Source organism: Lacerta agilis, chromosome 14 (genome assembly GCF_009819535.1).
Source record: "Lacerta agilis isolate rLacAgi1 chromosome 14, rLacAgi1.pri, whole genome shotgun sequence".
NCBI lineage: Eukaryota > Metazoa > Chordata > Lepidosauria > Squamata > Lacertidae > Lacerta > Lacerta agilis.
Window position 1 is genome coordinate 13,456,012 of NC_046325.1, and position 68,281 is coordinate 13,524,292.

The 68,281-nt window shown below is 44.6% G+C and overlaps 4 protein-coding genes across 6 annotated transcripts; all 4 read left to right on the forward strand.

Moving 5' to 3' along the window:
- The first annotated feature begins 4,687 nt into the window (after positions 1-4,687).
- Positions 4,688-7,307, forward strand: VKORC1 (vitamin K epoxide reductase complex subunit 1). The gene is made up of 3 exons (XM_033170240.1): positions 4,688-4,899; positions 6,016-6,125; positions 6,965-7,307. Exons 1-3 carry the CDS (start codon positions 4,730-4,732, stop codon positions 7,192-7,194), a joined length of 510 nt encoding a protein of 169 aa, XP_033026131.1. The 5' UTR covers positions 4,688-4,729; the 3' UTR covers positions 7,195-7,307.
- Positions 7,308-12,322: 5,015 nt separating this feature from the next.
- On the forward strand, positions 12,323-41,190 carry BCKDK (branched chain keto acid dehydrogenase kinase). Of its 3 annotated transcripts, none has more exons than XM_033169513.1 (13): positions 12,323-12,446; positions 21,959-22,025; positions 25,348-25,563; positions 27,672-27,740; positions 28,901-29,011; positions 30,265-30,312; positions 31,240-31,359; positions 34,160-34,258; positions 34,981-35,054; positions 36,652-36,780; positions 37,690-37,779; positions 39,206-39,367; positions 40,221-41,190. In XM_033169513.1, exons 3-13 carry the CDS (start codon positions 25,366-25,368, stop codon positions 40,363-40,365), a joined length of 1,245 nt encoding a protein of 414 aa, XP_033025404.1. In that variant the 5' UTR covers positions 12,323-12,446; positions 21,959-22,025; positions 25,348-25,365; the 3' UTR covers positions 40,366-41,190. The 3 variants fall into 3 exon arrangements, with proteins under 3 accessions (XP_033025404.1, XP_033025406.1, XP_033025405.1); XM_033169514.1 differs by lacking the exon at positions 12,323-12,446 and adding an exon at positions 18,247-18,450; XM_033169515.1 differs by lacking the exon at positions 40,221-41,190 and having other exon boundaries at positions 39,206-39,371.
- Positions 41,191-45,851: 4,661 nt separating this feature from the next.
- Positions 45,852-51,258, forward strand: LOC117057513 (lisH domain-containing protein C1711.05-like). The gene is made up of 4 exons (XM_033168362.1): positions 45,852-45,874; positions 45,976-46,087; positions 49,202-49,521; positions 50,651-51,258. The coding sequence occupies exons 3-4, from the start codon at positions 49,221-49,223 to the stop codon at positions 51,256-51,258; spliced, it is 909 nt and encodes a 302-aa protein (XP_033024253.1). The 5' UTR covers positions 45,852-45,874; positions 45,976-46,087; positions 49,202-49,220.
- Positions 51,259-51,938: 680 nt separating this feature from the next.
- On the forward strand, positions 51,939-65,036 carry LOC117058429 (up-regulator of cell proliferation-like). The gene is made up of 5 exons (XM_033169596.1): positions 51,939-52,056; positions 55,658-55,953; positions 57,010-57,081; positions 58,732-58,803; positions 59,626-65,036. Exons 1-5 carry the CDS (start codon positions 51,944-51,946, stop codon positions 64,344-64,346), a joined length of 5,274 nt encoding a protein of 1,757 aa, XP_033025487.1. The 5' UTR covers positions 51,939-51,943; the 3' UTR covers positions 64,347-65,036.
- Positions 65,037-68,281: the final 3,245 nt, after the last annotated feature.

Sequence of the window (68,281 nt, forward strand, 5' to 3'; positions counted from 1 at the left end):
TTGATTTAAATCACTAATCAGTAAGACTTGATTTACGGTAAATCTTTTTTTATATATATACAGAAAGACACATTCTTGCTGGTATAATCTTAATATTTACAACCAGATGAAGGTTTCATTTTTGGAATAATAAATTTTCAGAGTAGTTTTTACAGTTATATCAAACATTACTCATTTGGTTATACTACTAGAAATACATAGACAGATAATTATGAAATTATTGTGAGGTTTAATAAGTTAACTCCTTATATTTGGACAACTTTTCTGCTGTACTTTATTGGAAGCAGAAAAATAGTCATTTCCTTAATGACAATTTAAACAATTTATTTAACTAAAACAATAACATTATAGTATATGTATCCATGTTTGTTAACTGATGTGGTTAAACAATTTTTTTAAAAAAACTTAGACTGCGTTTTAGCACACATGAAAAACTTAAAATAAATCCTTATTTCCTGGTGAATAGCCTTTGGACTATAATATAACTTAAATAGAAAACTATCTTTAGAAAGATTTCCCCTCCAACAGCATTTTATTTTAAAAATCCAATTTTAAAAAAATCTGATTTAAATAAAAATCTAATTTTATTTATTTATTTATTTAAAAAAAAACATTGATTTTTATCCACCCTGCCTCTGAAAATGCTAATACCTGGTGTTGTTACTCAGTGGCCTGTTTTGACTGCAAAGTTGTTGGCACCCAAGCATGCTATTAGAGGAAGCAACAGGTTCACTCTATTAACAAGTGTTTGACATGCTAAGCTTGTGGGGAAATACAGGATGCAAGTTCTAACTGTTCTTGTTGTACAGGGCACTGGCCAATCCACCCTTCTCAATGCCATGTTTGGACTGCAGTTTGCAGTCAGCAGCGGGCGATGTACACGAGGAGCTTTCACGACACTCCTTAAGAGTCACAGAGGATTTTCAGCAAGAACTTGGTTGTGATTTAATATGAAAAAAATAGGTAACAGCTGCCACCATTTTAATCTGATACCCAAGTGCTTGATTCAGTTATGGAATTATTGTTTTGTAAATGCCGATTGATCACTAAGGATTTTTGTTTCTAAGGGTAAACAGGCAGAGCTATTATACACTGCCAGGTACCCAGTATAGCAATTTGCTTAGCATCTGTATCCTACATGCAAGCCTTAAGTGCATTTAAAATCAACATAGAAAAATATATGACAGGATGTAATGGATGTCTCCCTATTCAGAACTGGTTCACAAAACATAGTGGCTGCCTTGCTTGTTCTTTTTGAGATACATATTTCTACGTATTCATACATTCTTTCTTGATTTATAAAGCCTAGCCTACAATTTGCAGCTCGCCAATGTTGTTGTGTTGTCAAGCCATTGATTAAGGGGAATCGTATCTCTGTTCTTCCAATTCATCAATATCGGTCTCTTGGCTTTGAAATATTAGACAAATTCACAGAGGATAAGACGGCTTCGAGCGATGGTGGCTTACGTTCTACCTCCACCGTGGAAGTGGGATGCCTCTGAATACCAGTTACTGGGAATCACAAGGAAGGAAGCAGTGCCCCTTCTGTTATGTGCCCTGTGGAGCTGGAAGGAGCAGTCGGACCACGCAAGCACTTTGCCAGCTCATCAACCTCAGGCGTTACAATTCATAAAACAAAAGAGCTCTGAGGTCATTTTGCGTGTTCACTTAAGTAATGTGGACACAGAGATGGAATGGCATCCCTATAAATGCAGTCCGAGGAGTAGTTGTTTCTCACGGCAGAAACAGCAGCGTCTTGTCACAACTTTTAAAGATGCAGGTTTACCGTAGACTGGTCTGTGCAAGTTAAGAAAGCAGTTCTTGAACAGGAAAACCTAGAATGATTATCTTAACCTGTCCATATCCGTCTGCTTGCAAAATTTTGGACTGCAATGAAAGTAATGATGAGTTTGCCACAGGGTTGTTGGGAGGATGGCAAACTAAGAGAATGTGGAGTCTCAGCCAACGGGCAAATCTTGAAGGATGAGGTCACTGTGGTTCGGACACAGTGGGCATTTCAACCGTAAGTGGTGTAAGGGGAGCAACCAGTTTCTTTTTAAAATAAGATACCGTGTTTCTCCTAAAATAAGACACCGTCTTATATATATTTTTGCTCAAAAAAACACAGTATGGCTTATTTTCAGGGGATGTCTTATTTTAACCGTGTCGCATCGGTACGCTGCATAGCCACGCCTCCCCAGGCTGTTTTAATGGGAGGTACCACGTCACTATGGCTTATTTTCGGGGTATGGCTTATTTTTGGGGAACGGCTTATATTTCGCAAATGCATAGAAATCCTGCTATGGCTTATTTTATGGCTATGTCTTATTTTAGGAGAAACAGGGTACTATAATGCTGTTAAAGCAATTGTTCACCATTTGTCTAAGAAGCTCAAGGCAGAAAATGTGGGTTTCTCCTCACACAACAAGTCTCTGTGGTAGGTTAGTCTTCATAATCCTAGTCCAACACCACACTGATCGCCAGTGTTGAAGCAATGATTCTTCAACATCAGCTTCGTTGGACTGGTCATGTTGTGCAGATGCCTGATTATTATATTCCAAAGCAACTACTCTATTCCGAACTTAAAAATGGAAAGCGTAATGCTGGTGGTCAACAAAAGAGGTATAAAGACTGTCTCAGGGCAAATCTTAAAAAAAATGTAGTATAAACACCGGCAACTGGGAAACACTGGCCTGTGAGCGCTCCAGTTGGAGAACAGCCTTTACCAAAGGTGTCATGGACTTTGAAGACACCCGAACTCAGAATGCAAGGGAGAAGCGTGCTAAGAGGAAGTCACGCTTGGCAAATCCACACCGTGATCAACTCCTGCCCGGGAACCAATGTCCCCACTGTGGAAGAATGTTTGGGTCCAGAATTGGCCTCCACAGTCACGTACGGACTCATTGTTAAAACCGTGTTTATGGAAGACAATCTTACTCGGCTACGAGTGATCGCCAAAGAAGATAAAGGCTCTCTGAACTCGTGCAGTAAGAGACTGCTGCTGCTGGCAATCAGAGAGTCATTCCCGTATGTGCAGTCTATTTTATAATAAAGTATTAAACACACACACACACACACACACAAATTTATCAGACTTTCTGCTACATATATTTTGGACCTAGTTCACCTTCCAAGTATGTAGAGCTGTGGAAACAATAGCAAATACAGTAGTTATTTTAAAAAGCAAATGCCTGCTTGAAGATGTCTGGCAGCCCTTGCTCCTGTCGCTGATGGGGAAGAGCTGACTGTGGCTGTGGAGTGGTGAAGAACTCTGTGCATGTTCATGGGTGTTCAGGGTTAAATTAAAGCAGGTCTGTAGGCAAAACATTTTGTGGTGAAAGGACCTGAGATTGCACACAGGTGTGTGTGACAGAGAGAGAGGATGTGTAAAATTAATACAGAGCAGCCAGAACCTAAGCACTAATATGTTTAAAGTTAAATATTAATAAAATACAATGTAATCTTTAAAAATCATTGAGAAATAAGTACCAGGTGTTTGTTCTCCTAGTGTTTTTGCCATAGTCAGAACATTGGAAAGTAGGAACAGGTTTACTTCTTTCACAAGGCACCTTGTGAAAAAGTTGCAATGTGGATTGCTCCTGAGCACTATGGACTGCCATGCACCCTTTTATGATACTGTATTCAATTCCAGTCCGTCTGTCTCCCTATTTTCTGTAACCCCCATCCCCCAAAGTCAGCATCCCCTGTCCACAGAACATGCTCAGCTCTCACTGAGCTATTTCTGGGGCTGTTTCCACCTTAGTTCTAAAGCTTTTTTGGGACCTGATGGGAGTTTGGTGCAAACAATCCTCATGGCTCCCTGCTCCTGAGTCTTGAAGGCCAAAATCCGACCTGTGAATCGGAGCCCCAAGCAGACTGGGAGCCAGTGAAGTTTGCAACCAGACTGTTTCTGGGGTCCATTTATGGGCAAAGCCAAGGGGCGGGGAGGAGAGGGACAGCTGTCCCCGCAATCTATAAAAATCAATAGAAATATTAGCTGAGATTCTGCCCCGTTAACAAAAATCCTGGCTACGCCCATGGTCCCATTCAAAGTGATACAGTATACTCATTCTACCTGATTACAAATCTTGCAGCTGGGCTCTGAATTAAAAGGAAATTTCTGGAGCGTCTTTTAGGCAATGTGTGTGCAACAAATGCTTTGCAGAAGTCCAGGCAGGAAGGGGCATGGAGAAAAGGCAACTTAGACTGAGAGCCTTGCTAGCCTTATTTTCCTAAACCTTTTAATGCCTTGGCTCCAGATTAATTTTATGTGGGCTGTGGTTTTTGTTTGTATTTTATTGCTTTTCGGTTACAAATGAATCAGATACAGTACTTTGAAAATGAGAAAATAAATTGTTATGATTGATGGGCTATATAGTTTTTATGGGCCCTACTTAACCCTACTTAAGACATGCAGTGCCATTGCGCAACAGCAGTTGGATCGGGGCATAAACTTTACTGGATTGCAGGCGGCTGGAGGGCGTTGGAGTCGGGACACGTAAACAGCATGACCACGTCGCCGCGCCCCCCCCCCCCCCACTGACTGCAACTCCCGGCACGCCTTGCTGCCTCTCGTACCGCCCGCTGCTCGCTGAATGGCGGCTGTGCCTGATTGGCAGGACCGGTGCGCAATGAGGGACGGCTCAAGTCTCCAGCACCAGGCTGGAAGGGGCGCGCCATCCAGCAAGAGGGAAGCGGCCCATTGCGCCTCTCGCTCGCTCGCGGCAGGATGGCGGTGCCCGGCTGGGAGCGCGCGGCCCGGCTCTTGCTCTGCGCGGCGGGGCTGGCGCTGTCTGCTTACGCTTTCCACGTGGAGACCTCGAAGGAGCGGGACGCCGCCTACCGGGCCATGTGTGACATCAGCGCAGCCGTCAGCTGCTCCCGCGTCTTCACTTCCAGGTGAATGAATGCCCCGAGCACACACCCGGCTGCTCCAGCGCCCGGAGCCCCAGATCTTGTGGGATGATCTCCTGCCATTTGCACCCTGGTGCTATCGCCCCCCCCCCCCCGCACACAAGCGGATCCCGCGCGTGCTTGTTTCAAAAAAGAGGTGCCGCTGGTATTTACTTCCGAGTAAGCGTGCGTGGGATTGCAGCCTGACCCTGTGCGCAATTGGCATGCTTACTCGGGACGAAATGCAAAGGGGACTTGCCGGTTGAAATCTCTCCCTACCAACCAGTGGAATTCAAGGTGTGGACTATCCCTGCCCGTGTTGGGTTAAATTCCAATTATTTAAAAAAGGTAAAGGGACCCCTGACCATTAGGTCCAGTCGTGTCCGACTCTGGGGTTGCAGCGCTCATCTCACGTTACTGGCCGAGGGAGCCATCATACAGCTTCCGGGTCATGTGGCCAGCATGACAAAGCGGCTTCTGGCAAACCAGAGCAGCACATGGAAACCTTCCCGCCGGAGCGGTACCTGTTTATCTACTTGCACTTTTGACGTGCTTTCGAACTGCTAGGTGGGCAGGAGCAGGGACCGAGCAAAGGGAGCTCACCCCATCACGGGGTTTTGAACCGCTGACCTTCTAGGCTCTGTGGTTTAACCCACAGCGCCACCTGTGTCCCTTCCACTTGTTTTAGGAAAGTATTATTTGTCCTGGAGTTTTCTCAGTTCTGCTGAAAAGCTCCAATCGATCTTCTGAATCCTTTCCCCCTTGCAGCACAACTGAGAAAGGGGTCTGTTAACGGGTGGCAGGAGAGGAGGGGGGAAATCGTAAGCAGAAGTCACGGGGATGCTCGCCAGGAAGGACGTCCTCAGGGTAACTGACCCTTTATTATTTGGCTGGAGAATGTGAATGAGAGGGATGACGTGTCCCTTGTGTATGCTGGAGGTGACACAGAATGGGCCGTCTGTGGTCTATCTGTAAGATCTGTATATTGGCCCAGTTTGCCTTAGGCAGCCAACCAGACACTGTCATTGCATGATCTTAGGCAATCCACAGTGTTATATAAAGACTTAAGTATCATAATTACTGTTTATTGCTAACATTCTGCACCATCTCCTCCCATTACAGGTGGGGTCGTGGTTTTGGCTTGGTGGCCACATTTCTGGGACCTCGTAGTGCGTTCAACCAGCCTAATAGCGTCTTTGGGATCGCTTTCTACACCCTGCAAATCCTTCTGGGTGAGTGACACATGCAGGTGGATGCGTCAAAGAGAACACATGGATGCGGGTGTCGCTAACACAGCATCCAATCCAAACACTGGGCAGAGGAGAATCTAGCTCCCCATGTTTTCAACTCTGTATGTTACCAGGTATATTGTCCTCCCCTGACAAGTGCACCAGGTATTAGCAACATTTCGTAATGTGGGGTAGACCAGAGCTGTTGCACACTCCTGTTATGTACTACCTCCAGTACATAGGTCAAGGGAATCAGAGAAAGTGCTGTCGCAATCAAGTTCTGCTTGTGGTCTTCTATGGCTGGCCAGTGAGAGAACAGGATGCTGGACTAAAATGAAGAGTGCTCAAAGAAGTGGAGCCAAAACACGGCCAAGAGGGGAACTTTGCGGGGGGGTGCAAGTGTACCCCCCCCCAAAAGAATCTAAAGAATGCAAACTCCAGGGGCAATCCCAAACAGAGAGGACCAAGCATGCTGAGTAGCTACAGAATGTAGAGGGGCAGCTAAAGAGGTGCCAGCGGGGGGGGGGGGGGGGGCAGACAGACGCTGAATGGGATGGATGGAGAAAATGGAATGCCCTGCTCGGCGGGAGGGGCTAACCAGTACCCCGAACAATAACATTAGGAGGGAGGATATACTGCAACGTTTTGTTGACATTCACATGTGTGTGGTCAAAAACCTTTGTTTCCTTCAGATGATTCACAGGTGGGGACTGGAAATCCAAAGTTGGGTTGGTCAGCCAAAAGGTTGGAGGACGGTTTTAGCTTTCAATCTCATCTTGCCAGCATGATTTCCCCTTCTGCAGCTGAACACAAAAGTAACCCAGACCCCTTTGTCCACACAGGCTTCTCCAACAGCGGCCTGGCAGCCATTGCTCTGCTGGGCTCTTCGGTCGTCTCCATAGTTGGCTCGCTGTACCTGGCCTACATCCTGTTCTTTGTGCTCCACGACTTCTGCGTGGTCTGCATCAGCACCTACCTCCTCAACTTTGCCCTCCTCTTGCTCAACTACAAGCGCCTCGGCTACCTCAACCAGGCCTGGAAGCGCCACGTGGCCAAAGCCAAGAGGCAGTGAATGAAGGCAGCACGTCAGACTGTGAAGTCCTGCGAGGCTGAAGGTTTTCCAGGGGTCTCGCCTCCCTCTGGTGTTTTCTTAAGCCCTGGGTTGGATCTGGACCGAAGTCATTGCGCTTAGGTCCCATTGAAATTAATTAAGTTTGTCATTAGTCTTACGGACTCCAGTGGGAACTAAATGCAAGAAGCTTGGTCAGGATCCAACCCGTTAACTGTTTCTATGTCACCTGAATGCTCTTCCAGCTTGGAAAAAGTCTTCCCTGAAATCGATGAGATCAGCATTCCACTTGTCTGACCCTTCGGACTCCATTCAGATTAGCTTATGAACCTCCATTTTGGAACTTAAATGGATGCTGGTTTTGGCTGGGCTGACCTACACATATGTAAATCAAGCCCTTTGTTCCTTTCCTTACTTCTTTTTAATACAAAACTTATTTTTATAGCTCTTTTTAGAAAAAATAATTGTATACAGGTCCATTTGTAAAATACAGCAATTCGCGATCACTTTGAAAAGCGTTGAATTGAGAGCTGTTACGTCTCTTCTCAGTTGTAATAAGAGTGCTTTTTTCTGGGGATACTCAAGGTATGCAGTACGGGCACTTCTCTCCCCCCATGTTTAAAAAGTGTGGCACTTACTGCAACAACTTCATAGTGAGTACCAGCACCATTTTCCCTGTTTCTTTTTTTGAAAAAGAGCACCGAATAGATACAAAATTGGGCAGAACCAGCTTGTGACTGGGCCTGGCTTAGTTATTGAAGCACAAACTAAAGCTCATCCTTTCTCCCCGTCATTAATAACAGCTGCCTTTTACATAACAGGAGGGCCCTTCTGTTAGGAAGGCTGAGGCAGGCCACAGATTGTGAGGCACCATTAAAAAGGTAGAAAACTGTAAGTTATTTTCATTAGGATTGAAACCACAAGGCCAAGGATGGCCCCTCAAGTTGTTTTTGGACCCTAGTTCCCATTCCCCCTGTCCATGCTGGCTGAGGCTGATTGGATTTGAAGCCCAGCAACATCTGATGAGCACCACTACATGTTTACCATTGTATTTGTACCACTACAGTGGGATGGGAAATTTGGGTTTGCTGCCTTAGGTAACAAAAGAAAAACTGGGCCTGGCAAAAGACGGGCGAGCAGCCACTTTTCAATTTGTTTTCTACAGGCTTCCAGCACAGCTGTCAGCACCCATTTTCAGAGAAAGCGAGGTAGAGTCTTTGTGCATTAGAATTATCTGTGTGTTGCGGGGGGGGGGGGACCATGCAGCTGACTTAAGCACCCTGGGGCCCCCCAGAAGCTCGAGACTGCAACTCTCTTCAGTCTAAAGCCAGCAGCTGGTTGGGGCTGATGGAAGTTGTGGTCCAAAACATCTGGCAAACACCAGGTTGGCGATGGCTGGCATACACTATAAAGTAGAAAGTGAATGACTTTATTTTTTTCCAATTTGAAATGGTGGTTATACCGTATTTCTCTGTATGTACTCCCAGCCAACTGCAGGGGTCACTGTGTAGCCACCGTTAACAGCCTGAAAGTAAGCAAGAAATACAGTAGTTTTCTTGTATGAAACAATAGAGCCATCCAAGAAAGAAAACAGCTTGCCACCTAATGCAAGAAATCATGATTGATAATGAGAGTCTTGGTTGATTCAATCAGCATAAAGTTACATATGAACAAAAACAAACACTACTTTTTCTTCTGAATGTACTTTGCTTTTCAGTGTGGTTGCATCAGGTAGCATCTTAGAAGAGGTAGTGAGTCCTGCGCAAAACAGAAAAGGGAATTGTGTTTTTTCCCCCCTAAGGTGCAGCCTTAACTTTTTAAATAAGTGCTTGTATTAATAGGGTCCACCACACTGCTTTGCTTCCCAGATTATCAAAAGCACTGTAAAAACAACAATCAGTCAAAGGATATTTGATTAAACTGATTGATCAATTTAAAATAGCAATCCTGGCAGAGAGAAAAACCCCTGTACCAATAAAAAAAAAATTGCTGGAGAAAGCAGCCTCTTGAATTCCTAGCTTTCATTTTTTGTGTGGGGCGGGGCAAGAGTGGTGGTACCTCATTTTTAATTTCAGGCTCTTCAGAAAAATGCATAAAGACTTTAAAAGTGTGTTTGCAGGGATAGACAGGGTCACGCAAATTCACCCATTAGATTATTACATTTTTAATATGACATAGATATCTTGCCTTTCCATATTAGTTTTTTTATGAGAAGTTATAGACCGCTTGCTCATAAAAAAATATCCAAGTGGCGAACAAAATGCACAGATGCATAACAACCCTCAGTAAAACAATATCGTGCAACATACAATATTCCTTCATTATGTCATCCACAGGCAAAACTAATAACAGTTTAGTTGACAGAAGCATTAAGTAGAAAAGTATTTGGTAGGCTTCTGAAAGAGAAAATGGAAGGTGCCTGATTGTCAGTGGAACATAACACAAAGCTGCTGTGACCCCAGTGAAGGTTCTGTCACTGCAAAAATTGCCCTCTTTGTCTGTCACCAGGATGACATTCCAGCTAAATTCTTCTTGAGTGTTTTTTTTTTTTTTGCAACTCTTAGGCATGTCCTGAATTCACTTCATTTATGTACAGTGTGCACGGTGAACAGGGCAGCCTAGATTTGCCCCCTAGCTTGGCATAGAGCTTGAACAGCGCATTGGGAACCCACTGTCATTGGGCACCAGACACATCTCTCCCAGCCTAAGGTTACCAGACTTTACCGGGGACAGTCCCTGGATTTACAAATCAGTCCCCATACAAAATCCATTAAAGTTGAAAAGTCTCCGGATTCAATGGAAAAAATCTGGTAACCTTGGCCTAATCCAATGGAAACTCTTCCAGCATCAAATCAGAAGATGAGCAAATTGCTTCTTTCTTGTGGAACTGGCTCATCTCTTCCACAGAGTGTTCAGCCCCTAAGGAATGGTCTGGGATCAGCTCACTGGGCTCTCAGCCTATGCATGGCTTTGCCAATAACAGGGCATTACAATGCAGCCTGTGGTTTAGAAAGGTTCCCCCTCCCCACATGATCAAAACAATATTTCAGCCATAGCAGCTGAATGCTTATCAGCTGGAAGCAAACATCCTGTTGTGCCACTGAATTTAACCACCTCTGGCAGTGCTTGTGCTGTTCCTGTTCTAGCTGCAGAAGTTTGTTTCTCAGCAGAGACTCATAGTCTTCAGAAGCATCTCTTTAAAGTCCTTCATTTTGAATGGTCCCTTCTTGATCCTCCCAGTGTTCTTCCAGGGGTGCTTCTGGGGTTTTAGAAACCTCCTCTTGCAACCTCTTTGGCTTTTGTAGTGATTGCCATGTCAAGACTGCTCACAACATTACATTCATCCAGTAATGGTTTCAAATTGGGAGGCTGCGTGTTGAGATTCCTGCATGGCAGGGGGTTGGACTAGATGACTCTCAGGGTCCCTTCCAACCCTACAATTCTATGATCCTCATATGATTGCAGCTGTGCCTACCATTCCTCTGATGGTACTTTCACAATGTCGACATTATTTCAGCCCCACTCTGTCAGTGTAACTTGTTCATAGTCAACACCTGAGCTAGCTTATTGAGTAACCCCGCGTTTTATTTGATTTCCCAGTTTTGTCACTGAAGATAATGTAATACAGGATCAGAGTCAATAGTGTTTCAATTACCAAAAAAATTCAGGCTGTGCTCACTTTAGCCTTGTTCTGTCTAAAATTCTAGACACACTTGTGAGTATGTCCCATAGAACTCAGTGGGAAAGGGATGTAGCTCAGTGGGAGAACATCAGTTTTGCATGCTGAAGGTTGTAGCTTTGAACCCTGGCTTCTCCAGGTAGGGCTTTGAAAGATTCCTTGCCTGAAACCTTGGGGAGCCACTGCCAGCCTGTGTAGGCAGTACTAAGCTAGATGGACCAAAGGGCTGACTATCTGATATAAGGCAGCTTCCTACGTTCCATTGGGACTCCTGAGTAAACATGCTTAGGGTTGCATTTGTTTCCCAAACATGAAAGGAACTATAAGTATTCTTTCAATCAGCACCCCCATTCCTGCCATGCAGCCTTCTCTCACTTCACTGCTCACTGCTCATGAAACGTTTATGCTACAGTTAAGAGCTCGATCCTATATACGTGTGGAAATTAGTTTCCACCTCCGTGTCGTGGCAACCTGGCCATCCTTCACAGAGATAGGCAAGCCAAAACCCATTTATTTATTTCTAACATTTATAGCCAGTGCTTAGAAGCATTAGACGAGGGCCTGGGAGACCAGGGTTTAAATCCTCATTCAGTGGATTTAATTCCAGTGGCAATTGGGATAGGAATTCTGCTTAGGTTGGGCTTAATTGTGTGTTGTTGTTTTTAAAGGGGGAAGGCATCTCATTTGTGAAATAAGTTCCTTGTTGCGGCACGATGCATGTCAGCCAAAATGCTGCTCCAAAATTTAAATTATTTGACACATCTTCTCTTGTACAAATACTCTGGTTTGAATTTGATTCTTGTCAGAGGCTTCGATGTGCACTTCGTAGTGGGGGACCAGTTTTCCAATGCACACACCTGATACATAAGCACACTCAAACCCTTGTGCTATTGTTTATTACTGATATCCCACCTTTCCTCCAAGAAGCTGGCATATACATGGCTCCCTCCAGACCCATTTTATCCCCACAACAACCCTGTGAGGCAGGTTAGGCTGAGAGACAGATGAGCCCAAGGTAACCCAGTGAGCATCATGACTGAATGAGGATTTAAACCCTGGTCTCCCAGGCCCGCGTCCAACGTTTCTAACCACTACACCATGCTGTCATGACTGCATTATGAAGCTTACACCATAATAACATTGGTTGGTTTGTAAGGTGCTCCTCTGTAAACGCAGCAGTTAAGCTGTGTCCCAAAAATGTGCTGAAAACGTCCGCCTTATGCCCTCCCGTCTTTTAGCAGGAATTGTTTTCAGCTTGCCTTGTTCCCTGTTTTGCCTCATTGACGGACTACATTTCCCATGAGGCACTAATTTAAGCAAACTTTCCCCCATCATAATTCCACCTTATCGCGCAGGGGTTTCTGGGTATCGTAGTTTCCTCAGTGCACTTTGGTCATCCAGAGCGCGCGTTGATGAACTACATTTCCCATGCTGCAATGCTCCCTTCCTCAGTCAGAGACTGCCTTCGTCGTCAGTCCCCTTCCCCGCACCCAGCCACCCACCCCTAACGAGAAAGAGACAGCTGGTTCAGTCCGGTCCCCAAGTGCGGGAGCTGCTGCGGTGTTTGGAATTGGCGGTAAGGGATCCTCTGTGGAAGGTACCATTGTGAACGCTGCCGGGGGGGGGGTGCGGAGGCTCGTGCGTTACAGTCTCTACCCCGAGGGTGGAGAACAGGATGCAAAACTGCTGGGTTTCTAGCAAGGAAGAAGCGGGTTAGGAGAGAGACGACTGGGAGGGAGCCGCGATTGTCATTGGGTTCCCTTCTCAGCATAGGGAGGAGCCTGGTGGGCTGGTAAATGGAGGTGGCGTTGGGGAGCCAGGATTCCTTGGGATCTCCGGAAGGGAAGAAAGCAGGTGTTAGAGGAGACATGTGGGGTTGGGGATCCTGGGTCCTCTTCCGTCAGGAGGGTAGCGCGTGCTTCTTTGAGTTTGGGGCGGGCCAGATTAGAGCAGGGGGTGATGAGATCTTAAACTCCCATAATTTATGGGGGAGGACTCTTGGGTAGATCTTTGGGTTAATGACTCCTGGTCCCCCAGTGTGTCTGATCCCCTGGAGTGGGTGGGAAATTTATGGGGCCAAAGTGCCAGGATTATTTTCCTGTGATCCATTCACCTGTTGTTTTATTTTATTTTATTTTTTACACCCCTGTTTCTTTCCCCCACAACCCCATGCTGCTATAGCCACCACTGTTACTGCCACTCCAGCATTCAGATTGTAAGCTCACTGGGGCACTTGGTTGCTGCTGCTGATGGGCTTGCTCCATAAAGCACCATGCTCTTTGGTGGCGCTATAAACAGTTTCCCCAATGACAGAGATCTGGGATCTGCGTTGGATGGGAGCCTAGAGAATTGAAGTCATTGACTCCCAGCCCTGAGTCCAGTAGGTTAAAGCAAGGGGACTCCAGGGAGAAAAGTCGGTAGCTGCTGGCATGGGCTGGCTCTGTGCGTTCTTTCTTTGCCATTGAAACCAAGACCTAGGGCATTGCGATAGGCTGAGGCTGGCATCCCAGACGTTCTTGTGTTGCTCCTTTCCCCTTAGCCTGCTGCAACCTGGGAATGTAAACACTGGACTTGGCAAGGGAGGGATGATTGTTCTAAAACTCTTGGCACGAGGCAGCAGTTCCTACAAATGAATGCTCAAAAAAGGCATAAAAGTGAGGTGCGGTGGAAAGTCAATACAGTATTCAGGAAGGATCTACCCCCTGCACCACTTTTCTTCGCAAAGGCAGAGAACTTTCCCTCTCCCTTTTTAGCTTATGTTCTACCATGTTCCATGTTCCCATGGTATAAAATATAATGCTGAGAGGTGAGAGAGAAATCTAGATAATATATAAAGAGCTTAGAGCACCTAAGTACTTCAGATCCATTTGGAGAGTCTGGTAGTTTGAGAGAGTATGTTTCTAAAACAAAGGCATTTTGTTAGCTGCCTCAAATACCTCCTTTTTCTGACAAAGGCAGGAAATAAGTATTTTGAATGAACAAGGAAGAGTCTGGTGCAGGGGTCTGCAACCTTTAAGACAAAACGAGCCACTTGGACCCGGTTCCGAAAAAAAAACTGGGAGCCGCAAAACCATTGCGGCCCACAAAAATATAAACACCCAGAAGCTCATAGCACAATTTAGACAGGTAATGAAGAGCAGGTAATGAAGGCAAAATGGCAAAATATCACGAAACGCTCCCCCCCCCCCAGCCAAACAACAAGCACTGTATTAAAGGAACCGTCCGAACGCCTGACGCTGCAGGGGCAAATCTAGAAGGGGAAATCCAACCCCCCAGAATACTTCCGCCCCATGAACAGCACAAATGCAACCCTAAAAGTTTAGCAAACTAATGCAAAAGCACACAGCATGCACACTGCCCCAATCACTATTGGCCAGCAGAGGGGCTGGGCAAGGCAGCTGAGAGGGGCTGAAGCAGGGGGCTGATCACGTCCCCCCTGCAGGCGCGGGAAAACATTCCTTCAGAATGGATAAAACCCTTCTTTCAGTCCATGGGACTCCCGCTTCTAGGGGGGGCAGGGGGCTTCTAGGGGGGGCGCTGCCCCCTCCTGCCCCCCCGTCGGTACGCCCATGCTCGGGCCCCTTTCGCCACGCTGCTTAAGGGAAGTCTCCTGCGCGCCCCCGAAACAGAGCCCGGGACTGGTCGTCCCCTGAGCTTTTTCCCGCGCCCATCTCATCCCCTTGGGCCGCCCTTAGCTGAACAGCCGGGCTTCCTTTTCCTTCCCAGACTGCCACGTGTCCTGGAGCTGGGCCCTTCCACTTTTTTAAAAGAGGGCTTCCCCCCTCGCCCGCCGCCCCTGGCCCAGCCCGCAGCTGCCTCCTTACCTCGTCGAGTCGCCGCGCCTCGTCGAATCACAGCAGCCAGCAGCTCCACCAGCAGCAGCCAAAAACAAGCGCCGGGACAGGCGCCAAGGAGGGAAGCTGCTGCGGTCTGCTGCTGCGCCTGCGCTGGCACGAAACAAGGCACGCATGAGCAGCACAGCCGCGGGCAAGGTAGAGAAGTGGGTGGGCGCAGGCGGGCCAGCAGCGCGGCGCAGCGCCCCCTACATTTCGGCGCTAAACGCACCGGCCCTGCCCGGAGCCGCAGCAAAGGTGCAAAAGAGCCGCATGCGGCTCCGGAGCCACGGGTTGCAGACCCCCGGTCTGGTGCATTGCTTTAAAGTTGTTAGGGTTGGCAGTCAAAGTAGTTGAAAAGCCACTGAATTAATTCAGTGAGTTTTCAGTCTGTGTCTTGGAGAACCCTGGGGTTTACTTATCTGGGATTCCTCAGTGAGACAGGTCAGTGCGGCAGTGGATAATTTTTTTTCAAGTAAAAGCAAAGTATGCAAAAGAAAAAAAAACCTGCTGGGTGACTGTATGGTCTTTTGCAATTCGAAAAGAGTCAAAGATAAAATAATACAAATGCACTATCAGAAGAACCTCCAGAATATCTTGAAAAAGATGTTTAAGATTTTGTTGTTGTTCAGTCGTTCAGTCATGTCCGACTCTTTGTGACCCCATGGACCAGAGCACGCCAGGCACGCCTATCCTTCACTGCCTCTCGCAGTTTGGCCAAACTCATGTTAGTAGCTTCGAGAACACTGTCCAACCATCTCGTCCTCTGTCGTCCCCTTCTCCTTGTGTCCTCCATCTTTCCCAACATCAGGGTCTTTTTCCAGGGAGTCTTCTCTTCTCATGAGGTGGCCAAAGTACTGGAGCCTCAACTTCAGGATCTGTCCTTCTAGTGAGCACTCAGGGCTGATTTCTTTGAGAATGGATAGGTTTGATCTTCTTGCAGTCCATGGGAATCTCAAGAGTCTCCTCCAGCACCATAATTCAAAAGCATCAATTCTTTGGCGATGTTTAAGATAACATTCTTTTTTTAAAAAACCCACACAACCCAGAAGCTTTTCTTTTGGGAATTATAGGATTAAAGGTAAAGGGACTCCTGACCTTTAGGTCCAGTTGCAGACGACTCTGGGGTTGCGGCGCTCATCTCGCTTTATTGGCCGAGGGAGCCAGTGTACAGCTTCCGGGTCATGTGGCCAGCATGACTAAGCCACTTTTGGCGAACCAGAGCACACGGAAACGCTGTTTACCTTCCCGCCGGAGCAGTACCTATTTATCTACTTGCACTTTGACGTGCTTTCGAACTCCTAGGTTGGCAGGGACCAAGCAACCAGAGCTCACCCCATCATGGGGATTTGAACTGCCGACCTTCTGATCGACAAGCCCTTGGCTCTGTGGTTTAACCCACAGCGCCACCCGCGTCCCTAACTATAGGATTAGAATGACCCAAATAATGTAGAAATTTATGTATGCAGCTACAGTTGCAAGAATGTTATTTGCCAAAAAAGTGGAAGGATGAAGAGGTCCTAACAAAATAAGATTGGATACAGAAACTAATGGAGTATGCAGAAATTGCGAAACTTACCGGAAGAATAAGAAATCAAGACAACAAACTTTTTAGAAAGGAATGGAAGTGGCTTCTTGAGTATTTATATATGAGAATAGACAATTAAAATAAGTTAAGGCAATTTGGAGTATGCAGGGAAGGACAAAATATATGTAAGGAACCGGGGAAACGGGGGAGTCAAAATTGAAAATGTTAAAACTTGGTTAAATAATTGTTGTACTGCATATAAATGAAAATTATAATTTATTTTTAAAATATAGACGGTCAGTAAAGACACATGGATTTCCCTGAAAGACACTGCCTAGGACAGCCGTCTTAAAATGTGCAGCCACATGACAATTCTGGGCATGCTCTCAACTCCCAAGGGACGGCAATGAGGCCTAACAGGCCTGTCGTTTGTGTTTCAGAATGTTGTCCCCTCTGGAATTCTCCACAGTACACAGAGGTCCTATAGCAGACACACAGAAGTTATTTGACAGAAATGGAAATAAGTCCCCAGGAAACAGAAGCGTTGAAAGCCACTGATATAGGCCTCCGTTTTCAACAAAGGTCTAATGAATCTGGGGCCACCACCCCACCCCACCCATCTTGGAGAGATAGTATATCTTGGTCTCAGATTGCGGCAGTTAGAATAATAGAGCTGCAAGACAGATTGGTTTTAAAACATTCTGCGTAAGTGAAAGTAATCACTAGTTAAATAATGACTAGCATGTAAATAGCTCACCTTAATCTGTTAGTAAAGAGTAGCCTGTTAACCTTTTCTTTTAAATAACTGGCTGGTATAGCAAGGTGTCCAGAAGCAAAATTTGAAAATCAGGAGTAGCTGCTCAGCTGAAGGTCCCCTATGTAGGGGACTTCATGGAAGTTGGGGTGGGGGGCAGAAATGAAATCAGATCCAGACCCATCTGACTTGGTACTTTTGCAGTGAGAAGTTCATAAGCAAGAAAAAGGGCGAGAGCCATGCGGGTATCTGAAATGTACTCTGAACATGATATTCAAAATTCACGGTCCTTTTATAATGTCCATCATGATAATTGACATTTATATGCCACCTTTTCCTGCACAATGCTTGGAAAATCTATATTGGTATTCCTTGCAACTGGTCGGTGAAGTAGGCTAGAATTATTCTTGGATAGACTGAGATGGGGTGGTTTAGGTCTCTTGTTTAAACTGAGATTTGAACCAGTAATTCAGAGCTAGCAGCCTCAGTGCCCCCACACTGTGACTTCAGTAACAAGCATTTAGTGACAATTAACGACAGCTTTAGTTGTCAATATAATGCTTCCAGAAAGTCTTTTACTGGGTAGAGATAGTTGCCTTCCTGGAGTTCTTGTTGGGAGACGAATAATAAATCTGTATATTAGGATATTGCATATTGTCTAAACACTTGAAAACATTTTTCCTTTCAGTAGCACCTTAAGACCAACTAAGTTTGTTATTGATATCATATCAATAACAAACTTAGTTGGTCTCTGAGGTGCTACTGAAAGGGGGGGGGGGAAATATTTTGTTTCGACTATGGCAGACCAACTTGAAAGCATGTTGAGGGGGGGGGAACCTAGTGTCCCCCCGGACGTTGTTGGGAAGCCAGCTCTTCTCTGCTCCAGGGAGCGCTAGCGGCCATGGAGTTGTTCCTTCTGTTTCGACAGCTCACGATTACAAATTAATTGAAAGTTGAAACGTCGAGAGGGGGGCAGCTTCTTCTATATCGCGCGCGCTCACCCCGCTTTCTTTTCCGAGCAAAATCTCGACTGTTGATTGGCTACCCAGTTTGTAGACGGACTTCGCGGTGTGCGTGCGTGCGTGCATGCATGCATGCATAAGTGCAGCGCGTGGTGAGATCCGCACGTCGCGATCTCTGGGCGTTCCTGAAGTTGCCTGCGCGTTCTAGAACCTGCAAGATCTCCGGCATCTCTCTTGTGTGCATGCATGGCGCTGCTCCGTTTCCTCCCCCCGCCCTCGCAGGTTTCAACTGCTTGGGGTGAAATGAGGTCGGAGCCGGAGGGCGGGGCCAGCCTGGCTGCTGTGCGCGTGTACACTTGGCCCGGATTAAAAGAGGGCAGCGGCTGCATTCTCCTCCTCCTCCTCTTGCTCCTCCTCGTCTTCTTCTTCTTTGTGGCGTTGCATCGCCCGTGGGATCCGGGAAGCGCCGTATGGAAAAGGACCCCGAGCTGCTTGAGCAGGAGGTGGGTGCTTATGTTCCGGAGGCCCCTCCCCCCCCCGGTGCTCCTTCCTTCCCTCCCCCGGGAACGAGTCCAGGCTTCGGCTTCCTGCAGCCCGCAAGGCCTCCTCGCCCGGCTTCCCGGAGCTAGAAATGGAACCCAGGTGTCCCGGCCCCTCTTGTTAGAAGCCTTAGAGAACCCAGGAGTCCTGGCATCTTATGGCATAATTCCTTGGGCCGCTGCTTCCAAGCTGGTTCATGCAACCTCCCCCCCCCCCCTATTTTTCTCTTTCTGCCAACCCCTTTCCCTTCTTATTTGCCACCAGCAAAAACAGCCGTTTATCCACCTGGCTCGGCGCTACCCGCGCTGTCTGCCAGCGACTCTCCAGGGTATTCAGACAGGGGAGCTGCCCCCAGCCCTTGTCTGGAGATGCTGGGGATTTGAACCTGGGGCCTTGGGCAAAGTGGATGCCACAACAGCTTCCCTCTGCGGTATTTCCGCTGCAGGCTGCATGTGGTCCTTGGGTTACCATCCACCACCATCCCTGCAAATAAAAATTCCCTGAGCATTAAAGGGTTGTCATGCAGAAGGGGAGTCTGCAACCCTGTCATGCTAGCTTTCTATGTGCAGGGAGTTTGTTTTATGGAGGAGCCCCCGCACTCGCTTGAAGGCTCAGATCCAGGTTGAGGACATCTGAGAGATCAGCCTAGGTTGGGGCAGGGCTGTTCAGCAATGTTGCCTTCTCCCCTGCCCACCTTCCAACTTTGTCTCCCTGCTTGATTTTATGTATTATATATTACTAATCATCGCACCCCAGTTTGATGGAAGTGCAACTCCAACCTTTAGTCTCCATTTCATGTCTGCATTTTTCCTGGCATATTTCTCAAGAGCAATAAATCATACTGGCAGGGCCTGTGCTAAATAGGCACAGAAGGTTTTTTTGTGGTAGCTCATGAAGGTGTATCTAGTGGTTGGAGCAGGGAGAACTAATGTCTCAGTGTGGTGTAAGAGTGTTGGACTAGGTTAGGGCCTGGGAGACCAGGGTTCAAGTCTTCACTCAGCCGTGAAACTCACTAGGGTGACCTTGGTCCATTTGCAGTCTGTCAGCCTGACCCACCTCACAGGGTTGTTGTGAGGATAAAATGGGGAGGGGGAGAAGCATGTTTGGTTCCTTGAACTGATTGGAGAAAATGCAGGCTTGAAATGTAGTAACAAATAACGTCTGGATGCCTGGGTAGCACAGGCTAGTGGTTACACAGTGAGGGAGCTGGAAGTGAAAACTCTGCTTTCCTGAGGAAGTAGGGAGTGAGGCCCAGAGAGGCTTGCCTGACACCTCCTCTGTAATCATTTTGTCCTTTTAAATCTGTGGCATTAAAAGAATCTTTAATTTTTTTTAGCCACCACTTGTATATTTGTACTTGTGCCGTGAACTAGTTTCAGGTCCCTCTATGGCGATACATTTTTATATGGAGTGTTATTGCTTTTTTATGGCTTGTATTTTAAAACATTTTTATGTTTGTTGTGTGACTAATTAACAGAGTTACTGGGAATCTGATTTAAATATCATAAGTATATTCCCTTCAGTCTCAGCCTTGTGCAATCCTGCTGTTTTGGACTACTGCTCCCATTAACCCCAGCCAGTGCTGATGGGTAAAGGTAAAGGGACTCCTGACTGTTAGGTCCAGTCGCGGATGACTCTGGGGTTGCGGCGTTCATCCCACTCTATAAGCCGAGGGAGCTGGTGTACAGCTTCCACGTCATGTGGCCAGCATGACTAAGCAGCTTCTGGCGAACCAGAGTTGCGCACGGAAATGCCGTTTCCCTTCCCGTTGGACCGGTACCTATTTATCTACTTGCACTTTGATGTGCTTTCGAACTGCTAGGTTGGCAGGAGCAGGGACCGAGCAACGGGAGCTCACCCCGTCGCAGGGATTCGAACCGCCAACCTTCTGATCGGCAAGCCCTAGGCTCTGAGGTTTAGACCACAGCAACACCCGCGTCCCAGTGCTGATAGGAGTTGTAGTCTAAAACAGTTGGAGAGCACCAGGTTGGCAAAGGATGAAGGAAGTAAATAAATCCAGAAGGATGCCATGGATCCCTTGCTCCTACCATCTTTCACTTACTCTTTCCAGGTCTGGCGTCTGGGTCAACCATGTAGCTTTTCCTATGACAATCCTGACATCACACAAAAACTGTAGGCAGTTGCATTGATCCATTAGTGGGAAAATTAAATCAAAAGCTATAATCAGGTACAGTGGTGCCTCGCAAGACGAAAATAATTCGTCCTGCGAGTGTTGTCATATAGCAAATTTTTCGTCTTGCAAAGCACCAACGGGAGAATAGTGCTTTGACAAAAAAAATTTTTTTGTCTTGCGAGGCAAGCCCATTGAAAAATTAGTCTTGCGAGACAGCCTTCCACTAGAGAATGCCTTTCGTCTAGCGAGTTTTTCGTCTAGCGAGGCATTCGTCTAGCGGGGCACCACTGTATTGTACTTGCTGATTACCACGTTAGACCTAAAAAAAAAAAAAAGCAGGACCACCTAAAATGTCACAAAGCAGTGAGCAAGTTCTCTAGATGTTTCTTTCAGGATGGATGCTAATTGGAAGCCCAGTGTCTGTTAAGTCCTAAGGTGAAGTGCAGGAGGAACTGTGCAGATTTGATGAGATGAGCCTCTGCTAGGTGCTAAATAGTCTCTGTAGGTGCTAATGGATTTTTTGATAGGTCTTTGCTACCGTTTTTTTTACTGGGTCTGTTCTATGGGTTGCTATTGTATGGCTTCTGCTGCAGTATATTGTTCGTTTTCTGATGTTTATGCTATGCTTAAAATTTTCCAAGTTGCTTAGAGATTCCTTTGTAGCAAGTCAATTCAGTAAATTAAGAATAGCCAAAAGAACAGATTTCAGGTTGTATCAAAGAAGCCATAATGGCTGTTCCTCCCCCCACCCCATCATCATCATCATTATTAAATACAACATATTTCAGATGCTTGGTTCTACCTCCATCACTAGTCAGATTAATTCTGCTCCAGGGGATCTACGTAGAGAGAAATGTGTTTAGATTGGCAAAGCTGGAGGTTAATTTGCAGTGGTGCACTAGGTAAGGCATAGGGGAGTTTAGGCATCTCCAAGCATCTCTTATCGGACACTCGGGACTGTTTCCAGACACCTCTTCACATGCACACCCCTTTCCCTAAGGCACACTCCTTACCAACCCCGCTGCAAGTGTGTGTATGTGAGAGTTTTGTTTGGTCGAATTGTAGCCCCGCCCACTTTCCCACCTGATCCCACCCACTGCTGGAATGCAGTGATGGTTCACCATGGAATTGAACTGAAATAACTCTCCATTCCCATGCAAGGTCTCATTTTTATGGTTGGTTCTCGCCAGGATCAACTAACAGAAGCAATCCTGTGTATTAAAAACCCCCATGTGAATTAGTTTGCTATCCGAACAGTACACAGCTCAAAAGCGTCTCCTCTGCAATCCACTGTCTTTATGATAACTGGATCTCTCCCCTGCTTCTACCCCTCCCAGATGGAAACGGAGCTACCTGCCCCTGTAGAACAAGGAAGCTGGCATAAGATAACCAAGTTTACTTGAGGTAAGTAGGGTCTCTGTGGGATCTCCTCCAGGTTTTCTTTGGTGTTTTAATGGGATATTATCTCCTGTTTCTAAGAAGCTTAACGTTTAAGCCTTGAGTTAATAAAACTAGCTGTGAACCCAGGGATACTGGACTCTGTGGCGTTAAGTGAACAGGGGGAGGGCAGAGAAATATGTCTGTCTGTCACCCGGGGAGAGACTGTGCTGATTCAGTGTTTGGATGACGACAGGCCGGCTGTGGCAGACATGGCATTTGTGGCATGCTTGGAGCACGTGGCCTCATAATTGGAAGGCTTCTTAAAATGTTCCGGCATTCCATGTGGCTCTTAACTGTCAGACGATTGGACGAAAGGGAAAACCGCCTCTTGGCGAGAGAAAGATGACCCTCTTCTTGCACTTCCGCATTTGAAATCCATCTGGAGTTGTCAGAGCTGGGAGGACACTCCGTCTGTGTGTGTGTGTGTGTGTCTAGATTAAGGTAGGTAGCCGTGTTGGTCTGACGCAGTTGAAATATATAAAAAATTGTCCGGTAGCACCTTAGAGACCAACTAAGTTTGTTCTTGGTATAAGCTTTCGTGTGCATGCACACTTCTTCAGATATCTCTGTGTATCTCTGTCAGCCCTAACAACCTCCCTGGCTATTTTTCTGCCCTCATCTTGAAAGATAGGGGGGATGGCACACATTAGATCCTTTAAATGAGCTAGAATCCCCTGTTGGTGGCTTCACACACTTTGCCTTCACCCCCGCAGTAACTTGCACGTGTGAATGAGAGCTGTCAAAAGTTAAGAGTAGGCCTTCCAGATTTTGCTGAACTACAGAGGCATGGCTGATGGGAATTGTAGTTTATCAACAGCTTTACGGAGGTCCCCCACACCTCTTCTAGTGCCTCAGTCAGCGTGTTTCATTTCACCTCCCCTCAGATGTAATGCTGTTTTCAGTGGAGCCAAGTTAAGTCCGCAGAGGCCCAGCCAGTCAAGTGTTTGGTAATGAAGCCGAGTTGTAGACTAGACCTGTGTCTCCCCCACCCCCCCGTAGGGCATGCATGAGAGGTAGCAGTGCCCAGATCTGGAGGGAAACGTCCCTGTAACTTTTAATCTTAGACTTAGCAGTAAGTATTATTGCTAATGTGAGGGAAGGGTGGTGTGTGGATCCGTATCATTCAAGGAGCAAACTAATACAGTATTGGTACTGGTGGCATGAACCCAGGCATCGTGGCTTAGTACAGTGGTACCTCGGGTTACAGACGCTTCAGGTTACATACTCCGCTAACCCAGAAATAACACTTCAGGTTAAGAACTTTGCTTCAGGATAAGAACAGAAATCGTGTTCTGGCGGTGCAGTGGCAGCGGGAGGCCCCATTAGCTAAAGTGGTGCTTCAGGTTAAGAACAGTTTCAGGTTAAGAACGGACCTCCGGAACGAATTAAGTACGTAACCAGAGGTACCACTGTATCCCCTTTTCGATCAGGCTGCCTTAACTTCCTACCCTGTTTATTATAAACACTATGACTTTCTTCTCTAACTGCCTCAATGTACAACCATACATACGGCACATATTTCTTGTTTGCTTCTTACCCTCTTGCAGCACCCCAGAAGCTGATCATAATTCAGTGCCCTTGACTCGAAAGTTGGGCCCACATTTTTAGGGTTTCAGAAGAGCATGGGGCAAACTTGCTGTGCCCCTGTTCACTTTGGTGGGGTGTTTTCAGGGCAGCTTCCCAGTGAATGAAGTCCAATGAGTCAGATATATGCCGACTCATTTATAGATCTCTCTGACTTATGCCTACTTATTTATAGATCTTTCTGTCTACCCCCCTTTGCTGCCCTGGATGGCAGCCAAAGCTTGCCATGCGAGGCAGACTCTTGGCTGCCTCTATGGTCATTAGGAGAGCCTGCTGGATCAGGCCAATGACCCATCCTGTTCCACTAATGGGAGGCCAGTAGGCAGAAACCAAGCTTACAAGAGCATTCTCCCTTCTTGTGGGTTTCCAGCTGCTGGTATTCAGAAGCATGCTGCGTCCGACTATGGAGTACAGTTGTGCCTTGGTTGTTGAACGCCCTGGAACTTGGACGTTTTGGCTCCCGAACAATCGAAACACGGAAGTGACTGTTCCGGTTTCCGAACGTTCTTTTGGAAGCTGAACGTCCGACGGGGCTTCCGCGGCTTCCGATTTGCTGCAGGAGCTTCCTGCAGCCAATCAGAAGCCGCGATTTGGAAGTCGAACAGAGTTCCGGAGCGGATTCCATTCGACTTCCAAGGTACGACTGTATAGCCAAAATGGCTAGGAAATATAACATTTCAGGAAATACAAGACATCAGGGTGTGGTAAGTGGGAGATGCGATAGGAATCTGAGAATTGCACCTCTGGGCAATTCAGTTCCCAGAGATGGAAAGAAGATAAAGTCCCTACCAGAGAAGCATGGCAGATTAAGTTGATGGATTATGCTGAAATGGCTAAAATGACCGGAAGAATCAGAAATCAGGAAGACCAAAATTTTAATAAGGGATGGGGAAAATTTATAATTTATCTTATAAACCATTGTAAACAGCTAAAATTGTTAGTAGGATTGGAATATCACTTGTAGTTTAACGGTGAATCTTTGGACATAATGGAGATGTAAAAGATATGGATTATCATAAAAGATGCAGGAGGAAATGATTAGCAATAGGACCCACAAAGGGGAAGAGGGAAGTCCAGGAGGTTCTTTGGAATCTTGTTTTTATGTTGTATGTTGGTTATGTGATTGTAAAACTTTGATCTGAAAAAACAAATACATTTTTTAAAAAAAGGAATCTGAGAATTGACCTGGGTCAGATCAGTGCACTATTGAACTTAACAATTCTGACCTCAGCCAGATATCTCAAAAAACTTCACAACTGGAATATAAATGCATTCGGAGTCTCTTTCTGTCTCTGTGTCTGCCTCTCTTTCTTTCATACAGAGTAAAGTTGCATTTGTGTGTGTGTGTGTGTGTGTGTGTGTGTGTGTGTACACACATACTGGAGAGGGAGAGAGATTGCAAGGTATGCAGCCCAAGGTACAACAGCTGGCAGGCCACAGGTCCCCCATCCCTGGCCTCGCGGGTGATCTATTTTAGCATGTTTGTTTTACCTGTATTTAGTAAATGAACCTTAAAAACCAAACAAGCCAGGAAATCGCCGAGCTTGCCTAATACTGCATTAGACGTTTGGTATCTGTACACCGTTACTAATGAACTTGGGAATTGGGGGGGGGGGGAGACACCACTGGAAAATAAAACGCTGGAAAAGTTTTCTGCCTCGCTAATCCCCTAGCGCTGCCTTGTCTGTCTTTCCGCCTCCAGGTTCCTACGGAAGAGAGAATGATGTGGAAGACATTGCTGATGCTGGAGCTGGGGGGAGCAGGGGGCCGGGCTCCCTGCGCTCTCCCCTCTTTCCCCTCGGTCCTGCGGTACCGGTCCTCCTCGGCCATTGACCAACACCACGAACTGGCCCGCGAGCGATCCAAGACCGTTACCTCCTTCTACAACCAGTCGGCCATTGACGTCGCGGCCGAGAAGGTGAGCGCAGACATGGCCGCTGAACATGCTGTGCGCATAGCAGAGGTGGCCGATGCTCCCGTTTCCTCAACCGCCGCCCCTCTGAGGGCAGGTTTTGCCTTGCCTTCCTAAAACTGTAGGCCGGGAGCCAGGAGCAGGTCTAGGCTTTTCCACGCTTGTGCTCCCTTGGCAGCAGAAGTTCTCCTCAAGAAAGGAGTGTTGTATGAAGGACAGGTCTGAGCAGGTGGATTGCATTCCTTTGGTGCTGGTTTCTGGCCTAGTGGAAAAACAGATGGCCTTCAGCAGCCTGAGAAGGCTGTTGATTTTGGCATGGCCAGTGCTGTTTTAGTGCTCACGGGGCGGGATGAGACGTGAGGGATCGGGGTGTGTGTGTGTTCGTTTTCCCCCTCTGAAATCCCTCCAGCTATTGTTTTGAGCAGTATGATCCCTCAGCCTTTGGTCCCCGCTTTGCTAATCGCTACTGTTTAATGAGTTCCCCTAACAACTTGGCATTGGCTCTGGAGAGGCAGTCCACAGTATGGGCTTCGGGGAGAAGAGAGGCCTAATCTTTTCCCCGCCGTCTGGAGCCTGCCCTGGGGAGAATGCTGGTTAATTAAATAAACCACCTGCCTGCCCATTATGCAGAGGCCTGGCAGGAGAAGTTCCTGATATGTCTCCTCACAGTAACACATCGCCTGCTTAGGTTTAGACAAACTTCTTTATGAAGTTACTTGCATGGGACTGCAGCATCCTTGTTTTAGGTGTGGGGTGGGAAAAGAGGTGTCCCAACAAGTCAGGAGGAACCACCTGCCAGTGTTACTGCACCCTTTCCTTCCTTCCTTCCTTCCTTCCTTCCCCCCACCTTGGGCTTCCATGCATTTCTGCCAGGCAGAAATGCAACAGGTGTAGCTTTCCCCCCTCGTTGTAGCTCTGCAGCTCCTGAAAGTCGCATGTGCAGTGCCAGAGATGGCAACCACCATTTGCTTGATAACAAAGCAGTTTCTGTTAATAGGAAAACCAGTTCCACTTATTTGCTTACGGAGCAGGTACTTTTTTATTTTACTCCTGGCTGCTATGGTAATGGTGGCAGTGAGCCGTACAGGGAACTGAAGCCTAGCGACTTAAGTCCCAAATATCTGAAACGCTGCATTTGTTCTTAATTGTCTGATTGTATCGCTGTAACAGCTGCTCTGGGGTCGTGTGGTGAAGAGCTGGTAAGAAATCTTATAAATGAATGAATGAATACTGGGAATCTTGCTCCCCAGTGATAAGCAGTGTTTTTTTCCCCAATGTCTTTTTATTAATTTTTTTAAAACTACCAAAACCACCAACAAACATTCACACATACATAGAAATTAAACAAACAGATTAAACAGACAAAAATATACCTACATCTTTAAGATTCTTTTTTTTTACAATTATACCTTGTTACAATACTAACTAGTAAATAAATAAAGATATTGTATTTTAGCCTGTCTGTACAAAGAAAAGGCTATATCATGTTTTTAACTTTAGGCTTCCCTAATCCATCTCTCCATTAAACCAAAATAGATAAACAAGCTAACAGAAGGTATGACACTGACATCAACCACTGTGTTGCCATTCATTGTTCATAAGATTTCACATATTACTTTAAACAGTGTTTATGGTTGGTTGGACTGCGAGGGCGAGAGGGAATTATAGAAGATTGGAAGGTTAGCCATTGCAACCAGAGTCAGTTGTTTTTCTCAGCAGGAAGTAAGATGGGTCCGATTTCTAGTGCTCTCTGTTCAAGTAAGAGTGTATGGGATATGTGGGGAACCTCTGGTCTTCCAGATGTTGCTGAACTATGGCTTCCATCATCCCTGGCCGTTGGCCACACTTCCTGGGCCTTATAGAAGTTGTAGTTAAAGCAACACTTGGAGGGCCAAAAGTTGCCCATCTCTGGGGTGTGGAGAAGGCATCCTTAAAAAGCCATGAGCTTGGGGGGGGGGGGAAATGCCCTTCGTACCACAGGAGAGGAAGGCATTAAGTAATGATATAAGGCATTTTTGCGGCTGGCGATGCTCAATGCTGGCGCTGTTCTTCCTTACCTCACGGGGGCGCCCTGGAGCCTTTGCGAACACTTGTTCCCTCTTCTCTCTTCCCAGCCCTCTGTGAGGTTGACGCCAACCACCATGTTGTATTCTGGACGGTCCCAAGATGGGAGCCACCTGCTGGTAGGTGTGAGATTAACGTCTGCCCTCAAATCGACAGAGCTGCAGGTTGAATTTGGGGCTCCTGGATACCAGCCCCATTCTTTCCCTTCACTACTCTTAATTGCTTCGGCCTTATCACTGCATCATCCCCTTCTCATTTTCAACTCTGCAAAGTCCTGTCTTCTAGACTCGCTTTCTATGGGCAGGATGTTAGTTTTGTAGTGGACATAACAAGGAATCCCACTATGCCCATTGGTAGAGGATTCCCTGTTTCCCCATTGCTTCTCTGGGGACGGCAGGCTTCTTTCTAGGTCTGCTTTGTGTTCGTTTTTTGCTTCAGCCCAAGCAACTAGGAAGCCCACAATATCTCCAGAGCCAGTTTTGGCTCAGAGCAGGATCTCTACCCCCACATCTCCAGGAGATGAAAACCTGTAGCTGCAGCAACACCGTAACTCAGTAGCAGTTGTCTCCCTGAATGCCTTTAGGGCGGGAAACTGGCGCCATGCCTGTGCTTGTAAGCTCTGCGCACTGCATTTTGAAGGAAGGAGGGTTCCTTCATTGTAGACTTAATTTCCCCCAAACTATCTGAAGCTGCTTTGCTCAGGCATCCCCAAACTGCGGCCCTCCAGATGTTTTGGCCTACAACTCCCATGATCCTTAGCTAACAGGATCAGTGATCAGGGATGATGGGAATTGTAGTCCAAAACATCTGGAGGGCCGAAGTTTGGGGATGCCTGGCTTAGCTAATGTAATGCTGCCTGAAATGAAGACCACCGCATGAAACAGACTCTTTGAGCCTGCCTGGCTGCACATAACCACATTGGTCAATTTGTGGCGCTCTGGTGGCCTTAAGAGCCCAAAAGAACAGGGCCGGTCCTATCCTTAGGCAGAGTGAGATGGAACATAGCTACGTAGGAACCTACCTTATAACAAGACGAGCCATTGGCCCATGTAGCTCAGTATTGTATTCTCTGCACCGATTGGCAGCAGCTCTGCAGGGTTTCAGGCAAGGCCTACTTGGAGATGCCAGAGATTGAGCCTGACACCTTCTGCACATGAAGCAAGTCTGCCTTACCCACCATTCTGATGCAATCTATATCTCGGGGCATGGGAGAGAACCCAGCTCCTCTCCTCCTTCTGGAAACTTCAATCCACTAACATATCCTTGTGCTCTGTTACAGAAAAGCGCCCGCTACCTGCACCACGAACTCCCCGTCCGCATTGCTCATCGCATCAAAGGCTTTCGGAGTCTCCCCTTCATTATTGGGTGCAACCCCACCATCCTTCATGTGGTAGGTGCCTGCCAGGAAAGCGCCCGGAACAGCCTCTGCCACAGCTGGCTGGGGCTGATGGGTGTCCGAAACATCTGGAGGTCACCAGGTTGGCAGGGGCTGACCGAAAGAGATGGCTGATAACTGAGGGATAGTTTTGAAACCTCATACAGTAGAATCTTAGAATCACAGAGTTGGAAGGGACCCCAAGGGCCATCCAGTCCAACCCCCTGCAATGCAGGAATCTCAGCTAAAGCATCCAGGACGGAGGACCTCTGCTTGAAAACCTCCAAGGGAATGAGAGTCCACAACCTCCTGCGGGAGACCGTTTCACTGTTGTACAGCTCTTACCGTCAGAAAGTTCTTCCCGATGTTTAGTCAAAATCTCCTTTCTTGTAACTTGAATCCATTAGTTCGGATTCCGACCTCTGGAGCCGGAGAAAACAAGCTTGCTCCATCCTCCGTGAGATACCAGGACAGCTGGTATTCAAATAATAGAAAATAAAAGTGCATAATAATGGCCAGTTTTATCCTTTTACCACAGCATGCATCTCTTCCTTTGAATTGAATAAAAAAAATTGTCCAGTAGCACCTTAGAAACCAACTAAGTTTGTTCTTGGTATGAGCTTTCGTGTGCATGCACGCTTCTTCAGATCTGAAGAAGCGTGCATGCACACGAAAGCTCATACCAAGAACAAACTTATTTGGTCTCTAAGATGCTACTGGACATTAAAAAAAATTTTTTTTACTGCGTCAGACCAACATGGCTACCTACCTGAATTTTGAATTAAATGTTCACCAAAGTGGTTTAAAACAAATGGCAGTAATGCAGAAGAGACTAAACATATATTCCACACAGATGACCCAGCAGCTTTTAGGCTTTTCCCCCAATGGGTGGAGCCAGATGGAGCTTCCTTTCATCTCATTAGTCTTAGTGCACCTAGCAAACGAGCGTAAGAAATGTGTGGCTGGTTGAACCCAAGGCCCATCTCTGCCTATGGGAAGCCTGCAAGCATACTGCCTCAACAGTGGAGATATGAATAGCCTTTCCCTTCATGGATTGGTCTAATCTGCTTTCAAAGCCTCCCAGTGCCCCATATAAACGCAAGATATTGCACCCCACCCAGGAGTATGAGCTCCTACAACCTCTGGCTTTTAACCTTTTTAGATCCCACACCCTTCTCAGAAGCTAGCAGAGGGATTCAGGGCCTCAGTGTCAAATCTGTTTTGCAGTCTGTGCCTCTCCTTGAGTCGCTTCTGTCCTCTTCTTTCAGCACGAGCTTTACATCCGAGCGTTCCAGAAACTGAGCGAATTTCCCCCGGTAAGCATGTGTGGTGTCTTTGAACGCAGAAGTTGCTAAACATGTCCTGAGTCCTATTGAGTCGGCCACATTTAATACAATAGCCGCATGAATGGCAACCAGAGCTCACAGGGATGTTGACCTTGTATATTTTACTGGTTTTGTAAAATAAAGGTAACGGGAACAAACAAACTTAAACAGGCCTCGTGTATGTCATTTCTATAAAACAAAGGGGCACGGTGTTGTTTTCAGTTCAGGAAGCTCCTGTTTTTTTTTATTAGTCAAAATGGCCTGCAGTGTTGCGTCAAGGTGCTGTTACGGAAGGGATGGGAAATCTCAGGCCCAGAGACCAATGTGGCCCTCCAGGGGTCTCTCTGTCACCCTCTGCTCTCTCCATAAGCCACACCCCTTGGCGGCCCTATCCTTGAATGGTCGAAATGCCTCTCGCTTACCTGGGTAGAGAGATGTACACATGGGAACCTTCAGCTGTTGTGTGGCTGGACTGCCAGCTACTAGAGTCAAAAATGTTGCTCCACTCACCACTGGTAGCTATTTCCAGAAGGTTACCCAGTCCTAAGGCTGAAAAAGGGTTCCCCATCCCTGTTCTGAGAGCCAGCGTGGTGTAGTGGTTAAGAGCGGTAGACTCGTAATCTGGGGAACCGGGTTTGTGTCTCCGCTCCTCCACATGAAACTACTGGGTGACCTTGGGCTAGTCACAGTTCTCTGAAGTCTCTCAGCCCCACTCACCTCACAGACTCCTTCGGGTAGTGAAAAGCGGGATATCAAATCCAAACTCTTCTTCTTCTTCTTATAAATATGGGGCTGCTGGTTCTGGGGTGAGTGGGATGCAATGGCTGATTCCTGCCTGCTTCTGCTCACCTCCCTCCCCAAGTTCCATCTCTCTTTAATGCGCACTCTCCCTCTCCTCTGTCTCTTCACTGCTTACAGATCAAGGACCAAGAGTCGGAGGCCCAGTATTGCAAACTGGTCCGGCAGCTCCTAGATGACCACAAGGACGTGGTGACGTTGCTGGCCGAGGGCTTACGGGAATGTCGGAAGCACATACAGGTACCTCTTTCCTGGTCCGTTTGGGTAGCTTGGGTCAACCTGTCTGCCGCTCAAGATCCCCACAACATGCTTGGGAGGAAGAAAGACTTGGAAAAGTAGGGTTGGTGGGTTTGGGCAGGGCAGCACTTCTGGGAGGAGGGTGGGCTTCGAAGAGGAGATTGCGGACTCCTGAGATGTTTACCCAGGCCTGCTATTGATCCTCAGCCCAACCTGGTCCTTGTTACTTCAGTACCTTCCAGGGTGGATAAAAATCAATGGTTTTTATTTCTAAATCAAGATTGGATTTTTTTTTTATTTAAATCAGATTTTTATTATTTAAATTGGGTTGTTGTTTTGTTTTTTAATGCTTTTGGGGGAAGAATCTTTCTAAAGATGGTTTTCTATTTAAGTTACAATGTAGTCCAAAGGCTATTCATCAGGAAATAAGGATTTGTTTTAAGTTTTTCATGTGTGCTAAAACTCAGTCTAAGGTGTTGTTGTTGGTTTTTTGTTTTTGTTTTTTTAAAAAAAACTGTTTAACCACATCACTTAACAAACATGGATACATATTTTTTAGTGAAATAAATTGTTTAAATTGTTAAGGAATTGATTATTTTTCTCCTTCCAATAAAGTACAACAGAAAAGTTGTCCAAATACAAACAGTTAACTTATTAAATCTCACAATAACTTCATAATTATCTATGTATTTCTAATAGTATAACCAAATCAGTGTTTTTTGATGTAACTGTGAAAACCACTCTAAAATTTATTGTTCTTAAAATGAAACCTTCCGGTTTGGTGCCGGATAATGGCGGAGCGGAGCTGAGTCAGTTCCAGTCCCCGGGGGGTTTTAGGGGTCTCCTTGTCTGCGCCAAGGGCCCCTTAAAGCCACGGGAAGAGCGTCCCGTGGACCGCGGCCTCGTGGGTCCCAGACGTGCCGTCTCTGCTCTTGATTGACCCTCGTAAGGGGGGAAAATCAAGCGAGCGGAGCTACCGACACGGGACTGGAGAGGCGGATGCACCCCCCCCCCGGGAGATCAAAGCAGCAATTCTGCCAGACCTGAGCACCAAGCTTTTCCTGCTAACTTCAAAGAAAAAAGAAGAACCCCGGCTGCTGTAAGTGTGGGACTAATTGGATTTACATTTGAATAATTGGCAACCGGGAGGGATGTTAAAAGGAAGCCCGTCCCTCTCCTTTGTTGTGCAGAGGAGGTAATTAAGCTTCAAGCGGCTGCAGCTGCATTACTAGACACAATGTTGCTACGAAGCACTTTGACAGAGAAGATGGATTAAATCCCAATTTGAGGGATTGAAGATTTTGGAAATATCTCTTCTGTGGCTTTTGGAATTAATTTTGGCACCCTGTCTCAGGGAAAATGGCGCTGGAAAACTAATACGCAGGATGGAAAATTACTGACATTTGACACCCTTTGTTTTCTCCAACCATGCTTGCTTTCGCTTTTAAACTGATTCTAGACCCGGGTATTACCCAGGAACAAAGAACAATCCTTCTGCAATTGGAGTTTGTGAATCGGAAAATGGACTGGTTAGGTCGTAATTTCAAAGAAATTTGTTGTGGAGCAGGAGAGACCAGCCAGATCTGGGAAAATTTTGATAATTTGGAAGTAGACTTCTTCAGGGAACTGGGGCAGGTGCTGGAGAAATGGGACGAATTGATTCAGCAACCCCAGGTAAATGGACGGCCCTGGTGTAGTGAGAAACACAGGGCTGATGTTTTGACTGGAGCTACGAGATTCAGTCTCTGGAGTGGGAGTCCAGAGATGAAGCTGAGAAGATTTTTGAAGACACAAGTGGAAGGAAACCAAAATTGCGAAATGGAGTTGCTGGGAGAGGAGAGCTGGTGCCTCTTGAGGCGCCCAAGGAGGAGATTTATAAATTTTAAGATGATACTGAACAAGGACAACAGAGGGAAATGTAAAGATGAATGGTGGGGGGGCATGGGAGAGAGCAGAAAAATGGTGAGAAGGGGAATAGGGTGAAAATGATAAAAATTGAATTAGGATGGATTTATGGTACCCTGAAGATAGTGTGTTAAGATTTTAGGATTTTGATGTTAAGTTTTAAGATTTTGATGTTACGATTTTGGGAATTTTGAATTAGTGAAGAGATATGTAACTGATTAATAGCAGCAGCTTAAGTGAAAAGAAGTATAAGATTGATTTAAGAATTATTTCATGATACTATAAGATGTTAAGTTTTTATGATATTATAAAAGGTTGGATAATGAATTGTAATGTTAAAAATGGATGTTACCAAAGTATATTAGTATTGAAGGCAGAGGAGGGAAAGCGGGGGAGGTCCCTTTAGAAGATCAGAAACTAGATTTTGTTAAGTAGTAAGAGAAAGATTGGTGTTCCAGTTTAGGTATGTATTGGTTTTGGTTTTGTTTTAATTGTTTTCTTTGTTGATTGTATTTATGTAATGTGTTTTTTATTGTGTTAATGTTGGTGTTTATGTTATGCTATGTGTTTCTCTTGTTTTATTGGAAAATAATAAAAATCTTATAAAAAAAAAATGAAACCTTCATCTGGTTGTAAACATTAAGATTAAGATTAAGATTGTTGTAAACAGCAAGAATGAGTATGTAAAAAAGAAAAGAGAGGGAGAGAGAGATTTAAATCAAGTCTTACTGACTAGTGATTTAAATTGATTTAATTTAAATCAAATGCACCCTGGCCCCTTCAGTGCCATCCTTCGAACTGTAGTTGATTTGCCCTAAGCAGGGGACGTGGTAAGAGATTAGTTTGTCTTCCCATGTGACACCCCCCAGATGGTGAGCTTTTCCTGTTCCCTTCCCAGGATGAGAAGCTGATCCGTTCTTTCCTGGACAAGACCCTCACCTCTCGCCTGGGCATCCGGATGTTGGCCACTCATCACCTTGCCTTGCATGAAGACAAGGTACAACTTTTCTTCTTACTTGAACAGGACATAGATTTCATGAGTTGTGTGGCCAGAGAGGGAGAGGACCCAGAATTGATACTTAACATTTGGTTTTCTCTGCATTTTCTGTGCATGTAGCTGCCTTATACCAGCCCATACATAACACTGGCTCGTCTAAGAGAGCCATTGTGGTGTAGTGGTTAAGAGCGGTAGACTTGTAATCTGGTGAACTGGGTTCGCGTCTCTGCTCCTCCACATGCAGCTCCTGGGTGACCTTGGGCTAGTCACACTTCTTTGAAGTCTCTCAGCCCCACTCACTTCACAGAGTGTTTGTTGTGGGGGAGGAAGGGAAAGGAGAAGGTTAGCTGCTTTGAGACTCCTTCGGGTGGTGATAAAGCGGGATGTCAAATCCAAACTCTTCTTCTTCTTCTTCTTCTTCTTCTTCTTCTTCTTCTTCTTCTTCTAATGCTGTTTTTGCTCCTATAACCCACAACAGCTCTTTGGGGCCTTGGGTAAGAGATTTTCCCCTGGCCCTGTTTTCTAAGAAATCTTTTGAGTAACTAGAGATGGCAACAGATTGGACTGGAGACTTTCTGCTTTCAAAACATGAAGGAAAATCGTTAAGTGGTTTGCCCTCGTCTTTTTTCCAGTGGTCCATGCAGGAAAAGTTTAGAAACCGTTATTCTAGGTTTTGATCCTACGTTGAAATGTCATCCTCTCCTTCTCTCATCTTCCTGCAGCCAGACTTCGTTGGGATCATCTGCACCCGCCTGTCTCCAAAGAAAATAATTGAGAAATGGGTAGATTTTGCCAGGTACTCAGTTCTGTTGATTATTTCAAATCATCCTGTTATCATACTGGCTATGTGTGTACAGCAGTCTATGGCTCCCTCTCCTGGCCACGTTCTGTGGCTCCATCTTCCTCATTCTGCTGCATTTCTTTCCGACAGTTTAACTTTTTTCCCCATTGCTTTTTTTTAATTAAAAAAAACCCGAAAGCCAGTTAATTGTGGCAATAGTGCAATGTAATAATCTTTTTTAAAAAAATTAATATTTTTATATGATTTTTATTAAATTCTCTGTTTTACAATTTCAGATAAACATTTTACATGCTTAAGATATCAATGACTTCCCTTCTTCTCTTTCCATGGTTCATTTTGCATATCTTATATCCCTGCATATTTTACAAAAACTATAACAAATTGGTTTTCCATTATTACATCCATCGAAACTTATTTACGCTGTTGAATTTATCTTAATGCTGCCAGCGTTTTCAGCTGTACGCTATTTCCCCCCATATATTCAATATAAGTTTTCCAACCTTCTTTAAACATATGTTCTTCTTGTTCTCTTATTCTATATGTTAACCCTGCAAGCTGTGCATATTCTGTCAACCTAAGTTGCCAATCTTCTTTGGTCGGGACCTCACTCGTTTTCCATTTTGGGGCTAACCAAACATGGGCCGCAGTTGCTGCATACATAAATAACCTTATTTTTTAAATATTTGTCTTAAAAGTTTCTTAAAACGTAAAATATGAAAATGAAATACAAATAGCCAGCTGTTAGGATTGCTTGGCAGGAAGCTTTGCTGTAGTTACACGCAAACATAAGTGTTGAAGCTCAGCATCCCACACCAGCTGCCCTGATCCCTAAGGCCTTGTGCTTTTCCCCTTCTGCGTAATAATCTGGATTTAAGATGGGGCTCACTGGGATGGAGGCCAAACAGATACAGTAAGGGAGCTGGGCCCTATAAGCTCCCCAGGGCCATTTGTGAGCACCAAGTTATGCTCACATAACTTGTGTTTCCTGCTTGGCAGGGGGTTGGACTGGATGGCCCTTGTGGTCCCTTCCAACTCTATGATTCTATAGCCCTAAGGGCTTATGCTCCAACCTTCTTGAGCGCTGAGATCTGCGGAGGGGGCCCCTCAGCAGTTCTGCCACCCTCAAAAGTTCTTGGGTGGGAGGGGGTTATGGCCCAGGGGGGAGGTTTTTTGGGGGGTACAACTCCCTCCCCGCAGAGGTGTGTCTTGAGCATCTTCATTGTACAGCATTTGCCGTATGCCAAAGATGCACATCTTAATCCTGGTCCTTGAAAGTATTTTTGTTTCTTAGGACCCACTTTTTTAGTCTTAAATTATAATACTCTGTTCCATTTGGGAACAGTTCACTTCTTTTTATAACTTATATAATTTATAAAAAGGAGTTGTCCTTTTTATAACTCTGTCTTATATCGTTGTGACCTTCTGGGGAGGGACAGGTAGGAAATCCCATTAAATAAAACGCATGTAGGGCACAGGAATGGGGGTGGGTGACTGTGTTTGGCCCTGCAGCTCCACTCAAAAAGAGCTTGCTCCCAGGGAAGCCACCAGCAGTGGAGTCTGCACTTAATCCTGTTTCCGTATTTCCTCGCAGGCGCTTGTGTGAGCACAAGTACGGGAATGCTCCTCGGGTGCGGATCAACGGCCATGTGGCTGCCCGCTTCCCTTTCATCCCGATGCCTCTTGACTACATCCTTCCAGAGCTGCTCAAGAATGCCATGAGGTGCGCAATTTATCCTCCTCTTTGTAGCCCAGGATGAGACGCAGGCTAGAACCTGCGAGGGAAATGGCTTTTGGGGACTTCCACTGCCCTGAGATTTTTTGATAAGGTGGCATGTAAATACCTATATTAATAATGAAATATAAAAGCCCATAGCACTGATCCACTCGCTTTTTTTATAGGGCCAATCGGGTGCAAAGCCCTTCCTATCTCTAAAGTTGCTTATTTCATTTTTGAAAGGAATAGATCAACCTTCCCCAAGCTTGGTGTTCTCCAGATGTTGTTGGACTACAACTCCCATCAGTCCTGGCTGGTGAGTCAGAAATGATGGGAGCTGTAGACTGAAGGGGGTTGGGTTGGGTTGGAATACATAGACACAGAGGGGTGGAACTATTGACTTCAACCTTTGGTCCCTGGATGTTGGTGGACTACAACTCCCATCATCCCTGACCCAAAGTTGACAAACACTGTCTTTAAAAAGTGACCATTTAGTGGGGTGGGGAGAGCTGAAAATAATGCGAAGATATTTCACATCTGGCAACTCTTTGGTTTCAGATAGTACATGGGTAGACGAGTCTAAAAAGCCCAGGATACGAATTTTCATGGCCCTCTAGCAGCTAGGTGGCTCATTCACCAGAAGTAATGTATTTAGTATTAATTCTGGAAGCGTACACTCGATTCTGACCAAAGGAATTTGCAGAGGAGAGAGGGGCTTGTGGCCAGCGGCTGCAGAAGTTAAGGAAGGCAGGATTTGGTGTGCTGATTGGAAGTATTCTACCAAATCTTTGGCAACAAGGATAGGTTTGCAAGACTTTGTGAATGGAGGAGAGCTTCATCCCAAGTGGGAAAGAGTGTAGGGGTCCTGCTTAGGTAGGATGCAGACTTATTCCCTCGCCATTCTCTTCCTTTCAGAGCCACGATGGAGTCTCACTTGGATACCCCTTACAATGTGCCAGACATCATCATCACCATTGCCAACAATGACATTGACCTGATCATACGGTATGGTTTGCCAGGGAAGCCTCTTCAGTTTCTCCCCTCGTATGACTTTCCTAGAGGTTTTAGGCCACCACCCATTTCCGCCATCTTGGTGGGAACTTGGCAACAGCGGCCAAATACCAGGGACCCTTGAAAATGTGGGGGGGGGGGTTCCTGCTGTTGAGGCGGACAACTTGAGATGATCTTCCTCTTGGGGAGGGACGGGCGCTGGCAGGTGAAGAGGCATTAAAGCAGGGGTCCCCAAACTTGAGGCCCAGGGGCCGGATGTGGCAAATCGCCTTCTAAATCCGGCCCGTGGACGGTCCGGGAATCAGCCTGTTTTTACATGAGTAGAATGTGTGCTTTTATTTAAAATGCATCTCTGGGTTATTTGTGGGTCCTGCCTGGTGTTTTTACATGAGTAGAATGTGTGCTTTTATTTAAAATGCATCCCTGGGTTATTTGTGGGGCCTGCCTGGTGTTTTTACATGAGTAGAATGTGTGCTTTTATTTAAAATGCATCTCTGGGTTATTTGTGGGGCATAGGAATTCGTTCATATTTTTTTTTCAAAATATAGTCCAGCCCCCCGCAAGGTCTGAGGGACAGTGGACCGGCCCCCTGCTGAAAAAGTTAGCTGACAACCACACGAGAAATATGTAAAATAACCAAGCAAGTGTTAGAAACCACCCCAGAACTGGTCTTACTAAACATCTTCCAAGACAATAATGCCCACTTACAACACAAATAACTCATAATCCATCTACTCTCAGCAGCCAGAAACATCATAACCAGACACTGGAAAGACCTGACAGGAGCAAACATGGACCAATGGTACCAAGTAGTATGGGAAACAGCCCTACTAGAAAAACTAACCAGTAACCTGAAACTGACACGGGGACAAACAGAAGAAGACGCCTTCACCCCGGTATGGCTCCCCTTCATCACACACACAGCCCAACAAGACAATGACAAAAATCTACCGACAGCATACAAATCAATATGGCTAACCTGATCCAAAACATCCACCAACCCCACTCACACAGGAAACCAAAGATCACCACAGCCAACCACAAAAGAACAATCACACCCTACGCCAACCCCGACCTCTCTCACCGACAAAGGAGCACAAGCGAACAACAGAGAACCTACACAAACAATGCTGACACCAAACCCTACTCATATTAAGTAAAATAAAAACACCGTCACCCCACCCCACCTATCTCCCCACCCCACCCACCTCTTTCCCCCTTTTCTTCCTAATGTCTCAACAAAAACTGATTTTTAAAAATGTTATATGGAAAAATACGAGAGAGGCATTGCACTACCTTTGTAAATCAAGAAAATCTTTAATCAAATTAAAAAAAAAAAGTTAGCTGACCCCTGCACTAAAGCATCTTGGGAACCGTAATGTGTGGCTCCTTAACATCCCACTCCTCTTTCTCCCGGCAGGATTTCAGACCGAGGTGCCGGAATTCCTCATGACCACGTTGAGAAGGTGTCAGATTACCACTTCACCACAGCAGAAGCGAGCGCCCAGGACCCCCGCATGAACACCCTCTTTGGGAACATGGTGGAAATGGGGAACAGCGCCCAGTCGGGACCCATGCATGGGTGAGGAGAAAGGAGGGGAGGAGGAACAGGAGGGGCAAATGGGATTATTTCCAGCAGCTGCTGCATGGAGGATGTTTTCTTAGGGGGGAAAGAATGATACATACCTGGGAAGAAAACTCCAGTCAATCTGCAGACGCCATGTGTACTAAAAATATAAACTGAAGGAGTACTTAAAGCACTTTGTACTTGCTGCTTTGGGTTCCTTTGAGTGGAATGTTGGGACAGAAATGTAGTAAATAGATAAATACTTGTGGCACTTGTGGTTTTCTTTCAAACCTCTTACCACCTTGAGGGCTGGAGAACCCGGGGGCTTCCAAGGTGATACTGGGCTCCAACTCACACCAGACATGGTCAAGCATGGCCAATAGAAAAGGACGATGGGATTTGTAGTCTAGCAACATCTGGGAGGCCATGGGTTCCCCCATCGTTGACCTAGAAGCTTGCCATTTGAAGGAGGGGGGGAAAGGGGGAACAATAATGAGATTCTCATTATCTATATGCCAAATTTAGTGTTTTTTACACGCAGTGCAGCAGCAGATCACGCAGGGCCCTGGCAAAAAAAGATGTACTGTATTATTAAAGACGGAATTGTACAGATTCAGAAGTGCAATTGTCACAAGATAATCTGGCCTTTTTGTAGCTTTCCTCAAGCAGCAGCTCTCCCGTTCCAAAAAATCATGTGGCGAAAGCATTCCATGGAATGAAAGCTACGTGGACTAAGACTTAACTACCGTATAAATGTGTTGCAGAGAATTCCTTCCAGACCCCCTCCGGTCAGCTTGACCTTGCTCTCCCCACAAAATTGGCTGTGGAAGTAAGGACTCCTTTGTCTGTCTGCCCTGTCTCTCTCTAGGTTTGGATTTGGACTACCAACCTCCCGTGCTTACGCAGAGTATCTGGGTGGCTCCCTGACCCTCCAGTCTATGCAGGGGATCGGCACCGATGTCTACCTGCGCCTCAAGCACATTGACGGCAAAGAGGAGAGCTTCCGCATCTAAAGATCCCCCCTCTCTCGTGTGGGCTGAACCTCCCTTGGCTGCAGGAGGAAGTTTCAGCACATAACACCAAACCTAATTCCCTATGGATCTGCTTGTCCTCCTTTGGATTCCTACGAATGTGCTATGCTATCCTACTGAAGCTGAGAAAATAGTTGAGGTAGTTTCCTTCTTCCTGTGCAATTGCTGATGGGACATCATCCACTTACTGCTGGTTATTCCAGTCCTTTTGGGATGGGTGGGCGTGCTCTGTGGTTAACGACAGATCTCTCGAATCCAGATTTACTGGGACAGCCTGTGGACATCTTTCATCCTCCCCCCCCCCACCCTTTGAAAACTTCTAAAGCCATCCAACAACTGTTGTACACAGCCAGCTCATCCAGACTCTTGTGCGGCCTAAGTTTTCTCTGTTTCTTCTCGTGGATACAAAGATTGGGTGAGCCGGAAGCTTTTACTGTCGCATGTACTGATTCTCGTTTGGCCCTCTCGGGCCGTTCTCGGACTCACAGGAAAGACTTTCCTTGCAGCACCCGGCACCAAAAGAAAATCCCCCTTCCTTCTGCCGGGGGAGGAGTTTTTATTGCACCCTCTTTGGGGGAACCAAAAGCAAGACAACAGTCTTCAGCCAGGGAAGACTTTCTCCGTTGCACAAGCACCAAAAACACCCCCTTCACCTGAAGAGGAGAAGACTTTCACAACACCAAGTTGGCACCTTTGCCGCAAATGGTGTGGGATTCCAGAATGTTCTTCCCCTTCGCTGCACAAATATGTATTATTTCCGTCCTCCCTCTCTCCACTCGATCTTTCCGTTACCATCAACTTTTTTTTTTAAAGGAGGAAAAAAAAAATCAGGCACCAGGACGAAGAGTTTCCCTCTGCCCTCATCACTGTGTTAGAGGGATTTTTATTTCTTGCTGTGATACTCCAATAAAAACATGCAAATTCCAAAGTCTAGCGAGCACTCTGTAATCTCCATGGGCTGGCCTGTTTGCCTTGTTAATAAAGTAGGACTGAATATCCATCAAATCTTGTGGTTGGAGAAATAACGCTGCAGGCGGAGGATACTAAGGCAACGTATTCCTTTGAATAAACATGACCAGGGATAGCCAACTGCTTCCAGGACGTAGAAAAGCAGAACACTTAGTTTCATAGCTGGAAGAGAGGAAGTTAAGCTTCTGTGCATGGGCAAAGGCAGGATTTTTTGGGGGGGAGAACCTCAGTTTTCCATGTATTTTAATTGATTTAGGGGGGACAGCTCCCCCCCCCCTACGCCTATGCCTCTTACCCCTTGCTTTTTCCTGTAAGACCAATTGCAGTCGTCAACAGGTTTTCCACACATATCAGCCAATCACCCTTCCCACCACCCTTCTGAGTAATACCCCTCCCCACTCTCTCACTATATATAAGGGTCTGGTGACTTCTGTTTCAGTGTACCGGTATCTGAAGAAGTGTGCATGCACACGAAAGCTCATACCAAGAACAAACTTAGTTGGTCTCTAAGGTGCTACTGGAAGGAATTTTTTAAATTTTTTATTTTGTTTTGACTATGGCAGACCTACTTGTAACTGGCCTATGCCTCTGTGTCTTTTTTCCAGCCCAGTCCAAGCTGAGAGCCTATTCTGCTCCACTAACTGATGACATCCCAGCTGGGGAGGGAGGGAGGCCTGCTTGCTTAGTTCAGCCTTCTGGTAGCATCTCTTTAGTCAAGCAAAGAGATATTTAACAGACTTGGCTGCCACTATTAACAAGGAGGCTGGTACGGCCACTTTTAGCAGTCTTTCCCCTATAGAATTCCATCAACTAGGAGCTTGGAGGGAATTCCAGAGATGACATCTAGAATATCCCCCCCCACACACACACACACCCCTTCTATAAGGACCATTTATTAACCATATCACCGATCAAATTGTTTGAAAATAGACTGTGGGAAAAGCTGGGGCGTCAGCCCTAGGGAAGAGAAGGTATGTCATTCCTGGGATATAGTTCAACAGGCAAGTGATCAGAGGTGGATTATTGCAGACTGCCTCCCCATTAATCCCTTGTCTGCAAGCACACTTTGAAGAAGGGGGAAATGATGGCTGTCCATGCTGATCCTCCTTTTGCTGCTGCCTGGGAAGAATTAATCCTCTGCTGGCTATATATTGTTATGACCTTTTGGGGGGGGGTAGGCTAAATGCCTGCCCCCTTCTAATTCGTGGATGCAAAGGCTGGAATAGCCAGTCAGCCTGGTAATGGCCCACAGCAGGAGTCCTTAAGGCAGAGTTTTCCAATGTGTTGTGACATGTTAGTGTGTCATGTGTCCATGCGCTCCTCCCGGGGCTAGAAGGGTTAGCTGAACCTCCGGTTTGCTAGTAAAAACTGAATTACTGTGTCATGAAATGATGCACGTCTAAAAAGTGTGTCACCAACCTGAAACGCTTGGAAAGCTCTGCCTTAAGGGAACTTGCGAGCCTCCCTCCCTGGATAGTTGGAAATATGAAAGGTCAGAGTTGAGTGATGTGAACCAGAAGCTGGAATAAACACCAATACTTCTGTTTTTTGTTTGGATCCAAGGCTGCAGCTATGGTAGAAACAAGACATTTTTGGGGTGTTAATGCTGTGAACCCCTCCGTCATAGGCTCAGGTTATATATGTGTGCATAAACAAATCATATATCCTAAAGACAGCACGGTGTCAGCTGTTCTCCATCCCTAAAACATGAACCCTGGCCCAGAACCCCTGGAATCCTGCACCGCTCGGAGATTGGGGTGGCATTCAACAATATCTTCTTCCCGCTGCTGCTTGCTCAACAGGTGAGCTCTTGATCGCCATGCCGACTCCAATGTTATTGCTGCTTATATCAGTGTGGAGCTGGCCTCAGGAAACTCTGTGGGCTTGCAAGTCCCATCCGTGCAGCAGTAGCTATGTCCAAACTAAACATTTTGCAGGTCCTCAAATTTGGGAGAAGGGTTGGCTCCGGACAACGAGCAGTTATTCATCTCTGCAGACAGGGAAACAATGGTGCAATTAAATACATCTCCTTAAATAAATTAAATTAAATCACCTCAGAACTCACTCCTCTGGGCTCTGTAGCAGATGGTGCCTCTCCCCATTTCAGTATCAACCCTGCCGGCAGGCCAGCTGCAAAGCCTCCCCCATCCCAATTCTCTCCCTCCCACCTGCATAAAGTGTCACCCAGAATAAAGACCTTATGGTGGTCTGGTTAACAGCATAGCTATATTGCAGCTAGGAAATCAACATCGTGCAAAACTGGCTCTTTTCTTGAAATTAAAACCATGTCCAAACACTTGTTAAAATATTCAAAAGCTTTTACTTGCAGAACACATAGCTTAAAAAAAAACATATGCAAAGTATTTACATTCGCATGCTTATCCAAGCATGGGCTTAATTTTTCTTAGCTGAAGATTACAGCTTCTTCCTTAAACATTCAAACAAACTGTCCTTCTCCCTTGCACTCAGCCTTCTGTCTATGACCCAGCCAGGCCATGCAGTTCCTTCTGAGAGGTTTCCACTTTCTCCTTCCAGCAGAACTCCTTACTGCTTCTTTGGGAGAACTTCAATTTCAATACTTCTTTCTGTCGCATACCGTATTGGCCTGAATATAAGCCTCACTTTGCCCCCAAATTCCGACCGTGAAAAGTGCGGCTTATATTCGTGCAGCGCCTGCCCCGTGCGTAGTCCTCTCCCCCAAGGCCGGGAAGGGAGAGAGCAAGGAAGGGGAAAGGCTGCCAGCAACACAGTCCCTCCCCCCCCCCAGTATGCAGCCAGGAGCAGTGAGGAATGGAGCGGCTTATATTTGGGTATTCCCCCCACCTCCAATTTTAAAGGTGTGGCTTATATTCAGGCCAATACGGTACATTCACAGAGAAACATTTGCTCTCCTCTACTGCATTTAGAGAGAGAGTTTTCCAACCCAGTCTCTTCTTCAGTGTTCATGGAGATGTAGCCATTGCAGTCGCACACCAAACAAAATGGAGAGGGTAATAAGATGCCTCCTATGTGACCAAAGTTGAATAATTACACATGCTAAAGCTATTTTTGGTCATCTGTCTACTATCCCTTGCTTTTTCCTGTAGGACTAATTGCAGTTGTCAACAGTCGTCAACACATTTACCGTTCCCATTGAGCCAATCACCCATCTCCTACTACCCTTCTGAGAAATACCCCACCCCACCCTCACACTATATATAAGGGTCTGGTGACTTCTGTTTCAGTGTATTTGTAAAAGTGTGCATGCACATGAAAGCTTATACCCAGAACAAACTTAGTTGGTCTCTAAGGTACTACTGGACAATTTTTTTATTTTTTATTTTATTTTAATCACACAAGAGTTACTGGGGAGCATTCCAAAATTAAACACACACGGTAAAGCATTTAGGCATTCCCAATTTTGGTAAATTAAATCATTAAACGGGTCTCCTCTGGAGCAGAGAAGCATCCAGATGAATCCCAAATCTGCTTGCCAACTTCAATCTGCCCACCCACCCGCTCTCCCAAGCACTGAGTGAAGGAGGAGATGGGGGGGGGACGACACCCCTTGAGTCCATCCAGAGTTGTGCACAGCTCAGAAATCCAATTCAGCAGCTTATCCCAAATGATAATTTAATATGCAGAGCAAAATGGAAATAAAACCCTATACCAGAACACTGGTCTAATTGTCCATACACAAGCGAACATAGCAAAAAGCAGTTGTCATCTCTGGCGCTGTTGGCTTTGGGCAGCAGTTCTAGTTTGAGGGGGGTCAAGAGAGACAAAGAAGGTTGGAAATGGTGGAATTTTAAGAACCGGTAATCCAGGGATGTGGGTGGCAGTGTGGGTTAAACCACAGAGCCTAGGGCTTGCCGATCAGAAGGTCGGCGGTTCGAATCTCCACGATGGGGTGAGCTCCCGTTGCTCGGTCCCTGCTCCTGACAAACTAGCAGTTCGAAAGCACATCAAAAGTGCAAGTAGATAAATAGGTACCGCTACAGTGGGAAGGTAAATGGCGTTTCTGTGCGCTGCTCTGGTTCTCCAGAAGCGGCTTAGTCATGAAGGCCACATGACCCGGAAACTGTACGCTGGCTCCCTTGGCCAATAAAGAGAGATGAGTGCCGCAACCCCAGAGTCCTCTGCGACTGGACCTAATGGTCAGGGGTCCCTTTACCTTTACCTAATCCAGGTGGGTTTGATTGACAGGTGGCCATTGTTTATTTGGAGATCCAATCAAGGCCATTGCATATCGTGCCAAATCCTGGCCAATGCATTAACCTTCATTCAAGGTTCAAATTTGCTCAGCAGGAACCAAGTGGAACCAGTAAGACCACAGAAAAGGATTGCGACTGAAACAAATCACTCAGTTTATTGGTCTACAAGTTCACTGGTATTATGAAAGATTGTGGAATTTATAGATAGAAAAGAAAACAAGATACAGTATAGCAACTTACAGAAGATGAAATTTAAAGCAACTTAAAACAATTGGATATAATGTGTATAAACAACGGTATGAACTACTGTAATAAGTAACAAGGACAAAGTAAGCAATCAGTCAGAGGCAATAGCACAATCTCCTCCCAACTGCTCCCAGCCCATGTAGTCATAGAAACAGTTAACGTGTTTCTTTTTTTCTACCTTCAGTTTCGTTTCCTCTGTTCTCAAGTCTGGGGTAGTTTATAGGAAAAGCGAAAGCACAAAGCATAGACACTTAACTCGCAGGGGACGAATGCAGGCTCTGTGCTTTACATCTCACGTAAGTATATGCATTTAATTTTGATGATGATTTAGGTTGTCAACTATTTATATTTTTTACTGACTGTTCCTATTCCTTAACCTCTGCTTGCAATAAACGGAAAAAACATAGGTGGATTTTGTGTATGCTTGTGTGAAAGCAGGATAGCTAATGGAGTCTTATACGACTAATAATTCAGAGGTACAAAGTCAGCTCTCAGATAAAAGCCAATTCGAAAGCTAAAACAAGTAGCAATTGGAAAAATAAAAGTTTCCGGTAGCATTAAATACTCTGATAAACAAGAAGCCTTGCTCCTCGAGACGCAAGAAAATCAATGAAATTTTGTAGGAAGGAAGGGGGTGTAAATTTTAACAAATGTATTTCAGTGCAATCCTAAATTAGCACAACAAACTTTAGAACACGAATATTTAATGTTCATCAGAGCATTGTGTTTTGGTGTCCCCAAGTTTTTTGTACAACAATTATGTGTACATATACATTTTCAATACTTTTATTGTCAACCCCCCTTGCCAAATTAAGGTTGGATTCATTTTTGCAGTGTAGTTGGGCTTCCTTTGAATGTTGAACATTTTTGTGGAAAACTTGAGATTTTGTGCTCCTTTAAAAGCAATCTTAAAGCTGCAGATAAGCTTTATATTTGGTTTAAAAAATAAATAAATTCAGGATTGGCATATTATTTTGAATATATTATAAATATTGGAGATTGCCCCCCCAAAAAAGGTTGCACACAATCTCTAAGCCTTGAATAAATGCATAACAGGCAGATACCAACACATGCAGCTTCTCAATGCTGTGCTGGAAGAGCAGAACCTGCTGAATTTCTACCCGTCACTTAGCTTCTAAAGGCACAGAACCCCCACCAGAAAGGAAGGTGGTGATCTTAATCTATTCACACTACTTGTAGCTTTTGTTGCAACTAATCTATACTGCTAGACAGGAACAACAGGGCAGGAAAACACTCATTTGTGAATGCTCATTCAGTCAGATTTCTTATATCCTGCTAGTGGCAGGCCCCATCTTGAATAAATAAATGCTCAGGATGGGGAAATAGTTCAATCAGCATTTACTGGACCCAAAGAAGAAGAAGAAGAAGAAGAAGAAGAAGAAGAAGAAGAGTCTTTATTTGCATCAGCCTCTAGCCATAGCAATGAAATAAAATGTACTGAAGATAGAGGTTTAAAAGGGGAACCAAGGACTTGCTGGTACTGTATACAGTAATCCTAATATTCGCAACCAGATTCAGGTTTCGTTTTTGGAATAATAAATTTTCAGAGTATTTTTTTTACAGTTATATCAAAAATTACTGATTTGGTTATACTATTAGAAATACATAGATAATTATGAAATTATTGTGAGGTTTAATAAGTTAACTGTTTATATTTGGACAACTTTTCTGCTGTACTTTATTGAAAGGAGAAAAACGAACATTTCCTTAATAACAATTTAAACAAAGTATTTAAAACAATAACATTACAGCTTATGTATCCATGTTTGTTAACTGATGTGGTTAAACTTGTTGTTGTTGTTGTTTTTAAACTTATTCTGAGTTTTAGTACACATTTTAGGTTTTCTCCTCCAGGGGGAGAATATTGTGATAAATCTCAGGCTATACACACAAATGTAATGGAATCTCAGAGGGGCTGTATCTCCTACCAGCCAGAGGCTGGCCTTCTTTTTCCGGGGGTGGGGGGAATACAGTTAGTAGGCCTAGGCTGGAACAGGCTTGCAGAAAGAACAGGCCAAGGAGAAATAGGCTGGTGGAAAGCTGGAAAAGGGGAACCAAGGACTGAAGCAGAGAATTCCTGCTGCAGGACTGAAGCTCCAGGTAGAGACTTTATTGTTTGGACAATGACAGGCAACCCGTGGGAAGAAGGGCCTGGAACCTGTGAACTCTTATTAGTTGACTGGCAAGCACTTCAAGGTCTCGCCAAGGACTTACAGATCCCAGTTACTAATTCCTCCACCATCACCACCCCTTTGGATTTGCTTCTACATTCAGGTGCCTGTTCTGTAGTTAAGTGTTAGTGCAGTTGTTGGAACCCAGTAGGATTGGGAAAAGGTTGCACTTGCCTCAAGTCTGAGCTGCACAGACATGCAACTGACAATTATTCCACAAAGACCCCAAGACTTGTGGAGTATTCTGCTCACAAGGTTACACTTTCAATTTTATTGCTTCACACTTAGCTACTTGTGCAGATCTATTCCACTCCAAATGATCTATTCATTGAACCGCTTGGAACTTAGCTTTTAAGAGGTAAGGGATTGATTCTGTGTATATAAATTTGCAAAGGAACCATGGGATTAAGGTTTCCCCCTCAACTGTATGTTTATTTTATAACATTTTTCCTGTGAAGAAAAGGCATGTTATCTCTGCAGACACAAATTCACACTTTTGAGAACTGCAAAAACAAGCATCTATGATGTTATCTTCTGCCTCGAATAATCTTACAGGAACGTCTGGAAGAGTATAACATTGTGAATGGATTAATGGAATTCATTTACCAAAAAATGTAAACATTGCATATAAAGCTTCATGCTACATAATTAAAAACAAATCCTTGTTTCCTGATGAATACTATAATGTAACTTAAATAGAAAACTATCTTTAGAAAGATTTTTCTTCAAAAAGCATTTTATTTTTAAAAAACTAATTTAAATCAAAAAATCTTATTTATTTATTTAATCATTGATTTCTTTAACTATCTTACTTTTAAAAGACATCTGAAGGCAGCCGTGTTTAGGGAAGTTTTTAATGTTTAATGCTATATTGTGTTTATAATATTCGGTTGAGAGCCACCCAGAGTTAGTGGCTGGGGAAACCCAACCAGATGGGCAGGGTATAAATAAATTATTATTATTATTATTATTATTATTATTATTATTATTATTATTATTATTATCCACCCTGCACAGTAGCAATGGTTGAGCGACATGGCATGGACAATAATAGAGGGGTAATAACCTCATCCCTCAAATCTAGCATATAGGCACTGCCTCTGTTGAATTACAGATTTGTAGGACATTTGCTGGATCAATTACACCAAATGCTTAGAGAGCCCTCTTGAAATGCTATTTATATAAAGACAGTGTTTGTTCATTCTTCAACAATTTTAGGGCTACATGTTTGGAAGCCATGGCATTTTCCGATAGAAAGCCTTCTGAAATTATATGGAGTGCTAGAAGGAAATTAGCAGAAGATCTTCTTCTAATCGACTCAGAGCTGATCTTGGATGTGGCAGATTCCCACCTGCTCCTCACACAGGGGGAGTTCTTCTCCCTGAGTGAAATAAAGGATCCCCAAGCATTTGTGGAATGCCTGATCAAGTTAGTGCTGGGAAAAGGAGAATCAACGCAGGAACTTTTCTTGGACTGCCTGGAAAACCTGAGGCACGCCTTCCCAAGCCTTCAGCCCATTTCTGAATATGTAGAAGATGGTGAGTAACACTTTTTAAAACCTGGAGGTGCTTTCTGTTTTTCCTAAGCGTTAAATTCTCACCTGCAGCAGCACCAAATTCTCGCTCTATGCCTTGAAGTCCTCTTGCGTCTTGAATTTGGTCCAAGGCTGTTAGTGCTGCTTTTATGCTTACATGATTATAAGTTTGGGGGACCTTCCCCACACCCTAGAAATGAATAAAAGTTAAGATTTTGATTATTTGGGATGTGAAGGGACAAATATAAGTTGCATAGGAATTCCTGAGCTAACTTATGCAAAACGGCCTGGCCAAGCTAGGGCCTTTAAGAAACAATACAGGGTGATTGAGGGCCTTTGGCAATGCAAGAAAACTCCTTCCTCTCACCCCAGGTATGAACACAGATTTGGGATTTGGAAGGTTGCCAGGATAACTGTGTGTGGTTTGGTTTGGTTTGGTTTGGTTTTCAAGCTCTGTTATGGCAATGAGTTTCTCTGCCAGCTGACCTGTGCTGGGAAAAGGCAAGGGGAAGGCAAGCCTGATAGTTCTCCAGAACCTCTCAGATGCTTTTGATTTTGCTTCAACACAAGGTGGATTTCATTTAAATTAAATCGATTTAAACCACTAATCAGTAAGACTTGATTTAAATCATTTTTTTACAGAAAGACTCATTCTTGCTAGTATAATCTTAATATTTACAACCAGATGAAGGTTTCATTTTTGGAATAATACATTTTCAGAGTAGTTTTACAGTTATATAAAAAATAACTGATGTGGTTAAACATTTTTTTAAAAAACTTAGACTGAGTTTTAGCACACATGAAAAACTTAAAACAAATCCTTATTTCCTGATGAATAGCCATTGGACTATAATGCAACTTGAATAGGAAACTATCTTTAGAAAGATTTTTCCTCCAAAAGCATTTTATTTTAAAAATCAAATTTAAATTTAAAAATTTGAATTCTTTTTTTTTTTAAATCATTGGTTTTTATCCACCCTGCTTCAACAGGAGTCAGTGGGCATCACCTTCAGATAATTGTAAAAGGAAGGAAATTGAATTTGTAATAACTAAGTATTGAGCCGCCGCCGCCCCCCAAAAAACCTGACCTTTTCGTTTAGTTATTTGTTTGTTTTTTCATCTGATGCTTTCAGATCACTTGAATCTCAGGAATGACCTTCAGGTCCCAGACTCTGTTGAATTTTCAGGGGAAAGAAGTAGATCCAAGAGCATGGATCTGGCTAGATCTGGAAACCAGGATGCTCCCCAGTCCCAAGAGGGCGTAGGAGAGGTTGAGACTAGACATTCTCCTGTATCCTCAGAGGCAGGAAGTGGATCTCAGAGCCCAGATGATACTATTATGCTTCCAGGGAGTGCAAGCAGCACTGAGGACCAAGATGCCAATCTTCTGCTCTCCAGCAAAGAAAGAGAAGTCAAGACTCCAGATGCCCTGGATGTAGCTGAGAACCCCATTGGCGCTGCCGTGTGCACAGAGAACGGAGGTAGAGATGAGGATCTAGAGAGCTCTGCATCTCCGCGGGTAGGAAGTGGGGCTGAGAGCAAAGGAAGTGGAGCCAGCGATGGGAACTGTGACAAATCTGAAGGTACAGGAAATGGAGCGCAAATTCCTGACATCTCTGCATCAAAGGGAGAAGAAGAGGGAGCCCGACAACTGGATGGCTCCAAGAGAAAAAGGACAAGCAAGTCTCCCACGAGAAGGGAAAGATCTGAGAAAGCAAAAGGTGGTATGTATCAACAATAAAGGAAACACTAGATGGGATGAGTTGTTGCTCAGTAGGCCAAAGCCCCAGTTGTAATAAATCGAAGACTTCCCATAGCAAAAGTGAATTTTTAGGAAAGTCACTTAAAACAACTGGATATCTAAATCTGACTCCAGTGCAGCATATACTTTGTGTGCAGCTTCTGTTTCCTTGCTGTAAACCACTTTAGTAGTGGTGTTTTGGGCTCAGAAATCTGGGGAGTAACAATCACACACAGCCAAATCTATACTTCTTAGAAGCAGAATAATTATATACACATGGATGTTTAATCTGCAGCACATCTACTGGCTGCAGAATCTTGGCTCTTGATGCAAAAACCTGGTATTAATTTTCTTTTTTCCTTGACATTACTCAGGTATAGATAAACCATATTTTGGCTCATAAGCCTTGCGCAGATGACCGTGAAGACCCTGGTTTCTGTGCGTTCATCCAAAAACAAAGAAAATATGTATGCATAGTGCCGATTCTCATTTCCCAGTTTTTATCTAGGCACTTAACAGCTTGTATGTGCATGAATATAAGGTTGGGGCCAGGGCCCGTGGGCCTGATCCTGATTCCCTCTACACATTCATCTTATGCAGATATCTAATTGAACAGGGTTACTGAAGATGTTTATTGGTACTTTCTTGATTTCTCTTCTTCCAAACCTCAGAGGATGTAGCCAGGATGCAGCTCATGAAAGCTATGCCTGGATTAACCCCATCTGAAAAGAAATCCCATTCCCGGAAGACAAAAGGGAGTCTGAAGGAGGATGTTCCTAATGAAACAGCCATCAAAGGGTAACGTCTATACTTAAATTATCATCAATATTTTGATTTGTAAAGTCAGAACATTGGGTGATTTACATGTCCTCTAGAGAACTGCTGTTATCTTCCCTCTTTTTGGTTCTGCCTCCATTAAGGTTGTAAATTTATTAGAAAAAATAATAAATCACAAGGGCATTAAACAGCCACTTGATCTGCAGAAACAGGCACCATCAAACCTTTCTGGCATTGAGGGCAAGCTGGTCCACTGGCTTGGGGTTTTTTGTTTTTGCAAATAGGTTGCTAATAAAGGGCTTGGAACCGGGCTGATTAAAAAGTTGGGACTTTATTTTAGAATTTGTTCTCTAGAGCTGCATTATTCAATCCCTTCAGTGTTGCTCTGAAAGATCTTTTACTTCTCCTGAACTTTCCTCTTCGGAGGCTCTGCTGTGTGTGTTACCACTCCCAATTGGGGTGATGACTTTGCCTGTCTCTCCATCCTGTCTGTTATTTTTCTGGTCTGAAAAGATTCAGGATCATCTTAAGGTGGCTCTTGGTTAAGGGGGAGTGACTAAGCAGAGACTTGGTGTGGGATCCACTTTGAAATCAGTCTCGAGTAATCATGAGTCCCTTGTTTTCTCCCCTTGAGGCTGAGCGTGTACAATGGTACCTCTAGTTATGGACTCGATCCATTCGGGGGTGCCGTTCGCACCCAGAAAATTCCATAACTAGACTGCCGCTTCCGCGATAGAACACTTCTGCACACGCACATGCTGCGAAACCCAAAAGTATACTCTTCCAGGTTTCCCACGTTCGCAAGCCGAAAAGACGCAACATGAACCTAACGCAACACAAGGTGTGACTGTACTGAACTTCTCTTACTTGCTTAGAAGGTGCAGATAAAATAGGAGGCTACCAAAAACCAAGAAAATAATGTCTTACTTAATGTATCGGGGAGGGGGACAGAAGGAAGCAATTCATTCCAAAGTGAATTCAGGATCAGGGGCCTAGGCTCACAACAACCCTGGAAAGTAGGTTAGGCTGATGGGTTCATAGTTCAGTGGATATTTAACCCCATGTAGTCATTCTTCCCCTAATGAAGTTAACTGTAGTGTGTACATGGCAGCAAACAATCTTGATATATGACTAGATTGGGACCAGAGATCTTAGGGTTTCTCCTATAACAGGGGTTCCCAAACTCTGACCTGTGGATTGACCAGCAGTCGTTCACAACCTTCATTAAGGTGGTCCATGGCATGTCCACGTGAAATATTCATAATTGATTTATAATAATGTTTAATTTATGCTTTTATATATTTTTTGTAAACTGTTGTGATATTGTTGGCATTCATCTGTCTCAAAATACAATGGAGTGCACCTCTGGGGGTGAAGCCCAACTGTGTGTTAGCAGCCAAAGTGATTAATGAAATATATTTATTTTTTATTGGATTTATATACCACCCTTCATCATAACATCCCAGGGTGGTTCGCAGAATAAAATACAGGATAAAACCAAGTAAACGAGTAAAACAAAACAGCAAAACAATAACACTCCCCTTCCCACAGACACATTTAAAAGGCTGTAGAATATTAATCAGCCAAAGGCCTGGTTAATATAAATATTTTTTTATAAATAAAAGAGACAGTGTGGCATACAGGTCAGAGTCATAAATAAAGGAAATAAAAGAAACAATAAAATTCCATTTTCATTTCATTTTCACTGGGGAAGAGGGTGGGGAGTTAAAAAAAACATTTTGACTTCTACTAAGGTTGGGAGAAAATAGCTGCCCGCTGCATTGAGGTAAGCTGGGACCCAAGGCAGAAAGGAACGCCTTAGGCCCTCCTTTGGCACCATCTTCCCCTGTGTCAGTTTTCATTTCTTAGTACAGAAAGTATTGATCTGATGTGTAGAGATCTTTCCTATTCTGATTAGTTCAGGAGTGTTCTAGAAGGTTTATTTCTATGTGAGAGAAACAGGAAGGTTTCTGATGTTTTGGTTATTTCTGCTGGGAAGCTGTGTTCAGCTGGTTTAAACACATTCTGTTGTGTTTCTGTCAAGGTCGAGCTGACTATAATAGTAAGGCCAGGAGGAGCCTGGCTCTCACTCTTGGTTTCTCTTTCTTTTTTCTCATATTCTGTTCTGTATGCTTAGTGTTAAGGTTAAGTCATCTTATAAGTTTGTAAGTTTTATATCAAGTGCTGCTGTGATGGGTGCGTTGGCACTTTTTCCTCTCAGTCCTTTGGGCCCGCTCTCACACAGATTAATTCCCCCCACCTCACTGAACAACCCTTTAACCAAAGGTTTTCCTCCCCTACCCTCTTAAAATTCTAGCCCAGAGTACCCTGTGGGGGACCTTTGTGAGGGGTAACTAGTAAGCTGGAGTCTCAGACAGATTATCTTTAAATAAACAATAAAAGATTTATTTAAGGCAAGATAGTATATAACACAAATGGATTAAATTTAGGTTACTTCAAGAATACAGTGCGATTTCACTTTAATTCATCCTCGGTTGTTTTTGCGTTATAGGTCTGGTTCCTTTATACGGTGATACTTTCTTTCAGTTCTCCACCCCCTTTAACACTCCTGCTCCTGAGGTACTTTAAGTAATAAACCAAAGGGCTCTCCGCACCCCCTCCCTTCATTGGTTTTGGGAGTTTCTTCTTTTCCTAAGGAGAATTTTTCCCCTCCAGGCTAGATTTGAGTCCTAAGTAGGCTGTTTCTTTCCAGCACCTACTTCTCCTGACTCAACCTCTACCTGCCTCCCAGTAAAATTCCGGTCTATTCCTCCTATAGGACAATCCACTCAGAGTGGAAGTTGATTTTCCAGAACCAACTCTTTCTCCTATTCACTCTTTATACCTCAACCTGTCTCCTAACCTGTCTCCCTCAATTCCAGCCCTCTTACTCCCTTAACTCCTAACCCCTTGACCAACTCTCTCCTCAAATCAAAATTTTAAACTCTCCCTCCTGGAACCACGGTCAATCAGAGGCTGCCGTTCATTAACCATTTGCTGGCAGGAAAAGAAAACAAAATAAAAGAAACACTTGTTGATTCCTCCTGTCCAGCAAAATCAACTTTTTCATCACAGCTGCAACTGGATTTTTATGGACTGTGCCAATCCTGAATGTATTGGATTTGTGACCATTATGCTCATTTGCCTTCAGTAGCAGTAAAGCTCTGCTGGATGAAATACAATTGCCTCTGGTCTATTTTTTGGAAACACTGCTGTACGTCAAAACAAAATTAAAAATAAAAAAATCCTTGCTGCTCCCCCTTCCATGAGCGACAGTCAGTATCCAACCCAACATTCTTGAGAACATAGACTATTAACCTAAAAATGGATTAGATGGTTTAGTATGTAGTAGATACCCATAATGATAACGTCATTCCTAACCATGAGCGCAGATTCACTAGCAGCTAGGCAGACAGTTTGCCAGATCAGGCTGCAGTCCTCCCAGCCCCACTTCCCTGTGAAGGAAGAGCCATTGAATGCAATAAGATTTCATTCTGTGCAGAGACGGTGAGCATTGGATTGTTCGTTAATCAGCATGCATGAGTGAAAAGAGTTCCTTACTAGTTCTAATGTTTGTTTCCCTTTTTCCATTAATCAATAAAATACATTTATTCTACCACAGATCAATGGACTCCGTGGTGGTCTCTGGTGATGAGATAATCCGCAAAGCGAGAAAACAATTAATTGAAATCCTCCAGAAAGACCTAGAACTTGTTCTAGATGAGTTATTCTCCCAGTCCGTTATCACGGAGGAAGAATATGAGGCCTTAGACAAAACTGAGGAGGATTCCAAGAAGAAAATTCGGAAACTGCTGATAATGATACAAAAAATGGGAGAAATAGCCTGTGGCAAATTCCTGGAATGTTTAGAAATTGCGCTTCCAGGTTCAAATCAGGTTCTGCAAAATTCAGTACATGGTGAGTCTGTACAAAGCATTTTTCATCAGTTTCCTTTTCTGAGATCCTCAGGGAAGAGAAATGCCTTGCTGCGTGTTTTCCCAAATATGATCTATGAGATGGTGGAGCAGCACCTCTTAAGTAATTCCTTTTCGCAATTCTTCAGTGGTTCAGTGAACAAAGCACAAAGTATTCGCTCAACTGTTACGTTCTGTATACTCAGTACTCATTGGTCTGTGTTTCGTTTTGGAGCAGAGTTACCCCTTTAGTTCTTAAAAAAAAACTATTTTGTTTCTCCCCAGGCAGAATAATTTCTCTCTCTTGTAACCCTGTTTGGGCTACCTAGCCTTTGCATTCACTAGTTGAGTTTGCTATTAGACAAGAGAGATCATTTGGCAAGTGGAATCCCATGGATATTAGTAATCAGTAATGTCTTCATTTTACATTTTTGTTTTCACCATATGTCCCAAAGGCAGATGAACACAGGGGGGGGGGGACTTTCTCACCACCCCAGCTTCAGCAGGGGAGTTTCGAAACAGCAGTGGTTAGTGTATTCTTTAAAAGAGATGGTGTAGTGAAGTTAGGAAATCCTTGTATGTCAAACGTTGGTTCATGCAGGAGTGTGGCATTGTGGGAGAGGTAAAACTGCAGCCTTCTGGGGAATGGGTGTCTGGTCCCCTTAAAATGAACTCCCTGTCTCTAGGAGTGTGAGTTAATTGCATCCTGGCTTTGGAGCAGGAAGAGATGCTATCTGTTTTACTATGAAGAGTGAGAACCAGTTACAGCTGGGGCTGTAAAAGACACAGGAGGTTATCAAGTAATTTACAGCTTGGGCCTGGAGAGACTTGGGAATTTAGGGGACGCCTTTGTTCTCAAGGTCTCTGAGCCTAAACATGGAGAGCTTTTGCATTCAGATGGCCATTGTAGTCCTACGTCCACATTCCCAGTTAATGACATACTAACAAGTGGATTGTTGTGGTTTGCTTTAGAATTTTTGTTAACATGGCTTTTTGGACCAGGAATCGTAGAACTGTGCAGTTGGAAGGGAACTAATGTAGCTTATATTTTTCTCCCTAGAGCGTTTGCCTCCAGAGGAGAAGACTGAAAACCCAAGAGTATTGGGAGAGACAGAAGAAGCAGTTCCCAAAGGTATCTCTTTTTGTGATCAGGGGGGGGGGCGGCACACATTTGGTGGTTACTGGTTTCTTCAAAATAGGTCCTGCTGATCCCTGGTCTAATTCTCCTTTCCTTTCCATAAGCAAGCCAGGCAGGATGGGGCAGCCTGGGCTCTTCTGAAGGGAGAAAGATTCCTCCTACATCTGATGAAGTTTGGATAATAGTCTCCTGACCATACATTTAAAGCATATGGCTCCCCCCAAAGTATTCTGGGAATTGTAGTTTATTAAGGATGATGGGAGTTGTAACTGTGAGGGGGTATACTACAAATCCCAGGGTTCTCTGGGGGAGCAATAACTGCTAAAGCAGTATAGATAAGGCTTTAAATGTATGGTGTGGGTGTAACTTTCAAATCTCCTCTCCCAACCAGACTGAGGGTTGGGGGAAGAAAGATGATAACATGCCAAAAAATGGGTACGTCCTCATTGTCCATCTGGGTTCAGGCATCTGCTCTGCTGTTAAACGGTGCTGAAATAGCTCCTTCTCTGCTCCTGCTGTTTCCTCACTGCTGGAAAACAAGCTGTAGTCCAGCTTGCCTTGTTGCCTGAACCCAAACTTTCTCTTCAGACCCAACCATTAGTGATAAGCCAAAAACAAGCCTTGGCTTCTGCTTACGAATTGTTTTAAGAATTTACAATGCTTGGAGAGGAACAAACCATGAGCCTGTTTGGATGACGTGACAAGCCAGGCCATGGTTTGTTCCCCAGCAGGTGGGGGGGAGCAAAGTGTGGGAATGTTGAGGACAGGAGGAGAGGATATATTGATTAATATTATCCTTCCTCACTCACGCTAGTGAGCTTGTAGCAGAGCACATTCCCATGTACACAGCAGGGAGCTAGTTGATTGGATTTGTGAGAAGCACTTGAGTTAAGCAATCCAGCCTGGCTTGTCCAGATTGTATTTGTTCCTGGTAAATCCCCTTTTGTTCCTTCTTAAAAGCAGCAATGACACAACAGTCTTCTTTAAAAGTAATGATAAGGCTTACTCACATTCAGTCCACAGTGTGATCCTGAAGGCAGGCTTTAGCTTGTAGTTACAGTTACAGAGGAAAGTGTGGGTTCATCCTCTTGTGAGGGATGAGCCCATGTGCTGCTGGCTGAGAGTCAGCACACAGCAAAAGAGCATCAATACAGTACAACAGGAAGAGCATCGAGAGAAAAAAGGGAAAGATGGCTGCGTGAACAGCCCTTTTATAGAGTCTCCTAGGGTCACACCCATCTACCTCGTCACACACAAGGGGAGGATGCTCCAGACCAGGTGTGACAGGAAGTTATTTTGGTTGGAGCAACATTACCTTGTGTGTCTACTCTGGGCAAACAGGAAATGTTGTACTTGACTGCTTTTGTGATGTTACATCCCACACAAAGCACCCATGATTTCAGCAGGTTCACAATAAGCCATAATTTATTTTAACTATGGTTTCCATGTGACATGAACATGACCGTTGACTGCGTTTTCACACAACATTAAACCATAGTTCTTTTAAAATTTGCATGCTGTAACTATTAATTTGTTTCTGCGGTGGGCACTGGGAGGAGGAAAAAGGAAAAGGGAGGAACAATATGCCCAAACAGTAAATTATGGTTTAACATTACATGGTTAAAGGTTGGTATGTGTTTCCAGTCCCTTCAGGACAAGAGAAAGAAGATGAGCTTGAGTCAGAAGCAGAGCAAAAACAGAAACATCCTAGCAAAGGTAATTCTAGGTCTTTTGCACCTTAATTTTGTATCCTTCAACAGGGCAGGGTGGATAGCATCTTATCCAGGCATTCCCCAGTTATATCGGGTGTTTGCAGTCCATTGCCTTTAGTTTTCTTTCATTTGTTCAGAAAAAAACATCTTAATCTAGGTTACCCATTTTATGATGATTGCAGAATTTCATTTTTCTGGTTGCAGAATCTGGAAATCCTGCCACTTGGTTAATGCAGCTTTGGCTAATATGTTGCCCTTAAGGGAAGATGAAGTTTCTTCTTGAATGAAAATTTCTGTGTTAGGGTAAACTCGGTTTCATTATCAGATGACTAGCTTTATTGTTTGAAATGGTTTATTTACCATATCAGAAATATTATCATTCCCATGTGTTTTTTTCTCTGTGGGCCAGCCCACCAGCAGGTGCTGCCTTAGGCAGCGTGTGTGCTGTGGCAGGTAGCATTTTCAGTTTTGCCTTGGGTGGCAAAAGCTGACTTCTTTCAGTTTCTGCCACTGCCCTAGTAGCAGCTGCCTTCTTTCTTAATAAATACATGCAGTGTAAATACTGTAGCAATCCCTAGTATGCAAAAGAGAAATGTACCAGGGTGTGGGCAAATGCAGTAGGTAATAAAAAGATGCAGAGGATAAGAGCCAAAGTGCATGTGACATTACAAACATCGCTTGCAGTTGCATTGATCTTTTTTTTTTTAAGAGAGAGTCATGCAATCGCATTGTTAAATACAACATTAGAGAATTTGGCACTTAAACAGTAATCTTGGAGACACATGGGTGCAAAAAGAATAATACTTATTTTCTAATGATTCTGTAGAAGGAAGAAAAGCGCTTAAGAACATCATCGCTAAGTTGAAGTTTCGGAAGTATTCAAGCAAGAAACTTACCCTGAAAGAAATTCTGGAAATCAGTTCCGGAAATCTAAAAGACTGCAGCCCGTGTACACTGGGAGACTTGCCTTGGAATTTTCTGAAGAAGGTCTTGGCTTTGAATGTGACGGCCAGGAGCACAAGCCTTCAACGTGAAACACTGGACGATAAAGGAATGCCGTTAAAGGAGAAGGAAAAAAGGATTGATGAGAGAATCTTCTTTGACACCAAAACAGTTGAGATAGATTCTGTGAACCCCCTTGATGTCCTTTGTGCTGTTCTGTTTTGTTCTGACAGTTTCCTCCAACAGGAAATCCTCCTTAAAATGTCCATGTGCCAGTTTGCCCTGCCTTTGATTCTGCCTCCCCTCAAGACCTCCAAGTGCACCCTGATGCTCTGGGCCATGAGGGACATTGTGAAAAAATGGAGGCCCCATTCCTTGGCTGAAAGCAGAGGCTTTAGGGAGGACAGCCTGGTACTGACATCCATGCCGACTGTTTCCTTCGTACGGATGGGGAACTGTAACCTATCCAAGTCCAAAGTCCTCAATGAGTTCCTCAGCCCTTCCCAGCAGCATAATGATTTCTTTCTACACCGAGATATGGAAGGTGGGAACGTCCCTCGGGAAATTGCTGATGGGCTTATAGAGATTGCCTGGTATTTCCCAGGAGGACGGACGAACACAGATCTCTTCCCAGAGCCAGTTGCTGTTGCAAATCTCCGTGGAGATGTTGAGTCTCACTGGGTGCAGTTCAGCTTTTTAACGCAGGTCTCCTCAGCCGTCTTCATATTTGCTGATTGTATTGGCGAGAGAGAATATACTCTCTTGTCATCACTGAAGGACTTGTCAACTCAGTTCTACTTTATCTTGGAAGGTCGCAGTAGAAAATCTGATTGTACCTTGGAGTTCTTAAATAAACTGGCACCAGTGATTAAACTTGACAGTTCACATATATTGGTAAAGACTGCCACAACAAATAAAGCAGTATTTGTAGAACACCTTCGAGCTGCTGTTGGAAAAATAATAGCCTCAAATCCTAAGTGTGTAAGTATTGATAAGATGTGTACAACTGCCCATGAACTTACGATCCAGGTGGATGAAGACCACAAAGAATGTCAGGATGCCCTCAGATGTGCCACAGAAATTTCAGGAGAGATAAAAGATGTAGCAGTTTACAAGAAAGAAACACTGATACTCCAAGGTGATCTCTGGAAAAATCTGGCCAAATTGGAGAAAGAACTATGCAGAATGGAAAGACAAGGGGACATGCCTTCGGAAAAATACAGATCACAATTGAGAGGCAGATGGTTGGAATTGCGTAACCAGCAGAGTCAATGTGATCTCACCATTGGTTTGATTAATTTCATCAAGGGCATAAAACATTTGAAGGATGCAGAGAGGAATTACTTCTTGAAATGGATGAAATTCAACCTGGACCATATTGCTAGGGGAAATCTTTCCAAGTTACGTGCTGACTATAAAGAGAAATGCAAGAAATTGGGAGATGATGGGCGGAAGATTGCAGAGGTCGACCAGTTGATATCGTCCTCTTCCTTGGGAGTTGAGCATTTCATGCGTGAGCTGGGGCAGTTCTATGAGGCAGAATGCTCAATGGTTAGTGAGGGCAAAATAGCTAAAAACAAAAGGCAGTTTGCCCATTTCCCAAGCATTGCAGCTGAACTACTGCTGGAAGGGTTTCCCCTGGAGCTCATTGATGGTGATGCATCCAATATTCCCCTGCAGTGGATAACTGATGTTCTGAATAAACTCAATAACAAACTTAGGGGGCAATCCAAGATGATGGTGATAACTGTTCTGGGGGTGCAGAGCACTGGGAAATCCACCCTTCTGAACACCATGTTTGGCCTGCAGTTTGCTGTCAGCAGTGGGCGGTGCACACGAGGTGCCTTCATGACGCTTCTTAATGTCAGAGAGAATTTGGCTCAGGATCTTGGCTGTGACTTCATCCTGGTGATAGACACAGAGGGCTTGAAAGCCCCTGAACTGGCCAAACTGGAAGACAGCTACCAGCATGACAACGAGTTGGCCACTCTAGTGATTGGACTGAGCGACATCACCATTGTCAACATGGCCATGGAGAATGCCACTGAAATGAAGGACATCCTGCAAATTGTGACCCATGCCTTCCTCAGGATGGAGAGGATTGGGCAAAAACCCAACTGCCAGTTCGTTCATCAAAACGTCAGTGATGTTTCTGCACATGACCAAAACATGAGGGACCGGAAGCATCTTTTGGAACAGTTGAATGAAATGACCCAGGCTGCAGCAAAAATGGAAAAACTCAACAGGGATATCAAGTTTTCAGACATCATGGACTATGACCCAGAAATGCACAATTGGTACATCCCAGGGCTTTGGCATGGAGTCCCACCCATGGCCCCAGTTAACATGGGATACAGTGAAAAAGTCCTTGAATTAAAGAAGTACATATTTGAATTCATAAAGAACCGCTCATGTAAAATACCTCCCAAGGACATCCCTCAGTTTATTGAATGGGTGAAAAGTCTGTGGAATGCTGTGAAACACGAGAACTTCATCTTCAGTTTCCGAAACAGCCTCATAGCAGAAGCTTATAACCAGCTTTCCATGAAATATTCTGAATGGGACTGGCATTTTCGCAGAGAGATGCACCTCTGGGTATCTGAACAGGAAACATCAATACAGAATGTTTCTCCCGATGAATTTGATACACGCAGTTTGCAAAGTGAGCTTCACCAGAAGCTGCTGGCTGGAGAACAGCAGATTCTGGAGAATTTGAAGCAGTACTTTGAAAGCAGAGCAGCAAATCTGCATTTGGTAGAAAGGTACAGAGAAGATTTTGTCCGTAGTGCTCACAGCCTCAAGCAAGAACTTGAAAGTTATTCTTACAACAAATGTCAGGAAGCTGTTCGCATTAAAAAGGGGCTTCACAAGATTCACTCTCTAGAAACTGAATTCTTGAAAGTAATTGAAGGCAAGGTTGATGGGCTACTTAAAAAATGCCGGGAAAATGAAGATAGGTTTGAAGATCAAGAACTGGAAAAAGAGTTTGAAAGAATGTGGACAGAAACATTGTCAGAAATATCACCTGCTCCCTTAGAGAAACGACAAATATATGAAGAGGTTGAGTTATATTTGAGAAAGGAATTGTCACATCGAGGAAGTTCAGTCAATGTAAAAGTACAGAGAGCAAAATCTTTGATAAGCTACAGAATGAATGCTTTTCAAATGAAGTCTGAATATATAGATTCAACATTGTGGTACCGTATGAAACACTTGTTTGCTAAAAAGGAGCGTTTGCATGAGATAGAAGAGCTTGCTCACTCCTTGATGTTTAAATGCAGTTCATACATTTGTAAAAAAGTTGATTCCAAAGGAGACTATGATGATACATATTGTGGTGAACTTTTACAGTTTATCAATGAAACGCTTCAACAGTCTGATGCTCAGAAACTTCATATAACAGCATGCTTTGAAGTGGACCTAAAGCTTCACATTTTGGGGGAAGCAGCTCATGAATTTCAGAAGATGCACGAAGAGTTTATTAAGGAAAATGATCCCTATATACGCTTAGAGAAACTGAAGCCTCATTATTTCTCAATTTTCAGAGATCTTTATCTGGAAAAAGATGCCCAGCAAATCAGAGCCAAGGATTTTTGTGACCAGTGTCTCCATCCTGCCCTTGTGAGTTATATCAACAAAAGACTTGGGATAGAAATAGTAGATGATATTCTCAACAGTGCACAGTCCATTGGGTATGCCAGTCGGAGCTTCTTCCAGTTTACTGTCCTGAAGGAACTGTTGGAAGAGGGCAATGTCAACAATTATGTAGAATACATTGGGGCTTATGAAATGTTTGTCAAAAACTGGATCCAGGAACAAATTTTGGATTACTATGCAGAGAATGAGTGTCTGGAGAAACTGGAGAAAGAGATTCTCTCTGCGATAGTAAAGAAAATTGTAGAAACGCTGGAAAAATTAAAGCATCAAGATATTGAGACTGTCTCAGAATTTTTGGACAGTTTTTGCAGAGAAATGCAGAAGGAGTTGGTCATTTCTAAGGAAAGTCTGTTAGGGGTACAGTTTAAGAATGCAACTGATCCTGCACAGTTTTCTGCTTTTGTTGAAAACTTCCTTGCCGATTTGCAACAGCAAATATTATCTAAATATGATTTCCTGGATATCCAGTCTAAACTCTCCAAATTGCCTGTGAGCCCCCAGGATGAGATCTTCAAGCGGGTGTTTGGCTGTGGGAAGCAGTGTCCTTTTTGCAAAGTCCCCTGTGAAGCTGGAGGGAGTGCTCATCAAGAGCATTTTGCAACTGTCCATCGGCCTCAAGGACTGGGAAAGTACAGAAACATAGTGTCCGAAAAGCTTGTTTATGATATCTGTTCAACTTACGTGGCATCCAACACTCAGTTCAAAAACCAGGACACAAATTGGGAACTCTATCCATACAAAGATTATCGTGCATATTATCCAGACTGGTGCATCCAACCAGATCCCAGTATCAATTCTTCAGATTACTGGAAGTTTGTTTTGAACAAATACAACCATGATTTTGCCAGAGCATATGACGCTAAACCAGCTGATCTGCCAGCGGACTGGAAAAACATTACTGAAGAACAAGCACTGAAGGCCTTAAAGGACATTTATAATATGAAGTGAGCATTCTTATCTTGGCAGAAGAGAAACATGGATCTTCTTCTCATGAAAGCATTCCACAAATTATGCAAGTCTTAATAACGTAGAAACGGCCCCTTGAATGTTAAAATAGATCTCTTTGAAGGACCCCTAACACTGATAGATAGGAATGCAGAACCCTATTTGCCCTAAGTCCCTGGCTGGATGTCCATTTATTTCAGTGTACCTTACGTTTTGTGCCACATGTAGTGGAATGTTTTCAGCCAGTTGTGTCTACCTGTATCACTGTGTCCATCTTCCCCGTTCAGGAGCACATTTATCCCAATCTTGTTTTTCTTCTCTTTCCTGATGCCCTTAATCCGGAGCATATTATTTACCCTGAGCAGCAATCTTTCCTCTTCCCCTCCGTTGTATTAAAATACTGCTGCTAACTTGGAATTTGAAATTCACCAGGTGATGGCAGCAGTGCACCTCACCCCCAACGCAGGCTTGCTCATAGTGGGGGTTCTTCAGATGATAAGCTTGCTTCCCTTCCTGTTTATTATTATTACTCTCTCAGTTATCATGATAATTGTAATTCCCTATCTACTCTCATGTTTGGAAGAAAACTTTTGTCGGGTAGAATTTCTTTAGTAAGTTTTAGCCTTTAGGAATGGTGGAGTCTACCGATGCTGATTTTCACTTCTTTTTTGCAATGACATTTATAAAAATGATAGTAAATTATCGGGTCCAATTTCATGTAGTTGTCTACAGAAAAGCAATGTATTCTGTAATGCACTGCCTTGCAGTGAAAACAATAATAATAAATATAATATTTTTTAAAAAGTTCTACGCTTAAAAAAATCCATTAGTCTTCAACTTCCCTCTGGAAGAACAGACTGTTTTCAAGGAAATGCACAAGTCATTTTCATAGTGCCTTGATTGGTTGGGTGGTGTGGAAAAATTCAGGTTGGTTGATCTACTGATGCACCACTCCAGATCCTTCCAAGTCTCCCAGTTAAGGACATTTGTCTTCACTTCTAAGCAATACAGATGGGAGAGTTCAGAATTTTAAATGGACAAAGAAGCAAAAGGTTTAGAGATCTTTGAAATGCAGGCAGACATCATCCAGATGTAGAGAACTATCCCCTTTCAAACCGGGTTTAACCACATGGGCATTTAATGTGTATTTTAAGCTGGACGTGTCTCTGTTCTTTGGGTGTTGTCCTCTTGAGGTCTTACCAGTCCAACAATTTTTTTCCACTGTAAATTCTGTTCTTCCCAAATCAGTGAAAATCCAGTAAGGGAAGTGTATGAAATATAAAATTGTTGCCTGACTGTGAATATCACAGTGGGTGGGTGGCATCTGGTGACATTTTTTGTGCTGCCATTTATCACTCTACTGTCTAGGTCCATTTGTTTTAGTGTGAGCTACATATCATAGAATGTAGAGTTGGAAAGGACACCGAGGATCCTCTCGTCCAACCTATGCAGCTGTCCCACACAGGGATCACACCTGCACCATGCTCTTTACCAACTGAGCTATCCAGGCTCAGTTAGTATATGCTGACAAGTCCTCACTCCTGTCAGCAGTCGTGGCAGCATCCTGCACTAACTGCAGCCTCCAGATGAAGCGTGAAGGATGCCCCACATACATCATCATCATCAACAACAACAACAACATACTCATATTTCCAGAGCCATTCTGGGAGGCTCCCAACAGAATATTAAAAACACGATAAAACATCAAACATTAAAAACTTCCTTAAACAGGGCTGCCTTAAAGTGTCTTCTAAAAGTCAGTTTATTTCCTTGACACCTGATGGGAGGCCGTTCCACAGGGCAGGCACCACTACTGAGAAGGCCCTCTGCCTGGTTCCCTGTAACCTCACTTCTCGCAGAGTGTAGAGTGCATTGCAGTAACCCAGTCTTGAAGTAACCAATGCGTGAACTACTATGGCAAGGTTTTTCCGGTCCAGAAATGGCTGTAGCTGTTGAACCAGCCACAGCTGGCAGAAGGCATTTCCAGCCACTGAGGCTACCTGAGCTTCAGACCTGGATCAAGAAGCACCTCCAAACTGTGAACCTGCTGCTTCAGCATGAGTGCAACCCCATCCAGGGTAGGCAGCAGGCCAATTTCTCAGGCACAGGAGTTACTCACAGTGCCTCGGTCTTGCCAGGATTCAAGCTCGGCTTGTTTTCCCCCAACCATTTAACCACTGTGTCCAGGCAGTAACCCAGAGATGGAGCAGCCTCTTCTGGTTCAGATGTTATGGAGAAATAAAGCTGAGTGCCTTCAGCATACTGATGGCACCTCAGCCCAAAAATCCTAATGCCCACTCCAAGCAGCTTCATGTACATATTAAATAGCACTAGATATAAGATAGGGGCCCCTGTGGCACCCCATAGTGTAGCTGCCAGGGGGTCGAAATGCACTCTCTGGGCTTGGTCCTGAGGGTAGGCTTGGAACCATGGGAATACAGTGCCCCCGATTCCCATTCCCCTTGGAGGATATCACGGTTGATGGTATCAAAAGGCAGCAAGAGATCAAGAAGCAGGAGCAAGGTAGCACTTCTGCTGTGTCACTCTCTGCAAAGCTCATTCATCAGAGTGACCAAGGCCAATTCGGGGGCTCATCCACATTTCTGCTTGTGCCATGATTAAACAGTACAGGTCCAAGCAGTTTTCCACTTGACCAGCGCTTTCTAGGCATGGAGCCGAGTGGTTTCCCACTTGGCACACTCCTTCCAGAGGGCAAATCCCCTTTATGTAGCGATAGAACAAATAGCAATCCAGGGAAAAGTCAAATTTCCATTTGCTCCGGTTTGAACGCTAAGAAGAGGTTTTCCTCAGGGGAGAGCAGCAGGAGAAAAGAAAATGTGGATAAGCTCTCAGTTCTGTAGTCAGGACTGAACCCATATTGGAAAAGATCTACGTAATCTGTATCCTTCAAGAATGCTTGCAGCTGCCCCACTACAGCCCTCTCCACCACCTCCCCCCAAAAGGGGATATTTGTAACTTGCTGATAGTTGTTTCATTCCAAACCATTGCTGTCCTCAACTCTCGTGCTGGGGAATGCAAAAGAGACAGTGTCGACACCAGTGAGTATAGTTTGATTCATTTTGGAGGCTCTTGTCATTTATCTTAAATCATTTCAGTTATTATTATTGTTTATTGAATTTATATACCACCCTATACCTGGAGGTCTCAGGGTGGCTCACAGAACAAAATAAAAATAAAACCACAAAATAACAACCCAATAACGCCCCCACGCAGTGACAGTCCTTTCCCCTTAACTCATGTTGTTCCATGAGACGGCATTCCTTTTTCCTTACTCCTTTCCAGTGAGGGCAAGGAGCTTCTGTGCCTCATTCCTGCAGTTGATGGCTCTGAGGACATCGGCCGTCACCTGCACAGCATAATCCTCCAGGTAGAAACTCAGAAGGCGCTGGCTTAAGTCCACCACATCTGCCTTCTCCAGTGTCCCCAGGGGGATGTTGTCATAGCCCTCCCTGATAGGGAACTTGTGGAGCTTGAACTTGAATCTCTTGAGATCGTCCTCCTGCAAGTTCTCCAGTGTGGACATCAGGCAGTCTGCGATGGTCTTCTCCATTGCTCTGCAATGTCACCCCCAGCAGCAGAGAAAAGCAGGCACAAAACAAAAGAGAAGCTCAGCAACTGGACCTGGGAATGAGGCAGATCATTGGAAGATGCTGCCAACTTCCACAACTAGGAATGACACTGAGGGGGAGGGGGAGAGTTCGGCTGCTAGACGGAGCTGAAACGGGATAAAGTAGGTCAAATGACCTGTATTTCCACATTCTACTGCTACCTGACCATTCTAGCACTGGGAGAGCTGAGAAGCAGAATTCCCTTCATCAGCTCTGCAATGGGTGTTCCGATTATGCGCAATTTCACGTAAGTGCACAGTGTCTCGGAACGTAACCCCCACGCAAATCAGTTACTGCTTGTGTTTTTAT

Coding starts and splice junctions, on each gene's coding strand:
- LOC117058429 (XM_033169596.1), top strand. CDS start 51,944: ATGCAGCTCATGAAAGCTATGCCTGGATTAACCCCATCTGAAAAGAAA. Junction 55,954..57,009: donor TCTGCAAAATTCAGTACATG/GTGAGTCTGTAC, acceptor TTTTCTCCCTAG/AGCGTTTGCCTCCAGAGGAG. Junction 57,082..58,731: donor AGAAGAAGCAGTTCCCAAAG/GTATCTCTTTTT, acceptor ATGTGTTTCCAG/TCCCTTCAGGACAAGAGAAA.
- LOC117057513 (XM_033168362.1), top strand. CDS start 49,221: ATGGCATTTTCCGATAGAAAGCCTTCTGAAATTATATGGAGTGCTAGA. Junction 49,522..50,650: donor TTCTGAATATGTAGAAGATG/GTGAGTAACACT, acceptor TGATGCTTTCAG/ATCACTTGAATCTCAGGAAT.
- BCKDK (XM_033169513.1), top strand. CDS start 25,366: ATGATGTGGAAGACATTGCTGATGCTGGAGCTGGGGGGAGCAGGGGGC. Junction 27,741..28,900: donor AAGATGGGAGCCACCTGCTG/GTAGGTGTGAGA, acceptor GCTCTGTTACAG/AAAAGCGCCCGCTACCTGCA. Junction 29,012..30,264: donor ACCCCACCATCCTTCATGTG/GTAGGTGCCTGC, acceptor CTCTTCTTTCAG/CACGAGCTTTACATCCGAGC.
- VKORC1 (XM_033170240.1), top strand. CDS start 4,730: ATGGCGGTGCCCGGCTGGGAGCGCGCGGCCCGGCTCTTGCTCTGCGCG. Junction 4,900..6,015: donor TCCCGCGTCTTCACTTCCAG/GTGAATGAATGC, acceptor CTCCCATTACAG/GTGGGGTCGTGGTTTTGGCT. Junction 6,126..6,964: donor CACCCTGCAAATCCTTCTGG/GTGAGTGACACA, acceptor TTGTCCACACAG/GCTTCTCCAACAGCGGCCTG.